The sequence below is a fragment of the Rosa chinensis genome, chromosome 7, assembly GCF_002994745.2.
Source record: "Rosa chinensis cultivar Old Blush chromosome 7, RchiOBHm-V2, whole genome shotgun sequence".
Taxonomy (NCBI): domain Eukaryota; kingdom Viridiplantae; phylum Streptophyta; class Magnoliopsida; order Rosales; family Rosaceae; genus Rosa; species Rosa chinensis.
Window position 1 is genome coordinate 46050195 of NC_037094.1, and position 71699 is coordinate 46121893.

General features: G+C 39.2%; 5 protein-coding genes and 1 long non-coding RNA gene across 26 annotated transcripts in view; 3 read left to right on the forward strand and 3 right to left on the reverse strand.

The window, feature by feature from the left end:
- The first annotated feature begins 3238 nt into the window (after window positions 1-3238).
- LOC112177199 lies at window positions 3239-10451 on the forward strand. 21 transcript variants are annotated; one of them, XM_040511002.1, is made up of 12 exons: window positions 3239-3399; window positions 3481-3644; window positions 3801-5229; window positions 5370-5393; window positions 5662-6097; window positions 6311-6345; window positions 6623-6833; window positions 7496-7640; window positions 8393-8593; window positions 8792-8950; window positions 9045-10057; window positions 10158-10451. In XM_040511002.1, the coding sequence occupies exons 8-12, from the start codon at window positions 7538-7540 to the stop codon at window positions 10422-10424; spliced, it is 1743 nt and encodes a 580-aa protein (XP_040366936.1). In that variant the 5' UTR covers window positions 3239-3399; window positions 3481-3644; window positions 3801-5229; window positions 5370-5393; window positions 5662-6097; window positions 6311-6345; window positions 6623-6833; window positions 7496-7537; the 3' UTR covers window positions 10425-10451. The 21 variants fall into 21 exon arrangements, with proteins under 21 accessions (XP_040366936.1, XP_040366938.1, XP_024171208.1 ...); XM_040511004.1 differs by having other exon boundaries at window positions 5687-6097; XM_024315440.2 differs by having other exon boundaries at window positions 3801-5030.
- A 3791-nt stretch (window positions 10452-14242) lies between these two features.
- Window positions 14243-14923, reverse strand: LOC112177999. The gene has a single exon (XM_024316224.1). The coding sequence runs from the start codon at window positions 14921-14923 to the stop codon at window positions 14243-14245; it is 681 nt and encodes a 226-aa protein (XP_024171992.1).
- An 11854-nt stretch (window positions 14924-26777) lies between these two features.
- LOC121050658 (disease resistance protein RUN1-like) lies at window positions 26778-29934 on the forward strand. Its single transcript, XM_040511462.1, has 3 exons — window positions 26778-27310; window positions 27416-29859; window positions 29930-29934. Exons 1-3 carry the CDS (start codon window positions 26778-26780, stop codon window positions 29932-29934), a joined length of 2982 nt encoding a protein of 993 aa, XP_040367396.1.
- A 7-nt stretch (window positions 29935-29941) lies between these two features.
- On the forward strand, window positions 29942-34667 carry LOC121050859 (probable disease resistance protein At4g27220). Its single transcript, XM_040512232.1, has 5 exons — window positions 29942-30199; window positions 31911-32390; window positions 32470-33637; window positions 33903-34058; window positions 34537-34667. Exons 1-3 carry the CDS (start codon window positions 30096-30098, stop codon window positions 33596-33598), a joined length of 1713 nt encoding a protein of 570 aa, XP_040368166.1. The 5' UTR covers window positions 29942-30095; the 3' UTR covers window positions 33599-33637; window positions 33903-34058; window positions 34537-34667.
- Window positions 34668-34671: 4 nt separating this feature from the next.
- LOC112180932 lies at window positions 34672-39138 on the reverse strand. Its single transcript, XR_002928566.2, has 3 exons — window positions 39079-39138; window positions 34905-35022; window positions 34672-34805 (listed from the first exon to the last, which is right to left on the reverse strand). It is a non-coding gene; the product is annotated as an uncharacterized LOC112180932 (long non-coding RNA).
- A 30795-nt stretch (window positions 39139-69933) lies between these two features.
- Window positions 69934-71699, reverse strand: part of LOC112178001 — a 3609-nt gene continuing 1843 nt past the window's right edge. Inside the window, exons 5-6 of the mRNA XM_024316225.1 lie at window positions 71099-71613; window positions 69934-70690 (exon numbers count right to left, since the gene is read on the reverse strand). Of these exons, the coding sequence (XP_024171993.1) occupies window positions 69934-70690; window positions 71099-71613 (1272 nt within the window). The remainder of the gene's footprint in view (window positions 70691-71098; window positions 71614-71699) is intronic.

The window sequence follows — 71699 nt, forward strand, 5'->3', positions numbered from 1 at the left end:
GGGCTTCAATCGTCCTCTTCAGATTTCCGGCGACGGGAACTCAGCATGGACTCAAATATAATCTTTCGCCAACCCGCCATTGTCGCCGACGATTGAAACATTGACATCGGATCTCTTATTTGACACCACTTGCGGATCTCTCCTCCTGTGTATGCGACTAAGGGAAACATTGGATTTGGGATTTCTCCCATTCTTTCAGTTGTATAGCACGTGCATACCATTTGATTCATGTAAATATGATTTTACTGAGGTCAACATTTTTTGGTGTTCCTCACCAAACGTCCAAACGATTAACAGAAACACAAATCCTAACAGAGCGTGTAATCCCGTGTATACACGCGCTGTTAAACACCCTGGGTGAGCACCCATGTGATGCCCCGAAATTTCGTATTTATTTTCTGAGGATTTTTCGGAACTTAATTTAGTGATTATCGGAAGATTTTGTGGCTCGTGTATGGAGCGGAAGTGTTTCGGGCGAATAATTATTCAAGAAGCGTCATTTTAGGAGGGCGCAAGGGTTGACTTTTTATTTGTAGGGTATCTCAGAAAAATTCCTTCACGAAAGTCGTAGAGGGTGTTGATACGAGTTCGTGGACATGTGGAACGCGGAAATCGGAGTTCGTATGAGAAAGTTATGAGTGATTGAAAATTGGGGAAATTTCTATAAACATGAGAAAATTCCGGATTTTTCATTAAATCCCAAAAGTTCCCTTTTTCTCATTTTCCTCCCTAGGTTTCTCTTCGTTCTCTCTCCTCAGACTCGAAGGGTTGCGCTCGACCCGACCTGGCTGGAAACCAGTCTTTCCGGCGGCTAACGACCGAGGACCCGGTCCTGACAGACGCGCCTTCTCTTCCGTCATCGACCCCCGGTGTCCGTTTCACTCGCCACCGTCCCCAGACGAAGATCGAAGCCCCTAGACACGAGATCGGGACCCAATCCATTTTGCGTGCTCCGGCTACTTACCCGCGTATTTCTTCAAGGTTCTGGGTTCGTCTCCTCTTCCTGATCATCCCCATATTGGCCTTGAATCACGATTTGGTGTGTGGAGCGAAAGATCAAGCGCTGAAAATCGGCGGATGTGGTTGAATCTGGAAACGTGATCAAACGCTCGAGATTAATCCAACTTCCAAGCTTCATCTAGGACGATCTAGATCGAATCTCATTTAGCTCCAGGTATGAAGGTTGCTCATCTCTTCAATATGAACAAGTTTATAGTTGACGACTTTTGCATTGGAGGTGGTTGACCCGGCGTTGACCGCCACCATTGACCACACGCTGACCCGCTGCTTGTGGTGGCGCGTGGCGGAGCGTCCAGCATCCTTTTTGTGTTCTGTTTTCAGTTTATTCATCTATGCATCGATGCGGTCGTTTTGATATATTATAAGGTCAGTTTGGAGAAAGTTGATGCATGCTAGGTTTCGGTTTTATGAGTTATCTTCGGTTTGCAATCCGCGAGGATCCCAATGTTGGATCTTTGTATAATTTTGATAGGATGATCCCAAGGGCGATCCGTGAGAATCCGACCGTTGGATCATTGTTTAAGTGTGTTATGAATCAATTGTTAAGTTAGGATCGTATTTGTTTAGGTGATTGATGATTTTGTTTGGGCGGACGGTTGTGATTGTGATTTTGAGCTGTATAGGAGACGCAGCTGGATTAGAGGTGAGTAAATCTCACGTGGTTCATTTACAAACGGATTTAATGATTACTCGGAATTACTTGTTTAATTGTTAAATCATTTTCAAAACAAATTATTTGTTTTAAAATATATGAACTTGATCGACAATGGTTCATGGGTAAGTTAAAACAATGTTTTGATATAAAATGATTTTCAAGAAGTATAATTTATAAAACTATAGTTGGTATTAGTGGTTATTCCTGTGTGAATGACTACGTATATATATATTTACGTGAAATATATATATTGGATGGTGTGACATTGGTGAAGTAATGATTGAGAGTTGATTGAATTGCTATGTCGAACATTTCTCTTACGAGCATACAATTATCATGGTGTGTTGATTATTGTGTAAAAGTGTGTTTTGCTTGAGGAAGGTATTTGAGTCATGTGGGATTTGTTTTAAATGTTTTCTGATCTTCGGATCTGGTGTCACAGTGGTGACAGTTTTCTGATCTTCGGATCTGGTGTTTATTGGAAGTTGATGAGTGATCATCTACTTTAGTCGAAGTTGATGGGTGATCATCTACTATCGACTTTAGTTTGGAGTTGATGGGTGATGATTGACTTTAGTGTGAGTTGTTTGACTTCTTCATTGATTTTCTTTTTCCTTCTAATTGTTGAATTTTAGGTAATCTCCTGAACTAAGCTATATGCAGGGATTACTATAATTTCTATTGATTGATTTTAATGTAGTCTCCTGAATTAAATTTTATGCAGGGATTACTATGATTTCTATTTTTGAATTGTGTGCTTTTTGGGTGATCTCCTGAACTAATTCTCTATGCAGGGATTACTAATTTTTACCAAGTGTGATTGTATGTTAGGTTGTGTTTTGTGGAGTTAAATGTTGTTGCTTTAATTTATCTCACGAGTTGAGAAATTAAAAGCATGAGTGACGTGAGTCATTTTAATTGAGTTTACTCATACGAGCCTAAAAAGCTTACCGGGTTTGTTGTTGGCAATCCTGGTGCACTATTCTATGGTGTAGCGGTTATTCCTGCAGGTAAGGACCACCAGGGCTGAGTACGAGGGTGTGGAGTGCAGCAGTGTTAGGTTCATAACCTATTTTGTTAGCGTACTGCTGTTTTTGGTATGCTCCCTGTGAGCGTGTACATTTGTATATTAGTTCTCTCGAGTTTTGTATACACTTGTTGATGTGATATTCGACTTAAGTGATCGGGTCTTTACTGATGATTGTTGTTGCTCAAGTTTATTTGAAAAACTTTCCAAGTATTTTGGGCATTTAGTTAACTTTTCTCGTTTCGAATTTGAATTTCTTTATTCAAAATTTAGGACGTGACAACCCACTTGAGTGGGTGGAAGAAGCTCTACTGATATGATAAAAATTTTCTGATTGCTTGATATCCGGACTTTCAAACACAACTTCTCATCACAGAGGAGATAATTAATCTTATCCATGTATCCATCATGTCCAGCCAAACAAACGGCCCCAACTTGTGTTAATGATAATATATTAATATCTGGCAGTGGGGCAGATGGAGTACGTTGATCGACTAAACAAATCACAGATAATTGTTACTTCCTATAAAAAACGGTGCTTTATACAATTGACTGGAACCAATATAAATTAAGGAGCTTATTGGTCATTATTTGTCTGGAATACAGATGCTAATCGATCATCTCCAAAGTTTCATTTCCTAAACTGTTCCTGTGATTGATCTTCCTGGATTCGTGTACCACACAGCCCATTTACATGGTATGCAGATCGGCATGTTAGAGTTTTCCGATCTTTTTCGCTTGTTCTTGAGACTCTGATTTTCTTCCTTGATTGCAACAGAGCAAGAAACATACGGTCAGTTTATCGGGGCTGTATTCTTTTCTCTGAATCAAGCCTTCCCTTGCTCAAAAGGCTTATCAAGATCTGTCTAACAGTCCAAGTCTGGGGCACAAAACTTGCAAGAGTTTTAACAGTGGAATCTAATGAAGCTCAATTCCTTCGAGGTTAGTAACACTATCTAATTTTCTTGAATTTTACCAGTATTTCATGTTGTACAAAACCACACAAAATTACAAAGAACAGAAGAATAGAGAATCCATGCGGTGTTAATTTCACACTAACCAAATATAAGCAAGAACGATTAACTAAAGGACGCACAGGGTTGTCAACGCAATTTAGTAATCCTACATCCGCTAAGCAAGAGGAAGTAAGAAATCCACTATCAAAACCCTAGGAGGCTTCAGTCAAGAGCATATTACCTGTCCGACGGCACGCCCTCGTGGCGGAGTCGTCGGACGGGCCGGAATGGATCGAGTATTCGGTGATAGATGAATGTCCGGTCAGTGTGGAGGCGGCGTCGTTGCTTTGCTGTCCGGTTCGCGCGGAGGTCCGGTGGGTTTGATGGCTGGCGAGCGGGGCTAGTGTCGATCTCCCTAAGGGCGGGGTGCCGGCGGAGGTGTGGTCGCCTGGTGGTGGCGAGACGGTGGAGGTGAGGACGGGATCTAAATGGCTACGATCGGATCGGACTCCGATCCGGCTTGGGTTTTCTGGAGCGGTCCGGTGGAGGGGGATGGTTTGTAGAAGCGGTGACGCTTGCTGGCGTGCTGGGGAGATCGGTGGGATGGGGAGACGGCCGGCGTTTGCTCTGAGCGACGGGTATGCTGCTGATGGCGGGAACTCTGTGCGAGCCAGTGACATTGGGACGGAGGTGGTCTTCGTTCTGTACAGGGGCTGGAAGGTTTTTGGGCCTGGGCCTGGGCTCAGGTCCCAAACTGTTTTTATATCACCTTTTGTTTTATGTGTTATTGCTTTTTATCTATATCTTTATTAATTAAGCCAATTCTGTAGAGAATGGTTAAATTTTTGAAGTACCTGAAATGCCTATACTTTATTAAAGCTCCATAAATCTATAAATACTGTATGAAGGATATGATGGTAATCTTGACAATAAAATAAAGGGGTAAGGATTCTGCTGCGGCAGAGAAGAGAAGGGAAAAAAAAAATTCCCAACAAATTCTGCGGCAAAAGAGAGGGGGAGAGAGAGAGAGAACAAAGACGCAGTCGCGCACGATCTCCAGACTAGAGAAGAACTGCCGGGCCACGATCTCAACACAGATCGATGCACAAGACGACGTGGGAGAAAATCGGTGTACAAATGGATGCATCAGGACTCATCCCTCTTCCAACTTACAGTTCATACGAAAATAAGATACACAGAAAGAAAGAAGAGCAGAGCACAATCAAACCCAGGAGGAGGAGAAAGAGAAAGAAACAAATCGGGTGACGGTTTGCAGACTTGCTAATTGCCATTGGGTCATTTCAGATTTTGGGTTTTGTTTTGCTCAAGTAGAAGACGAATCCACTATTGCAGACTTGATAATTCCCATTGGGTAATTTTCAAATTACGTTTTTCAGATTCAATTTGTTATCTTCTCGGGTTTTCTATAATCCAATCACGGGTTTGATTTATAATATCAAAGTATGTTCTGCCATCAAGGATCAAACCCACCCAGGAGGATAGGTTTGGTCCTGCCGAATTGTCCTTATTTGTGATGTTATGTTTTTTGAAAGTTTGTAGATTCACTTGAGGTTGGCATTGGGTAAATTTTGAAGTTTGGTTTTCATTAGAGACTTCCAGTCGAATGATCATTCTGTTTATGTTTCGCTTTTTTTTCCTTTTGGAATTTCCTAACTGATTTTTTTAATGTGGTTTTCTTTGAATCTTGCAGATATCAAAGAAGTTATGGTTCCAGGTAATCTAATCCCTCTGTTCTTCTCGATTGAACTCATTTGGTTTCCCAATTGCATAGTTCTTTTTATTTTTAATTTAATTCTCTTTTTTCATGTCGAGGGGATAATGTATGCATAATCTTTTTGTTCATTAGATTGTTTTTTGCAGAAAGAATTTTTATTCTTCTTCTTTGTTTACTTTGATTGGGGTTAGTAATTGATGATACTATGACTGTGTGCGATGATTTTAGCATTTTTTTCTGGGTCTTCTTTTTATTTGTTCCTGAACAGGGTAGTCGTCTAAAATCCTATCCAGGAAGAAAACAAGGAAAGGGCAGTGGCTATCTAAAGTTGGGATTCCATGGTGTATCTGCTAAGAGCTTCCAGCAAAATTGGTTAGGTTCTTCATTTTTTGTGTTAGATATGAATTAGGACTGCAACTAATAATTGTGTTTGAATATATTATTCGTAGATATCGATGTTGGTCTTCCTTTCAATTTGTTTACTGTTTTGGTAGTGATTCTGATGTTCCTTTGGCTTTCCCATTCATATTTTTACGTTTACACATTCATGTCATATTGATGTTGCTGATTTTTCCTCTTGGTTAGAGATAGATCTCACTAAAGTTCTTGATTGGCCCTTTTTTCATTTTGATTTGTTTCTACCTCCTCATGGTCTGGTAACAATTCTCTCCCTGGATTTATGTTTTACAGATTATTAGATTGAGGTTTGTTATTTTCCTTCCCTCTGTTCTTCCATTTAGATTGTGATCTTATCTCCATCTAAGCATTTTGAGATTTATTATTTTGGGTGTTCTTATTACTGTTATATGAATTGAGGTTCTGATAACTTTTATTTAGTGCAGCTTTGAGGTTTTCTTTGTTTGCTCTCTTTAAGGTCATAAAAGCCTCTATTTTTTTTCCTTTGTATTTGTTTACAGATACTTAGACATAAGGTCTACAGAGAGACTATGAGGTCTGCAAATTCTTTTTTACTCATTTTGATATGCAAGTTACAATCTATGCTTCTTGAGTTACTACTTACTATATACATTAATTTGAATCCTTATTTTCTATTGCCAAAAGACTTTAAAAAAAAAAAATAGGGATTGTTTGTGATTGTGCCATCTGTTTTGTTAGAGATATCTCCCATGTTGTTAGAGATATCTCTTTTGTCTTCGGTTCTGTTTGTTTCTTTATTTTCATATGTTTGATCCTTTAATTTGTTTTCATTAATTTTGTTTCCTATACAGGTTAAGGAAAATAATCTCAGTGGTCAAGGAAAACAATCACATTATTTGGGTTCGCATTATCAAGATGTGATGTTATGTTTTTTGAAAGTTTAGAGGAACCTCACAGATCAGCATTAGCAAGTTTTTTGTACTTGGTTGATGCAACGTGTGAGATCTTGCTTATGCTTCTCTCCAGTTGATGGTGTCTCATAAAACGAAAGTTAATGACAAGGTAATTCTATAATCACTCCAATATTAATATGCTGATCTATGTGCGAATTATTTTTAGCTATAATGATGTTTGAAGTTTTGTATCATTCCATAATTTATTTATTTTTTAATCTTTTTCAATCTTTTCCCAAAGGAAATTACCTGCTTGGAATTTAGGTTTTCCTTTAATCTGCCCCCTAATTGCATTTTTACTTCTCTTGCTTTAGGCTGTCTAAGTGAAACTCATTGATGACCTTTATTTCTCTTTAACGCGTACATTGCTCGGAAATATAGTTATAAGACAATTAGAAAGTAACAAATATGCTGAAAGTAACCTCTTTGTATCCTCAAGACATACCTGGCAAAACTTTTCAGTGAAAATTTCAAGTCAAGTACGTTTGAATTGGTGTGTGCATCAATTGTTTTTTTTTCCTCTGTTTTTGAGTGGGATTTTTTGGTTGTGATTTGAAGACTTTTTTCTTCTTCTTCTTCTTCTTCTGAGAATTGCTGAGAAATGTTAATACTTTGGTCACCTAGCATGATGCCTGATACATTTTGACATTTTAGTTCTTTCACAGGTTTACTTGCTTTGAAGTTCTTACATTTTGTTGAATCTGCTTCTAATTCATGTGCCTGAGAATTGGCTTAATTAATAAAGATTATAGTGTACGTCTTTTCATGCAGTAAACACCAAAAGACTGGGCAACTCGACAGTTAAATCAGGTCATGTTGGGTTCACATACCACTATGTCTAACTCAGGTTCACATACTAGACCGAGTCAGGTTCACAGAGACGAATCAGGGGCAACCCAGACTGTGGATGCTTCAAGTACGTACTGGCCTAAATGGCTAATACTGAAACTACCATAAAATTACTAGAGGAGTTGTAGCTATGTTTTGATGCGGTGTTACCGTAACACACCGTTACCACTCGATCATTTAATTGTTTAAAAGCAAGTAAGGTGTTGATGACAATAAACCAGTAGATTGTCTTTGGTCGTGGTAAAAGTAACCATATATCTAAATATGTTGTTCAGAATGATTTATCATTTCATTCGCCGTAAGTAAGCATGAGTTTGAAAAAGACATTTTCATTGCAACCTGTGATGATATGATTAATTTCATCAGTAATGCAATTCTTTATAAATCAGTGAATCATATCTTTTGTCTATGAGTTGTAAATAGAGATGGCTAGAAAAAAAATAAAATTAAGGATAGTAGTTTACATGGATAGTACACGGATACCAAACTATATAGCAGTTTTCTCCACCAGACCCAACAATGGGTTAAACTTAGTAGGGAGAATGAAATTGAATGTGTTTTCTGAAATTAGCAATTACAAACTTTTCTATAGGGAGACTGAAATTGAATGTGTTTTCTGAAATTAGCAATTAGAAACTTTTCTATTTTCAAACTAAAATCGAAAAAAAAAAAAAAGATAAACTTTTCTGAAATTAATAATTTACTATCAGCCCTTTTTGCTCAAGATCTTTTTGTTATCTTCCACTGAAAAGTATAGAAAGAGAGATGAACGGAGCAACAGCTTTGGAAAAATATTAATATTTTATTATATTTTTATAGGAACAGGCACGACACAAATGGATCATAGAGAGCGTGCGCGTGCTAGCCATCAGGAATGGAGACAATCGATGAGTTCTACACAACATGAAGCCTATTTGGCACGGCGGCGAGCTCATGCTAGGGGAAAGCGACTAGCCGTGGAAAATGTAAGTGACCATGGACAAGAGGCGGGCCCAAGTAATAGGAATAGGCTAGCTCCAGGTACTTTTGTATTTCTTAACTATGCCACTGTTAAGAGTTTTTATTTTTATTTTTTTCCTCTTAATACTTGCAAGTTACATCGCTAGAGTTTACCGTTACACGATGTATGGATATGTGTACTAATAACACGAAACAAAAATTCTAAACTTAATAGTTGGAATTAAAATAATTGACAATTGCTTATTATTATGTTAATAGTACACTCCGACAACGAGAGCATAAGTTCAAGAGTTTCATCCTATTCCCAAAACCATGACCAAGATGCTGCAAGGGTGCGCTTGACCCACATAAGACAATTAGCCCGTTCGACTACGTCTCGACCGAGCAATGTGGTTATTCAGAATTCTGTGCCTTACGGTAAGCTTACCAAATATTTATATCCAACCTATTCACATAAGTGAATTTTTATTAGGTGTTTTTGCTAAAATTGTATATTTTCACTTATAAATAGAGATGCCTAATGTCACAATGAATAATCACGATGAGGACCACAATAACAACGAGCATATGGTGAATAATCATGAGGATCAGAACAACAACACTGAGCTAGAGAATAACCCACAGGATCAGCGCAGCAGCAGTGTTGACCCAGTGCGGCGTACAAGGAGAGCAGTAGTAAATTCAAACTGCGCTAGAGATTTTAATGAGGGATGGGGTGTCCCATTTTGTCGATTGCCTGCACTAAGAACATGTCCATACTGCAATGCACGGTTATTTCATCGAGAGACCTTCAATTTGTGTTGTTCGAAAGGAAATATTGTTCTGCCTCTAATACCCTCTCCGCCAGAGATGATCCAGCTCTTTTCTGACCAAACAGATGTGGGTAGAAAATTCAGACAAAATATCCGAGCCTATAATAATGTGTTTGCGTTCACTTCAATGGGTGTGCATGTTGATGAATCCATTAATCTTCGAGGTCGTGGAATTTATACTTTTCGTGCACAAGGTTCTATATATCATAAGATTGGTGGGCTTTTACCAAGTGAAGGGGCGAGACCACGATATCTACAAGCTTACATATATGACACCAAGCATGAACTTGACAATCGATTGTCTGAAAGTGTAGTTTTAGACAGGGCACTGGTTGAAAAGATACAACAGATATTGAATCACTATAATCCATTTGTCCATCAATTTCGAAGCCTCGGACAGCGCCAAGACTTGCCCAATTACAGGCTCATCATAAGAGAGCAGCCTTCTAATCAACGTCAGTATTGTTTACCATCTGCATCACAAGTTGCTGCTATTATAGTAGGAGGGGGCGACATCAATCCGAATGGAAGAGATTTAATTGTCCAAACAATTAGTGGAAGACTCTGGAATGTTAAAGACTCGGTCGGATATTACGACCCCATGCAGTATCCTTTGTTATTACCTTATGGAACATATGGGTGGGATATTAATAGTCATGATGAGAATGGAAGACCTATGTCATGTTGCGACTATTATGCATATATGTTACAGGTTAGTACATTTTTTTTTTCCACTTTAGTTCCTATTGCATTAAATGAAAAAAAAATCATACTTAAACACCTGCTAAATAAATAAAAAATTGATTGTGCAGATGCGCCTAGGTGATGAAAATCCTCTACTTCGAGGCGGACGGCTCTTACAACAGTATGTTGTAGATAATTACGTGAAAATTGAATCCCAAAAACTCAGATGGTGCACGAAAACAATCAATAAAAATGAACGAAAACAATCAATAAAAATGAACACTTCTTATCTCAGTAAACTTATTTTCAAAGAGTGGAACAAAAAGAAGCATACAGAGTATGTTCTCTTAAGCTTTGTTTCTTTTCCATTAAATATATTTTTATTTTTGTGGTAGTTAATCAATTCCAATACTCTTAATCTATGTATATGTTTTTGTACAGAGTTTTATATTTTTTACTAATGGATATGCCCTCAGTTAATCAATATTCCTTAAAGAATTAGTTAATATGCAACACAGAAATTATGTTGCACTCATGAGTAACATTTCAAATATGCTTACCAAGAGAGGAAGGACAATACGCACGCGCGAGCGCGGCCCTTCCGCACGCGCATCGCGCGTGCAGGAAGGCTAGTTATATAGATAAGAGAAAATATTTTGTTAGTCAAAATAAATTTTTTTGACAGATTTCACCTTGAAAAATGAAAAAACTTGGGTTAATTACATATAAGTGCATCTTTGAATGTTTTTTTTAGCCATAAGGCCACCAACTAGTTTTTTTCCCTCATAAAGTCACTAGATTAAAAAAGATGTTATATTTTAGATATTAAAAACCAACATATTTACATAAATGCCACTAGAGTACAAAATCAACAATCATTCTCTCTCTCCTCTCCAGCGGGGTCTCCGGTCAACCTCCGGCGAACTCTGGCCAACTTCCGGCGGGTCTTTGACAGACATTCGGCGAACTCCGGCGACCATTAAACCTATTGTCACTAACACCAAAAGCTACTGTGGCTAGCAACATAAACTACTCTGATGAGATTTCCGACAACCACCGGCGATATAACAAAAGCTACTATCACCAACAACAAAAGCTACCCCATACCAAAAAACCTATGCTCCCCAAAACGAAGAGCTACTATCCCCACCAACAAAAGATACTGTCACCAATATCAAAAGCTAACTCTCACCAGCAACAAATACTGCTCTCACCAACAGCAGAAAACTACTCTCACCAACAGCAAAAGCTGCTTTCACTAATACCAAAAGCTAATTTCACCTATAACAAAAGTTACTGTTACCAACGCCAACGAGCTACTCTCACTAACATTAGAGAGCTACTTTTGTATCAAAAACTACTCTCACCATCAACAAAAGCTATTCTCACCAACGCAAAAAAAATTACTATTACCACCGCAAAAAACGACTTTCACCATCGATAAAAGTTACTCTCACCAACATAAAAAACTACTATCACTACCACAAAAAGTTACAATCATCACCACCTAAAGTTACTCTCACCAACAACAAAATATACTCTCATCAACATCAAAAACTCTTCTCAACAACAACAGAACACTACTTTCACCAAAACTGATAGCTACTCTCACCAGCATTGAAAAAACCGCTTTACAACCACAAAAATGATGCAAGTGCAAGACAAATATTGCCAGAATTCAACCACAAAAACAAAACCACAAACCAGAATAAAACACCATCAGAAACATAGATACCATAACATCAAAATTGAACAATGAGGCATAAAGATCCAATTTCATTACCATAACAAAAATACCATCAATCGAGTGTAGAATTTGTTCAAATAATAGTCTCTAACTGTAATTCAATTTCAACAAAAATACCAGAAGGATTGAGGTTGAGACTTGGTCATAGATCTCGATTTGATTCATCAAATCCAAGTAAACTAACTAAACCAAATACAATGACAATAACGAATGGAATTGAAAGGCTTATCACATTTCTTGGCCGGCGGTGTCCCAAATCTGGGCCTTGACGATCTAATCATCGACGTGGATGCTTCGGGTGGCGAACTCGACGCTGATGGTAGACTTAGACTCGAGGTTGAACTCATTGTACATGAACCTGGACAACAAGTCCGATTTGCCGATGCTGGAATCGCTGATCAAGACGACCTTGAAGTGGTAGTCGTCGTCCGACCTATAGGCCATGTCGAAGAGCAAGAGAGACTTTCCAGTTTGGGATTTTCGATTGGAGATGAAGAGGCCGCGGGCCTTGTCGTCGTCGTCGGAGAATCAGTGCTTGTTTGGGGTTCCGATGCAGGTGAGGTGGAGGAAGAGGCGATGGCATCGGTGGAGGGCCGAGCTCGTTCAAAGAGCCGGGGACCATGAGGACTTTGTTGTGTAGATCGCTCCATGTCTCCAAGTCGTCACCGGCGATTGTGAAATATGCATCGGCATTAGTTTGCCAGTCGCACCTTGCTTCTAGGTCGTCACTGGCGAGCTCGTGAGGTCTGCAACGACATCAATTTAGTTTTCTAGGGAGAGTCCCGCCATGCCTCCAGGTCATCGCCGCTAAGAGAGAGTTTTTTTTTTTTTTTTTACCAGAGAGATATATTATAAATTGAGAGGTCAGAAATTGTGGAAGGGTACAATTGTCATAGACTAAAAAGTTTGAAGATAGAAATGGCCTTATGTGTACAAGCAAACTTAGGTGGCCTTATGGCTAATTAAAGTTTTAAAGTGACACTTACATGTAATTTTCTATAAAAACTTTTAGAATAAATTAAATCACAAGGGTAAATATGATAATTATAAAATATATTTTTATTAAGAAAATTAAAAAGAAATGATCCCACAACCCCCACTTTTCTCTCACACTATTTTCTCTTTGCAATAACTGTTTTATTTCATCTATTTTTTTCATTTTCTTAAAAAAAAAAAATTATACACGTTATTAGAACTGGGGAGTGAAATTTGCACTCCCCAAATTGTAAATCACACTCTCTTTATTTTTTTTATTATTTTCCTTATCTTTATTGCCTATGATTTTCTAAAATAACCCTTTTAAGTTATTTTTCAGTGTTTGATCAACTAATGCTATTAGAACTGGTCTTCATCCCCATAAGCAAGAACTGATCTTCATCCCCAGAAAGCAAGAAATCCAATTTCGTGTGACACCTAATTTCAGGTCATTTACAATGACAACTCCGAGTACGATCTCAAAGCCATTCCTGGTATTACAGCCTACCCACATCCTCACTTGCAAACAGAGATTGAAACTAATAGTAAAACAATTGAAAACCTTAATTGGTTCCCCAACGTCTCTATCAAAGCCGCCTCCTCCATTGTCTTCACCATCGAGAATTTCGACCTGGGACTTCATGAATCCGTATGAAAGCATAGAAAGGTACTACTTGGCATACACGTCGAGCTGTTACTCGAGCAAGGTCAGAGAAAAAGAAGGAATTTCTGATTTGGAAGATGAAGAGTACAACCACCACAATCATTACCAGCAGGAAGTGAAAACATGAACGAGAGACAGAAGTAAACAAGTTACATGACCTCTCTCCTTCTCATATCATCAGACCATACCATGCTAAAAACCATGCCTTTCTTTTTACTCTTACTATGTATAATGATTGCTCAAGAATCAAAATTTCCGACTAGGGTAATGATGCAGTTTATTCACTGCCTAGACACCAGGATCAACAAACTCTAAGGTTTAGGGTGTATAACTCACAGGTTTTGTAGGGGAGAAAGTAAACAAACTATGGATTAGGAATCCCTCCCAGGTTTCTCACCCAAACAAGGCTTCACACCAACACTCCTATCACAGGAAAACTCAGAAACACTCTGAAAACTTTATTCATCAAGACATGTTTGGCCACTTGGCACTTACACTTATTTATATTTGAGTAGATAGCTCATATTAACTAGCACTAAAGACTCATTCATAGCTAGGGCTGTTACAATTCACAAAACTGAAGCATAAAAGACCTAATAAAGGAATTTAAACTCCTAATTGAAACTGAAATAATAAAGAAACCTTAAAAATCCCAAACTGAAACTAACCCAAACTGAAACTGAAAGACACCTGCCTAGAGACTTCTAGAATGAAAGCAATTAATCAAACCATATGGAAAGGGAATGACTAGCTACTCTCCTTTTCCATTTCTTTCGCTCATAAACCTTAAAAGGTTTGGCTATGATGTCCTCATCAATTCTCCCCAGCTAGGAAGAACTCACCTCCGGTGAGATAAAGCTGTAGTATCTTTCCCGAATATCTGGATCGATGCGCTGCAGCTCCTCCTTAGTTACCCAAGTGTTGTCAGAATTTGGTCTGTCCTTCCATTTAATTAGGTACTTTTGGTAGCCACCTTGTCTTGTCGAAACAACCTGCTCATCCACAATGTTTTCCACTACATCTCTCTTAGGAACTTTAGAACGAGGCAAAGGTGGGGTGATTGGTGAAAATTTAGAAGAAAATGGCAACACAGGCACCATAGGTTCTCTATGGGGCAGTAAGTCCTCCACATTAAAAGTAGAACTGATTCCCATTTCTGGAGGGAGTTCTAACACATATGCATTGGTTCCAACCTTCTGCAATACTTTAAAAAGTCCAATGCTGCGAGTTTGTAACTTCTTTGCCTTCCCTTTAGAGAAACGTTCAAATCTAACTCGAACCATGACAAAGTCTCCCACTGAAAATTCCTTGAATGCTCGATGTACATCAACAGCCTTTTTATATTGCTCATTGCTCCTGTTAATCCGACGATAAATCTCAGCATGCAGCTCATGAATATGACGTGCAAATTCATTAGCTGACTGTGATGGCCTATGTGAAACTGTCATGGGAATGAGATCTATTGGAGCTCTGGTCTTGTGACCATAAACAGCTTCAAAGGGACTCATGCCTATAGTTTGGTTAACTGAATTATTATATGCAAACTCAGCAATCGGTAAAATTGAATCCCAAGACCTGATACACTCACCAACCAAACTTCGCAGCAGATTTCCCAAACTTCTATTCACACTTCAGTTTGCCCATCTGTTTGCGGATGGTAAGCAGATGAAAACTTGAGTTTGGTGCGCAACATGTGCCACAAAGTCTTCCAAAAATAACTCATGAATCGAACATCACGATCAGACACTATAGTTTTAACCAAACCATGCAACTGAACAACCTCATCCATGAAAAGCTTGGCCACTTCAGAAGCATCAAATGTCTTAGAACAAGGAAGAAAATGAGCCATTTTAGAAAAACGATCCACAACCACAAAAATGGAATCATGTCGCTGTGTAGTCTTGGGCAACCCAAGCACAAAATCCATGCTAATATCTTGCCAATGAGTATGTGGGACAAGCAGCGGGGTATATAACCCTGTGTTTTGCCTTTTGTGCTTTGCCAACTGACAAGTACGGCATCGTTCAACAACTTTAGCAACATCACGTTTGAGACTAGGCCAATAGAAGCGATCCTCCACAAGAGCAATGGTTTTGTCTCTCCCAAAATGTCCAGCGATCCCACCAGCATGTAGCTCTAAAATTAGGAAGTCTCTCACCGATGTGCAAGGAATACAAAGTTTGGTTCCTTTGAAACATCTTGTAGAACAAAATCGGTGCTTTTGGATTGCTTTTCCAAGAGAGCTGAATATATTCTTCCAAAGTCTGGACAACTCAAATACTCTTCTTTCAGATTATTGAATCCAACCACTTCCACACTCAGTGTGCAAAAGTGAATTCCTGCGGCTAAGAGGATCTGCTACTTTATTCTCCACTCTAGATTTATGCTTCAGCACAAAAGTATACTCTTGAATAAATTCAACCCATTTTGCATGTCGTGGGTTTAATCTCTTCTGTGAATTGAGATATCGCAGAGCCTCATGATCAGAATACAAGACAAATTCTTGTGGCAGCAAGTAATGTCTCCAATACCGCAAGGATTGAACGACTGCATAAAATTCTTTATCATAGGTAGAGTACTTCTGCTTGGCTTCATTCAACTTCTCGCTGAAATATGCAATAAGATGCCCCTCTTAACTTAGAACTCCACCAATTCCCAACACCTGAAGCATCACATGTAACCTTAAAAGGCTTTGTAAAATCAGGAAGGCGCATTACAGGACATTAATCATTCTGGTTTTGATCTCCTGAATGGCCTTTGCAGCTGCATTTGTCCACCGAAACTCCCATTTCTTTATGCAATTAGTAATTGGAGCCATGATAAAACTGAACCCAGCAATGAATCGACGATAAAAGGTAGCCAATCCATGAAAACTACGCACCTCATGTATGTTTTTTGGTTCTGCCCATTCAGCAATAGCCTTGACTTTCTCTGGATCTGCTTGCATTCCCTTTGACGACACAACAAATCCCAAAAAGATAACTTCATTGGACATGAATGAGCACTTTTTAAGGTTTGCAAACAACTTCTCTCTTTTAAGAGCTATGCAGACTTGCTTCAAGTGATTAAGGTGTTGCTCTTTGGATGTGCTATAAATTAAAATATCGTCAAAATAGACAACCAAGAACTTACCCATGAACGGCCTCAAAACTTGTGTCATAACTCTCATGAAAGTGCTGGGTGCGTTAGTTAGTCCAAATGGTATGACAAACTATTCATACAAACCATCCTTTGTCTTGAAGGCTGTTTTCCATTCATCTCCAGGTCTGATGCGGATCTGGTGATAGCCACTCTTCAAATCAATTTTAGAAAAGATAGTAGCTCCTGCCATTATGTCCAGCATGTCATCAAGTCTCGGTATTGGAAACCGATATTTGACTGTGATTTTGTTGATGGCTCTGCTATCCACACACATTCTCCAAGAGCCATCTTTTTTTGATGTGAGAAGGGCAGGAACATCACATGGGCTAAGGCTCTCCCGAATGAACCCTTTTACAAGAAACTCATCAACCTGCCTTTTCAATTCTGCATGCTCGGTTGGATTCATCCGATAATGTGGTAAATTCGGTATTGTTGCTCCAGGGACCAGATCAATCGCATGTTGAATATGCCGGAGAGGAGGAAGTTCATTTGGAAGGTCCTCGGCAAATACATCAGTAAACTGTTCAAGGATTGATTTCACATCCGAGGGCAACTCCAAACTAGTCAAAGGGTGAGATTCCTTTCCAATCAATATAAAAATAACAAAATCACCTATTGTCTCCCTTACAAAGTGTCTTGGACTGATGATATTAAGGGATTTTGATTGCTGCCCACCTTTGCTAAGTGTCGGTTGGGGGACTGATCTGGGCTGGATTGGGTTCAACTTGATGTTCTTTCCTTCATGAATAAAGGAACATGAGTTGGCACGGCCCGAAATGGTTACATCCAGATCATACAACCATGGTCTGCCCAAAAGAATGTGTCCCACGTCCATCGGCACAACATCACACCAAACAGTATCCTTGTAAGATGAAAACTGAATAAGAACTTGACATCGCTGTGTCACGGGAATGGAAAACTTGTCAATCCATGCCACACGATAAGGTTGAGGATGACCAGCAGCGGTCAAACCCAATTTAGAGATGGTTTGAGGGGAGACAACATTAATGCAGCTTCCATTGTCAATGATGACTTTATAACTTTTGTCTCCACACCTAACATAAGTGTGAAAAATGTTTGTTCTCCGCCAATCTTCAGTACTCTTAGGTTGAGTCAAAGTGCATCTGACAACAGCCGTTCTTGGTTGAACAATGTCTATAGGTTCCCCTTCCATATCATCATCAATAGCTGGAATTTCAGGCTCATAAACATTTTCCTCCAATTCTCCTTGAGCATCAGCCTCTTCTTCTGTGCTTGCTGCAAATAAACTTTGAGTTTGCTCTTTTGTTGGGCATTGACCAGCATAGTGACCATAACCTTGACATCTATAGCACCTTATAGATCCCTCTCCTCGCATACCAGATTGTAATCCCTTTCCTTTTTCAGCTTTCACCAGCGAATTGGAAGTATTGGAGCCCTTAGAGATTGGTGACGGTTTTGTTACAGAGGCTAGGACGAAACTCAGAGTTCCGCTGATCAAACCGCTTGTACACAGGGGTTGTGGGGGTCTTCAAGTAGTGCTCCAATTCCAGCACTAATTGATAAGCTCGCTCTAATGAATGTACATCATGAGGAATCAGTTCTCTTTGAAGTTCTGGACGAAGACCTGTTTTGAAACGAGCAAGAGTTACTGATGGGTCTTCGGTGATGTTACATCTCACAATAAATTCTTCAAACTTATCAATATAATCAGCAGCTGTCATGCTTCCTTGATGAAGAGATTGCCATTGGTCAAGCAAGCGTTCCTTGTAAGACAAAGTAACATACTTCTCCTTCTGCCTTTCTTTCATCTCATCCCAATAAGCAATAGGTTCTTCACCATCTCTCGCAATTCGTCTTTCCACATTAGACCACCAGTCTTGAGCCTTGCCCACCAACTTCATCTTTGCAGACCTTATCTTGCGATCTTCAGACGACTCATACCATTCAAAATAATGATCCATGTCTGATAACCAATCCAAGAAAACCTTTGCATTCAGCTGGCATCAAAATAGGAGCTTCAATCTTCATAGACTTCATGGCTTTTTCTTCAGGATCATGTCCATCTTGCCCATTGTTACGTCGAACATTTTGTTTAAGAACATTCCTTCTAGGTTGCACCATCGGCCCCCCCACGTACACGTTCTTCTTCATTGTAGATGGAAGCTTCAATCTCTGCCAAACGACGGTCAGAAGCAACTGCTTGATCTTGTATTCTGGTCTCAAGATGACCAATTTGGGTGTCTAAACCTTCTATCGTTTTAGCCAAAGTTTCAAGGTCCATGGCTAAATGAAGTTTCTTTTGGCTGGAGCTAGGAGACACCAGAGCTTGTTCAGCTTTGATACCAAAACTGATGCAGTTTATTCACTGCCTAGACACCAGGATCAACAAACTCTAAGGTTTAGGGCTTATAACTCACAGGTGTTGTAGGGTAGAAAGTAAACAAACTATGGATTAGGAATCTCTCCCAGGTTTCTCACCCAAACAAGGCTTCACACCAACACTCCTATCTCAGGAAAACTTAGAAACACTCTGAAAACTTTATTCATCAAGACATGTCTGGCCACTTGGCACTTACACTTATTTATATTTGAGTAGATAGCTCATATTAACTAGCACTAAAGACTCATTCATAGCTAGGGCTGTTACAATTCACAAAACTGAAGCATAAAAGACCTAATAAAGGAATTTAAACTCCTAACTGAAACTGAAATAATAAAGAAACCTTAAAAATCCCAAATTGAAACTGACCCAAACTGAAACTGAAAGACACCTGCCTAGAGACTTCTAGAATGAAAGCAATTAATCAAACCATATAGAAAGGGAATGACTAGCTGCTCTCTTTTTCCATTTCTTTTGCTCATAAACCTTAAAAGGTTTGGCTATGATGTCCTCATCAAGTAAACTAACAAAGTTGCAATACCTTACAAATACCAAATCTCTAAATTACACAGGGCATTCCCATCACCAGCCTCTATAGCTTTCCAGTACAAATAAAACACCTTATCCTCGTCACCTCTCTCTATCCGGCATCAATTGTCGCCTTCATGGACATACTTCGCAGCTTCAAGAACATTGATTTCTTCTCCCTTTCCAGATCTACTACAACAACCCTTGTTTGAGAATTAGATCTTCAAATCAAATTTGTTTGATCTGAAATTTTCTCGCTTTCTATCACTTTGAAGATATAGTCTGGGAAGAGGATGTGGTGGAGGAGGAATTGACGAAGGTTGAGCGGAGATTAAGATAAAAAAAGTAGAAGAGTTCCCGTACAAATAGTCATAATTATAAGGGCAAAATGGGAAAGATATATAAAGAAAATTATAAAATCATAAAATATAGAAGGTAGGAGTGTGGTTTACAATTTGGAAACTGCAAATTTCACTCCCCTTAGAGCAAGTTCACCCGTTGAGATCACTGGGTCAGATACTATTTACTGCCTTTTGTCTTTCATCTCCACCATCTAGGTCACTGGGTCAGATATTGTTCACTCTAAATCGAAGAGATCTTTTCTCATAACTTTGTTGGATTTAATAGCTCGAATAGTGACATAGAGTCCACTAGAGAGACACATAAACTTCTCTAAGATGCGCCTTTGTTCTCAATCATAAGAGGCATTGCAAAGAAACTCATTTTTGTTCTCTACATGTGTTTTCGCATGGAATCCATTGGCTATTCATAGATGCGATTTGCCCTAGAAGAGTAGAAAGTTTATGTGACAGTAATCAAAGTGCCATTTGGTAAGGAGAACTTGGGCTATTCCATGTCCTTGAATTAATACTGATGGCCCAGTCATCGTAGTCACAAAGTAATATGCTCAGAATCAAAATGGAGTCATAATGAAAAGAACTCGAAATTTTATTCATAAGCCAACGAAGTACATAATTGTCTTTTAACCATTAGGAGAATCTAATCCAAATGCTAGCTAATGCTAAACAAAGGTAGTCGTTTGACTTCTTTCGGTAACTCCAAAATAAATATGACCAGGTGAGTAGAGAGATGTCGGTGGAGCAAGGCTCGCTAAGTACCACTTATCTCAAAACCTTCTTAGACATCATAATCATTTTGGATGACCCTATGTGAAGAAAAACTAAACTAATGACAATTACTACAAAGTAAATGGCAATTGCCTATTACATCTCTTGGAAAAATAAAGACTTAAACAGAATTGGCGATCTATTTATCCCAGCTAGATTTGTAGTCTTCAAGCCTTCACTCTAGATCATCTTCTTGATCTTCTTGTTCCACATAGTGAGCTTCTCTTACTTCACAATATGCTTTGTAGGCAGTGACAATTTCTTCACAGCTCAACAAATGTGTGCTCAATGACTGGATACTCTACATCGAGAACATACATCTCTTTGCTCAAACTCTATTGATTGAGGAGCTTTGAAAGCATCATTTAGATGGCTCTTAGTATTGGTGGCGCCACCAACATGGCCAAAGGCGCTGCCTCCTTCTCTTTTTCCACGTTGACCTCTTCGGTTCCATGTTCACCTATTTTGGCGATTATCTTCCCAAGTAGAGCAATTATAAGGACTAGAACGTCTAGAAGTATCCCTAAGATTAGGGTCTCGCTCTTAGCCCCCTCTCTTAGGGGCGCGACTATAATTGGATTTCGGAATATGTTCTGTTTCCACGGATCTCGAATTATAGTTCTTCACAAGGATGTTGTCATGCTTTTCAGCGACATTCATAGCTCTAATAAGCTCATGAAACCTTGTGATCCGTCATGCAGTAACATCGATTCGATAGTTCTTAGCAACCATCAATGCAGAGACGGGGAAGGTAGAGAGTTCTCAATCAACATCGCATTTGTGATCTCTTTACCATAGAATTCCATTAAGAATTTAATGCGAAGTGCCTCAAGAACTGACTTGAAATCACAGAAGCGGAGGCTATGCCGTCTCACTTCTAGGTCAGGAAGCATGGAGTCACAGACGTGGCCAAATCTTTCTTCGAGTGAGACCCACAACCTTCTGGGGTCTTCTTCATTCATTCATACACTTGTACTAGAGTGAATCATCCATATGACGAGTCATTAGGATGATGGCTTTCACCTTATTTTCCTCTAAGGCTGCTCTTTTTGCTTCAAAAGCTTGAGCTTGCTCAACAGTTAGCACGTCCTGGCTAGGCTCGAGAATCGTATCCAGGATTCCATCAGCCTTGTGATGCTGGCGGACATCACGAACCCACCTGTGATATCCAAAGCCAGTTGTTCCCAATGGAGCAAAGTCCAATTTGTTCAGGTTACTCATCCTGAAAGAGAACAAGAAAAATGGTTAGTTTCAGAGCGGAAAACGCTACCACGAAAACATATAAAATTGCTGAGCGTAATCGCTTCCAAGAAATTCAATTCCAAGAGGTATTGGATTAGATCGAAACAATGACGTAAGTGGTCGATCATAAATTCTTTACAAACTCTAAGTTTGGAAATCTCAACAAGCTCCAAGCTTGGAGTAAGCACGAACCCCCACAGTTCAGCTTAATTAGGTCTCCCCTATGATGAAGAAAGAGGGGTAAAAGAAGGGAGTTTGCAAGTCCCTGAGAAAAAGAAGAGAAATTGAATAAAAACTCAAAAAACGGAAACTTTTAGTAAAAAATACCTTGAAATAGGTTGTCGGAAAAAGTGGCTGGAAAATGACCTGAAAAGTCGCCGGCGGTGGCTGGAAAAAGTCGCCAGCAGTGACCGAAAAAAGTTGCCTGCGGTGACATGGCACCGATCTGCTGACATGGCTATACTGATGTGGCAGTGGCTGTGGATCAGTGGGCCGAGTCTGCTGTGGGTTTTGACTTCTTCTGGGCTTTTGACTTCTTTGAGCTTTGACTTCTTCTGGGCTTCTCCTTCCTTTTCTTTTCTTTTTTTTTTTTTTTCTTTTGCCGGTTTTTTTGTAGGCTAGTTCAACAGCTTCTAGACCGATTTTTAGAGTTCTTCTGGTTCCTGAATCCTGGGATCGAAACGCTGCTGATGGCAAAATTTGATAGTAATCGGAGGTCCGAAAGGTGGTGAACCGGCGCAGGGATCCCTTTTTTCCTTCTTAGAGGGCTAGTTTGATACTTCTAGTGGCCGGTTCCGGTGGTTTTGCCGGCCGGTTCCGGTGGTTCCGCCGCCGGTTCTAGAATCCTGGGGGATTGAGTGCTTCAATATATGTGGCGGTGGTGGCTTGGGTTTGAAGGCTACGAATTTAGGGTTTCAGGGCTAGGACTTTGTGCTGATAACGTGTTTAAGGAAAACCAAAATTGGGAGAGAATTGAGTCGTATTTTCATTGATAATAGGGTCTCTTTATATAGAGGATTACATGACACAGAATCAGAGTTATACAAGAAAAGATAATCACACAACTAATCGGATATCTATGAATATCTCCGAGAATATCTCTAATTCAAAATCCTATTACAACTAGGTCAAGTAACTTAGAGTTTAGGCCAGACACATATTCTAGATTTACTTGAACACTAGTTAGTTTTTTAGTTTTGCTCCACCAAGGTAAGCTAAACCCAAGCTAAATTAATTTGAAGGTTGACAAATTTGAGTTTTAGTTAAATTTAGCAAAAGTAAATTTTTTTTTTTTAGGGAACTCCAAAAGTACATCAACAATACCAGTTGGAGGTTCTAGGCCCCAAGATAAAGAATTAGTGATAAAGAATTAGAAGAAGAACAAGCAGAACTAGCTAAAGTGTGAGCCACAACATTGGCTTGACGATAAACATGAGTAAAGCATCTGTTGAAGATGAAAGTAATGTCATCATACACACGACTAATGAAGGAAGCTTGGGGAATGACTCTCTGCTTAGTAGCATGAAAAAGAGTAACATAATCAGTCTCAAAAGTAAGTGGAGAAAGGCCTCGCTGAAAGCAAGTAAGACTGCCTCCTTCCCATCCAATGCTTCTACATGCTCCGTAGAAGAAACATTAGATTCTAGAGCATAGCAACCACCCAAACACTGCCCCATATCATCTCTAACAATCACTCCAATTCATATAAGCCAAAATTGAAGGAATAATGATATGTAATGTCACCTCTAAAGCATCAAAATCAACAACTTCGGCTTTGTAGATCTTCTCAAAATAATGCACAATACTCTCCATCTCATCATCATCCTCATTCCAATTACCTTCATCATAAAGGCCACTAATAAAATTCTTTTCGCTCTCTATTAGATGCCTTACGATGAAAGAAACTTGTGTTCCTATAACCATCCTTGAGCCATCGATGAAAGAAGCCTCCTCCTCAAAAAGCAAAGCCTCCAACCTTTCTAGTAAACTGCTCTTCTCTAATTACAACTCCGGAGTGCTAGACAAACCCAACAGCTCCTCTAGTTGGCCATGAACTGCCAATATAGCCTTTTGCCTATCACCAAAGAAAGCACATTGCCATGTATCCAATGCTATGCTGGTCCTTCCAATTTTTTTTGTTATCAAAATCATCGGCTGCCCCAAAACTGACCTCTGCCACTGATCTTGAACCACATTATGACACCGATCATGCTAAAGTCATAGTGTTTCAAAGCTAAATCGCTGAATCCTTTTCCTCTATGCAATCGGAGCGCCGTCAGCCTGGAATAGAATGGGGATGTGGTCCAACTCAGTGTTAGCCAAATAGCCACCATCAAGTATAAGGGTATAAGTAATAGTATAGAGATTTAAGAAAGATTGTCGACCCCACGAGGATTGGATTACTTTCACAACTAGGGTGCGAACCTAAGGAGAGCTAGAATATACAAATGCACAATCATGAACCTATAATCACAAGAAAATCTAGGCTCATAGCGAATATGTGCAAGATTGAGTAGTGATTTGATTTTGGTTTTTGAATATAGTTTTGAATTGAAAGCAACTAGATGCTTGATCAAATGTAAACTAAAAATAGTGATGAAATGGACAAAAGTTGGGATTTAGATTGTCCACTATCAACCTCCCTTGCAAGTATTGATGCATTTCAATATGAATGACGCTAAATTTATTAATCAATTTCTCTCCTTGCATCCCTCTCGGGTATGACAAGAGACATGCTCCTTTTATGATCTGAAGCAACCCCTCTCGGGTGTAGTACTTAACTACTTAAATCATGCATTCAATCCCGTTAGGTATCTAGTGCATTACCTTAAGTGCATAAAGCTTAGATATGAAGAAATCATGCAAACCAACCAAGCTTATCTCCAAGTTATTGTAATTCACAACGCCTACATGCACACCTAGTGTGCTTTCATACTTTAACATTCAAATGTTGCTAATCTCTAAACATTATATCATGACATGGCAAACACACATACTCAAAGTGATAAAGTATAAGCATATGCATTCAACTCTTGAACTAGCATGTAGGTATGTTAATAAAAATTGTATCACATCATATTATAACATCAATCTAGGGCTTTCAACCCTAGCCCTAACAAAGTGCTGCTCACTCATAATTACATATACTAACTTCATAATTAAATTAAACACCAAAATATAATTTAGAGTAAAAGGGATAAAGTGGCTTAATGGTGTGCCGGATGGTCCCCAAGCTCACGTCTCGTCTTGGTGGTGGTGGTGGTTCCCTCTTTTTCTGGCTCTTAAAGATTTGATGATAAAAGATGGTGAAGCTTTAATTATGTATTGTGTAAATAAGTAGAGTAGATGGAGAAAATGATGATAGAAAAGATAGTGGAGAAATGATGTAGTGGTAAGCGCTCCCCCCGCTTCTCGATCCCCAGCTTCCGCTACTAAGCAACCATCTTCCCTCTCTGTCTCCCACTCCTTCTCCCTGGAGGAGATAGAGTAGCATGCATATTATGGAGTTTGAATTTTGGGAGGTGAAGATAGAGGTTTTGTGGCTGGAATCCTGGCATCTGATTTTTCGGCCGCTGTCTACGGTTAAGGTTCTCCGATGAATTTAAGATCTCATTAAAGTCCCCAAGGACCACCCAAGGCAGAGAATCATCGTCACTCAACGCCCGGATAAAATCCCCTGACTCCTACCTTTCAGCCACCATAGGGTTGCCATAGAAACTTGTTAACTACCATTGGCGTAGGCCGTTATCGTTGTCCACCACTGCATCAATGAAATGCGCGTGGGTTGAATGATGAATCCAAACCCTAGTCCCCTCGTTCCAGAACAAACTCAAGCCACCAGATTAGCCTACACTTAACGATCCTTATGCATGATCGAACCCTAGACTCTTCTGAAGCCTCTAAACTCCTTCTCTCCTCTCATCTTTGTTTCAATCAGAAAAACTATCGCTGGTTTGTGCTGTGGGATTAATATCTTCTAAGCACGTGATACAGAATGGATGGCAGCCCAATTCGAAGAACAGTTGGATCGTGCTAAAGGAGGAACACGAAGTGACTAGTAGACACGAAACAGCTCGGTGTCCGATTGGGACATGCCTCACCTTTCCGGAAAGGGAATCGCGCCAAAAACAAGGCCATGAGCTGTGGCCTTTTTCGGGCTTTCGGGGTCGTTTAGGGCCTCAAAACTGCATTTTTCTATTTTTCGGAGTTTTGGTTTTCCTAGTTATTTTTGGGTTGTTTTCGTTTTTACCCATGGGCTTTAGGGTTTCATTGTTAGTCGCCCTAGAGTTACTTTTCTCTTATTTAAGCAGCCGCAAGCGACTGCAGAACCTATCTTTCAACTTTTAATCAATAAAATAGAGACTTTTCTCTTTTATCTCTGGTGGACTCCAGAACCCTTTTGTTAGGATTATTGCTGGTAAACCTAGTTATCAATCCGACTGCGTCAGCACGCCTTGCAAAGAGATTGCAAATCCCCTGGCGATTCCAGAACAGGATGTTCATGGCCAATAACATATCAGATCGATGAAACCCAAGATTTCTGATCTCTATAGTTTTCAAAGAAACCAAGTCGAAAAAAGATTAAAGGTTATACATATATACATGAAAGAAGCCATCTTATAAAAATAAGTTCCTTTTCTTTCATCACATATAAGTAAAATTTAACTTTTATTTAGATATTCTACTGGAGTACTATTTTAACCAAAAATTAATTAATTTTTAAGTTAATTTTGAAATAAGTAATCTGTTAGACATACTCTTAAACTAATGAAATAATAACAATATAGGACACTAACAAATTGAAACTACATTTTATAATTTGTATCCTCCAACATTGCATCTTAATTTCTTCTTCTTCTTTTTTAATTCCTTTTTTTTTTTTCTCTCTGCGTTTTCATTATTAAACAGGGGGCTGTTACATGTGTCGGTTTCATGGTGATCATCAAGTGGATATGGTATACAATGAAGCAGGGTCAAAATACGCTACAAGAGGATAATCCAGGATTAGTCGATGATGCCACTATGGAATCTTCATCAACATGTCGGTCGAAGTATGATGTGTTTTTGAGTTTCAGGGGTCCTGACACTCGCAAAGGTATCACATCTGAATTATATTATCAACTGCAAAATGAAGGAATTCAAACATTCATGGATGACCAAGACCTTGAAGTAGGGGATAGTATTTCTCCTGAACTCCTAAAAGCAATTGAAGATTCAAGTTTCGCTATCATTGTTCTCTCGCAAAACTATGCTGTTTCAACATGGTGTTTAGAGGAACTCACCAAGATTTGTGAATGTATGAAAGACAACAAAAAAATTTTGCCACTTTTTTATTATGTCGAGCCTACTGATGTACGATATCAGAAGAAGAGTTTCAAAGATGCTTTCACTAATCATATAAACTCTGGGCGATACAAATCAAAGACCATTCTGCAGTGGAGAGATGCTTTAAACAAAGTGGCCAGTTTCACCGGGTGGACAACACAAGAATTTAGGTAAGCATCATAAGACTGTCGTTATTCACAAGAGTTATACTTGTGCATTTAGATTTATTATTAATATTTCTGAGTGATCATTTGATCCTTAATTCTTCCTTGCAGGACTGAAAGAGAACTTGTTGAACGCATTGTTGAAGATGTGTATGGTAAAGTAGCATCAATTGAAATCAACAGGAGAGATTTTCAAGAACTTGAAACAAGAAAAGAAGCCATGGAGAAGATTATGGGGGCGCTAGAAGATGACGAGGTCACTGCCGTTGGGGTCTACGGAATGGGCGGCATTGGAAAGACAACCATGGTAAAACACGTCAGTGATGAAGCCCGAAGAAAAGGGACTTTTCGTCACGTGATTATGGCAGGCATATCCCATAGCCCTGACTTGAAAAAAATTCAAGGCATATTAGCAGATCGGCTGGCCATCCAATTAAAGGACCAGACAGAAACTGGAAGAGGCAATAAATTGAGCAAGGCGATAAAGAGAAAAAATAAGATGCTTATAATCTTGGATGACATATGGGAGGCAATAGATTTGTCAATCATAGGAATTCCTAGCTACAAGGAGCTTCAAAATCGCAATTCCAAAATCCTATTCACCACAAGGAGTTTGGATGTTTGCAAATCCATGGAGAGCCAACCAAACATTCTCCTCGATGTGTTATCAGATCAAGATTCTTGGAAGTTCTTTGTGATGATAACAAAATTGTCTTTTGAAATACCATCCCCTTTCTATAATGTAGCAAGGGATGTCGCAAGAGGATGTGCTGGTCTTCCAATTGCATTGGAAGCAGTTGCAAAGGCACTTAAAGAGAAAGAAATGAATGAATGGAATGAAGCAGCTCAGCGGCTAAAGGTTTCTCAACCGGCCACCCATGATGATGTGAGAGTGTTCAACTGTGTAAAGTTCAGCTATGATTGCTTGAGATCAGAAGATGCCAAGTCTTGCTTCTTGCTTTGCGGCCTTTTCCCTCAAGAATATGATATCCAAATTGAAGACTTGCTAACGTATGGGTTCGGGAAAGGACTGTTTCAAAACTGCCGAATTTGCAACACATTGAAAGACGCTAGAGACATTGTCCATTCAGAGGTCCGGTACCTTAAATCTTCTGGCTTGCTCTTGGGCGGTAAACATGATGGACAGATAAGGATGCATGATGTCATTCGACAGATGGCCATATTAATTTCATTTTCTGAAGATGGCCAACGTGCTTTGGTAAAAGCTGGCTGCAAATTACAGAAGTGGCCAAAGATTAATCCACAGGCAGGCTACTACGCAATTTCACTAATGATGAACAAAATTCCCAAGCTTCCGGAAAAGTTTGTCTGTCCAAAACTCCAGATATTATTACTACAACACAATCCTGACGTAAAGGAGATCCCGAATTCTTTTCTGGAAAGTCTGAATGAATTAAGGGTGTTGGATCTTAGCAAAACTAGTATTTCTTCACTACCCTCAAAATTTGATTTCCTAAACAACCTCCATACATTGTATTTAGATTCTTGTGAGACAAGTTTTGACCTGTCTGTACTCGGAAAACTTAAGAAGCTTGAGATTCTTAGTCTGAGAGAATGTTGTCATAAGGTTCCAAAAGAAATAGGAGACTTGGCCAATCTAAGGATGTTGGACATCACTGAATCGCGGATTGTTAAAATTGCATCTAACGTGATATCAAGTTTAAAAGAATTAGAGGAACTGTACTTGCAATGTAATTTTGAAGACTGGGGGTGTAAAGTTGAGGAAGCCGGAGAAGAAACTAATGTTCACTTTGATGAGTTGGTTGGATTGCCATATTTAACCAGTCTCAAGGTTCACATATCTCAAGCAAAATTCTTGCCTACAGCTGTTGAGGTCCATCCAGATTGGGAACACTTTGATATATGTATCAGCAACGAGGACGTGGAAGTGATAGAATCCACTTGGAAACCGCGCTTCTCTCGTGATGATTCAAGAACCTTAACTCTTAGCACAACAATTCATACCTTACCGGAGTGGTTTATCAATGTGGTGACAAAGAAAGCAGAGAAACTACAATACAGAAAATGCAAGGCATTAAAAAACATTCTTGTGGAACATGACCATGGGGGATTACAAGAGCTGAGGCATCTCTCCATAGTTGGGCGCCATGAGAATTTGAAAGAGGTTATGAATGCAGAAACATGGGATTCAAAGGAACGTGTATTTGAGAAGTTGGAAGAGTTGCATCTCTTTGAGGTGGACAACATCAAAAAGTTATGTGTTGGTGAATTACCATCTGGGTCGCTATGCAATCTCATGTTATTGGATGTGAGATGGTGTCATGACCTGGTGAATGCACTTTTACAATCAAGTTTGTTGGAGAGACTGCAGTCCCTGGAAAAACTTCTCTGTGCACATATGGATGGAGTGGAATTTGTGTTTGAATATGGTCAAACTACTATCTGCAAAAAGTTGCGAGAAATGAGATTGTGCTATCTACCAAAACTAATAAAGATATGGAATGGTCATGCTCCACATGCAAGCTTCCATAATCTTAAAATTTTGGCAGTTAGCAGGTGCAAGAAGCTGAAAAGTCTCTTCACATCTGATCTAGCTCATTGTCTTTTGCAATTGGAAGATCTTTGGGTGTATTCTTGCTCTAGGTTAAACAAAGTTGTTGAAGCAAGCGACGAAACAGAGCACAGGAGTATCATTTTTCCAAAATTGAAGAACTTGGTTTTGGTAGAACTTCCAAGGCTCCGTTCATTATATAGTAACAGTAGTGGAAGTTCATTGGCTGTAGAGTTCCCTTCATTGGAACACTTCCATATGCGGGGCTGCCCCGATGAGTTTTGGCCCTTTGCTTCTGACATCTGCAGCCAGGAGCAAGTCCAATTCAATAGTATTCAACATTATAGCGCTCTACAGACAAGGTACGTACAAACTTTGTAGAGAAAAGCTATTGTCACATATCCTTTGTTTTTTGTTCATCCCATATTTGATTTGTTAAATTGCCTGTCTGTTCTTGAGCTCACATCTTGGGGAACTTGACACATTAGTGCGTCCAAACTTTTATAATATGTTTGATAATAATTTAAGAAACTCTTATAATGAGGACCACTTTTATAAGGATTAGTTGATGACTTTCTAATTAACGGTTTAGGAGACCTTTTACTTACATTACGGCAAATTAACCATTAGATTTCTATGTATGCATGAGTAGATCACTTCTGAATTTTTTTTTTCAAACTGCTAATCGTTAAGGTACTGAATTAAATCTAATCAATGGACGAACCAAATCTGTAAAACATGAACCGTTCATGTTCATAATTGATAAATCATGATTATAAATGTCTTACGAATTTTCAATTTGGATGATTTGTGAAAAAGTGATCGAAAAGTGGGTCTTACCAAAAAGTCCTTAGCTATTCTTCATTTTAGTGGTTCTCATTAAAAGCCTTAAAATTTAAATACTACGTTTCGTTTCATAAAAAATTTTCTATGTAAGGGTTGAACATATATAAATTTTAAAGCACAGCATCAGCATGACCGATCTATGTTAGAGTCGGTGATCTGATAAAAAAGAAAAAGGCCGGAGAAAAAAATGTCACGTTACTCTTGTACCCGTTCATTTCTCAGATCTTTTCATATTTATGTTTTTTTTTTCCTCTAAGAAACTACCCATAAAGACCCTTTTTTTTCCAAAATTTTTCCTAGGGGAGTTCATGTTGACAAATTTTCTGTTTCCTTCTGGGTTTTTTATATATTGTGATAAAAAATTTTTGTTGTAGGTCAATAAAGTTTTATTGTGGGCATAGTTAGTAAAAAGACGTTACGTGTATGGTACGCGAAGAATTTTTCACTTGTATTATTCGGACATTTTTATCAAATAATTAGTTGAAAAGTTCGACAAAATATTTTAAATTAATTAAATAATAAATTTTTTAAATATTCATTTTTGTTCAATTAAATGTGTCAAATACGAAAAAAAATACAAAAATTGTGTATAGTATATATATAATACTTTTGACTTCAAAAATAGGGAAAATTTAACAACTCCCTTTCAAAAATATAAAGTAAGAAAGTATTTTTTTTAAAAGACTTAAGTTCGTGTTTTATTTGTGTATAATTTTTATTGCGGGTAATCATTTTGCTGTAAAGCTCTAATGAACATTTTACTTTATGAAGACTTTAATATACGGTTGTGAAACCCACTTTTCACATGCATGACATGTGCTTCATTCGTAACTTTGATAGGGAGCAGATCAACTATTAGATAGAGTAGATAATTTTTACAATTTTCTTCCAAATTGATAATGGTGAATTTCATTCTTTTTTTTATTCTTTAAATTAATGGAAAAAAGACAATTTTACTCATGAAAATTAAATTAATCACATGTAAGACACGTGCTTCATTTTAACCAACAAGGAAATATCATGTTGATATTAATTTTTGAATTCAAGTATCATATAATCATATTGATTGTATTTAACTATTAGGTATCAAACTGACTGAGATAAAAAAAATTTGAGACAATGATGATGAATTTAACTATAGTTATATCATTATCAAGAGTTCATGACACAGCTTATTATATTGCCGATTTTCTGATTATTTCTCTTTTAATTTAAATTGACCATCAGACTGTGGGGAGACATCCAAATTGTATCCGGAGATGAGGAGTGGAAGTATGATGTGTTTTTGAGTTTCCGCGGTCGTGACACTCGCCGTATCACAGATCAACTATACGATCGACTGCAGAGGAGGGGAATTAAAATGTTCAAGGATAATGAAAATCTTTTAGTAGGGACTGATATTTCTCGCACTCTTACGGAAGCAATTGAAGAATCAAGGTTTGCAATCGTTGTACTGTCGCAAAATTATGCTAGTTCTACTTGGTGTTTGGAGGAACTTAGAACGATCTGTGAGTGCATGAAAGACCAGAAGAGAATTCTGCCACTTTTTTATTATGTCGACCCTACTGATGTACGATATCAGAAGACGAGTTTCGGAGATGCTTTCACTAAGCACTCTAGGCAACACAAATCAGAGACCATTCTGCGGTGGAGAAATGCTTTAATCAAAGTGGCCAGTTTCTCTGGGTGGAATTCTATGAATTTTAAGTAAGCATCCTGAGGCGATCTTAATTATCAAGGATTATAATTGTGCCTAACGCTAATTTGACCCAATTCTTCCTTGCAGGACTGAAAATGAACTTGTTGACAGCATTGTAGAATTTCTCTACAATAAAGTACTACCCGATGCAACTGAGTTCACATTCGAAGTATTTGAAGCAACAAGAAAAGCCATGGATGAGGTTATGAAGGCAGCAAAAGATGATGAGGTCATTACCGTTGGGGTCTTCGGAATGGGAGGCGTCGGCAAGACAACCATGGTAAAACACATCGCTATGCAAGCCTTCGAGAAGGGGATTTTTGACCATGTGATTATGGCTGTCGTATCAGAACGCCCTGACTTCGAAAGAATTCAACAGACATTGGCAGACCAGCTGGGCGTCAAATTAGAGTTGGAGACAGAAATTGGAAGAGCAGCTAGATTGCGTAAGGAGATAATGAGAAGAAACAAGATTCTTATAATCCTGAATGACATTCGGGAGAGAATGAATTTGTCAAGCTTAGGTATTCCCAGCCCAAATGAGCTACGAATGTGCAATTCCAAAGTCCTACTCACCACAAGGAGATTGAATGTCTGTGATGACATGGAGTGCCAACCAAAGATCAGCCTCAACGTTCTCTCAGAACAAGATTCTTGGTACTTGTTTGTGAGAAATGCAAGAAGGTCATTTGAATCGGTGAATTTAGAGGATGTAGCGAGGAGGGTAGCTAGAGAGTGTTGTGGTCTACCGATTGCATTGATAGCAGTTGCAAGGGCACTTGGAGATAAAGATCTACTGGAATGGAAAAAAGCAGCTCAAGCACTAAAGAACTCGCAATTTGCCAACTCTGATGATCACGGAGAAGCATCCAAATGTATAAAATTAAGCTATGATTACCTGAAAGATGAGGATTCCAAGTTATGCTTCTTGTTTTGTGCCCTATTTCCAGAATACCATGATATCCAGATAGAAGACTTGTTCAAGCATGCATATGGGAAAGGATTGTTTCGAAATGCCGAAACTATCGAAGAAGCCAGAGGAAGAGCAGATTCAGTGGTCAGGTACCTGAAAGATTCTAGCTTGCTTTTGGATAGTGAAGAAGATGGATGTGTAAGGATGCATCCTGTCGTCCGGGACACAGCCCTGAGAATTGCATCATCTGAAGATAGGCATGGGTTTTTGGTAAAAGCTGATTTTAGTCTGCAATCTCACTAATGGGGAACAAGATTGGGAAGCTTCCCGAAGCAATGATTGGTATGTCCAAAACTCCAGATTTTATTACTACAAGGGCATAATGATGTAGAAGAAATTCCACTAACTTTTTTCCAATATTTATATTCATTGAGGGTCTTAGATCTTAGCCACGCTAGACCTTCAAGGTTTGTATTTGGATTTTTTACAAAAAGAGAATTGACATATCCGTACTCGAAGTCTTCTGTTTTCCAGCTTCAGTTTAGTGCATTTTATTCATTTTCTGCTAAAGTGCTCATTATTAATTTTATATCTTGTATGGATGTAGGTTGATGAATGATGTAACTTATTCAGGGTTCAAACACAGATGATATTGGTCGACTGCGGCACAAAACAGAAAGTATTTTATCTGTAGTCAAACCAGTGAAGTGTTTCAATCGACTTGCTTACATAATCTTCATGCAAGAAGATTCCGGCCAAGAAGGTTCTGTTCAAAACCACATTTGTTTGAATTCATGCTTCATTAATATGTCTTTCATTCTCTTGTAATTAGTTCATTTTTCAAGGTAACTTCTTTTTTGCACCTAATCTTAGTGTTGGGCTAAAAACAAAGGAATTCATCTGGAAACATAGATCACTCATAATAATGGCTTTCACCTCAGCAATTTTTCTGTTATCTTTTCCTATCAAAACAAAGTCACTGACTGACTGACATGGTTCTTAAGACCTGTTTCACTTCCTTGATACACTAGAAACTCTGCTTGGTCATCACGATGTTTCAACAACTACCAAAATATAATTCACTCGATTCTCAAATCTTATTTCACCTGATATAGAATTATAGATGATAAAAGCAATATGGAAATAAATTAATTACTACATTCTGAGAATTTTTAGTTTTTAACATGGCACTGGAATATGTAATATGCTTTTTGCCTTTGCATTCATCATTGCAATTGTAGAAGATGCGAATGAATGGGCACGTGATGAATTTGGAGGCGAGGAACTAGTTGAGAGACAGAAACTTGCATTGCCTTTTGCATAAGGGCATATATAAGACAGTGATCTACTGCTTCAGTAGCAAAAACCCCAGCTGCTTCAACTTCTACCTTTTCTAGTGATGGTGAAACCATGAAAGCAGTAGTTTCGTGAGACTAAACAAATGCGATTCATAATGCCCGGAAAGAATCAAGCAGTACCCATCAATTGTTTGGCAGCCTAGAAGGACATCCTGACAGAACCATAGTTCCAAAAGGTAAATTGACTGGGGTATACATATATAAGTTTGGTAAATTGCCTACAGCAAAATGTGTTTTGAGAGATTACTTACTGATAATGAACTTAACTGGAGGATTGAACCAAATTTCTGCTGCAGCATAGTGATAACCGGAAGAAGAGTGGAAGCAGCAAGCTGATAAAGAACTCTTGATGCATTCAGTTGAAGCTCCCTATTTATAGCAGACTCACATATAAATATCTTAAACCAATATTAAGCTAAAGTTTGTACTTGCTTATATTTATTGAAACTCTCTGGCCCAGGCTTAACATTCTGTTGAAGACTTGAAGCTAAAAGCATTACTTCCTGTTGAATATACTAAGATTACCATTCAGAATAAGTTCCAGATTTCTTTGCTAAAAGTTCCTAACAGGAAATAGCCAGCTTCTAATTAACTCATCAAAAAGAAGAACAAATAACTAGTTAATTGCAAGATATAGATATTGGAGCTTACATAAACCAGTGTCATCTGAATTTGCTATATATTGGACCAAGTGTATATTAGACCCACGTATCCATCCACTTCAGCAAGATATTGCTCCAAGGCCTCATTTAGTTCGTGAAAAAGAAATTGGTTTTTTGGTCTTGCTTATGGGCATAGGAAAATAAATTCGCCACTAGTTTTTGCAAAAAGAATTTGGTTTTTTGGTCTTTCTCATGGGCATGGGAAAATAAATTTCCTACCAATTTTCCTGCATTGGTTTGGGAACACAGGGAAAGTAATCGGAAAATATATTTTACTTTTCTATGGAAATAGGTTAGCTCTTTCACTATAATTCAGCAAGCAGTACAAAAACGAAACACCCCTTTGGGGTCGACAGAAAGAATCGTTCCTTAGAACCTCATGAAACCCTATTCTAGAAGAATAAAATCCAAAAAAATCCTGACTACACCCACCTTTTGGTAAATTACCTTTATTCTAACAAAAACCAAGAAACCTCGAAGCTTACATAAAAATATTCCAATTAAGGCACTGGTTTTTGCGACCAAAAACAGAACTAAACTAAAGCATTGGTAGAATGTAAGCCATCACATTCCACCGATCCCTCCACAGCAGTAGACGCTGACGAATGAGAAGTCCCATTCACCCCCTCTAGCACTATAGCCTGTTCACCTACCCTGTTAGGATCAGAATCTTCAAGGTTTGAGTCAAAACTCAAAGCTTTTCCCCGACGCTTATACTTACGCAGCTTTTTCACATCCTGCTTTCTCCCTTTGGGGCGCCCAATGATAGGAGTATTTTAATGCGACGTTTTAATTGTTATTTCCTCATATTTACTTAGTTATTTCCTTAAATAAATCATTCTTGTTTAGGAAAGTTTCCATCTTTAAAAAGTTTCTATTTTTAGTAATTTTAATAAAAGTTTCTATTTTCTAGGTACCTTGGAATAAATAGAGCTGAAATGAAGAAATGGAGTTTTCCTGGTCCGATTAGGAATCTCAGTCAACGCAGGAATCCTAATGAGGCTAGGAAACCTGAAGGCATTAGGAGACCGCATGATGACATGGGAGATTAAATCTGATTTTTGCATGGAAAATCAAGGAGATTATGTGGAGAATATCAAAGGAGAATTTTAAGGAAGAAAAGATTCAAAACAAGATTCGTTCCTCAATTCCCTCAAGATATGTTGGTTGAAATTAGAGAATAAAATCTGCAATTTTAATGTGAAAATCAAGAGAAAATCAAGGGGAGCACATTGAGGATAAAGCCATGGAGAGATTTAAGGGAGAAAAGGTCCAAAACGAGTCCGGATACATTGTCTAGGTTCATGCCTAGATATTTGGCCGAAAATGGTGAATAAAATCAGATTAAATCTTGGGAAAATCAGCAATAATATATTTGGAAAGATTATGGATTTATTTTGGAGCTTTTTGATTGGTTGAGTGACATGGCAGAGCTGACGTGACATTAATTTGGTTGGAGCTGTGTGGTGCAACCAGAAAATTCCTTCGAGGTGCAACCAGAAAATTCCTTAGAAATTAAATTCATGAAGCCTTGCCTTCCCCTATATAAACCCCCCTATGCTACACCACAAGACACACCTCTTCATTTAGAAAATTCTCTCCATAACGTCAAGCTTTCTCTCCATCCTCTAGTTTCAAGTCTCTGCGTCTTCAAGCAAAGAGAAGAAGAGAAGAAGAAGCCATGAAGCCTCATAGCCGCCATCATCCACCTTGTGTTGTGAAGCTTTGGAGCCTTGCTTTCAAGATCCAAGACCAACGTCTCAAGCTTTCCACCATTCATCCTTCATGGTGTAATTCTATCTTATTCCTTGTAACATTTTTAGTTTTCTTTGTTTTGATTTCGTATGAACTTGATTTTTAGTTGACATACACGTTAAGGGCAAAGTTTAAAGCCCGTTTATATGTTTTGAAATAAAGTTGTGATTTCTTTATGCTGATTTATATGTTGCTTATGTGAGATTGCTTGATTGATTTTGGATTATAGAAAACTTTTGCATGTTTGTGTTCTTTGGTGGCCAACTTAGGATATATGCATGTAATTGGAGCTAGATTTAAGTAGTAAAGGCTTTGGACAAAAGTCGAAATCAATTAAGGAGGATTGCAAATAGGTGAACTTATTCATAACTAGGTTGTGCACTTTGGTTGACATCCTTTTTTTGTTCTTCATGCATTGAATATGTTCTTGAGTAGCTAGCTTTCTAGACTATGATTGCATGCTCAATAGGATTGATTAAGGTGCTTTCACTTAGATTAATTATTCAAGAAAAGTAAAAAATGGGAAATCGTTTGCATTTTAACGTCTCACATGGTCAACTTCTTTCTCATGACATAGAAAATCAACTATAGGAATTGTGATTGGATTTCTTGCATATGATTGTGGTTTTGATCTTTGTTCCTTGCATTCCACCCTTGCATATATGTTTTTACATTTTCTTTCTTTTATTTATTTTAATTTTCAAAACTCTAATTCTTAAATCCCCCTTTTATTTAGTTATTTGTATATATTTTTGTAAATATTATACTTTATACTTATTTTAATTCTTTATTTGTTTTTGCAATTACAAGTGTACCCTCAATCCCCGGCTTGAACGATCTCTACTTATTCTATACTAACAACTACATTTTACAGGGTTAAATTGTGCTCTTGCTTTCATCGCTATCAATTTTTGGCGCCGTTGCCGGGGATTGAAAAATCACTTGTTTTTGTTTATAGTTGTTGTATATAAATTGTTTGAAACTTAGTTTAATTTAACTAGGATGTTTTTTTTTATATTGTTGAACACGAGTTTTGATTGTAAGTTGTAAATTAAATGGAATAGGTGAAGTCTCTTTTGTTAATATTGGCCTAAACCCCTTATTGGTACCTAGTTCAGGTCCCTTAAGGTTGAGGGCGGCCTTTATTAACAATTGTTGATCTTCACACTTATGAACTTTTTCATCTTAGTAAGTATAGCCTATGTGGAATGGTGTCTAGGAAGGGGACAATGTTCATGACGGGTTTTTGAATCCAGAAGTGCTTGCAAATGAGCCTAAACCACTATGTGGGAGTAGCTCATGCCAAAATGGATTTTTCCTCTCGTGTTCGTCCTCCCCTACCTGGCCATTTTAGTAAGGTTTGCCCAAAGGATGTAAGAGGGACTTTGTGTCTAGGGACTATATTTGGGCTGCACGTCCACTTGATTTACCGCTTGGAATTAGATTCGATATCAATGATATTTATAACAAAAGAAAATGTTGTGATACATTAAGGTATATTGGATAAAACATAGTCTTAAAAAGGGTAGCTGTTTCAGTCTCATTGCACATCAAGACTCCCTATTCCCGTACCTAACTGTTGAAAATAATTGTAAATAAAAGAAAAAAAAAAACTTGTACATATTTTTCGTAAAAATTGTTGTTTGTAAGAGTAAAAATTTTATTATCAGTTTTTGGCCATAAACAGAATAGGTGAAGGACTTTGACAGGACCCGCCCCGAATTTCACCCTGAAATCCGAGGTGGCCCTATGGGGCCCACCTTAGGGATAACTCTACCAAAAATTCGGCAGAGTCACCTCTAAAATGGACTACCCAAAAACCTGTAAAACACACAAAAACACTTAAAGCAAACCAACCTTATACTCCTGGAGCCACCCTGCTCCCAATTACCAACAGCTCCACTTTCACAAAACACAAAACTCAAAAATACTAATCCCAAAGGTTATCAGAGCAATACTACTATACACAGGGATATAAAAAGAAGAGTAAAGGATCAAGCGATCTTACACTGCGGAAGTAGTGACAACTATGCCTCAAATGTCATGTACGCCCGACCTCCACTAATTCGCCTGCAAACTGGGCATTAGCAACCGAAAGGCCCAGGGGAAAGTAGACGAAAAACGTTAGCGTGAGTGGACAAAAATAAACAATTTAAAAGAAAAAGGGATTTCATACTTTCCCACATTTATTTCATTAAAAACCGATGCATGCAACAATTAGAAAAATACATTTAGCTTTAAATCCAAGAATTCCAAAATTATAAATTGACTAGCCTCGCTAGTCACCACATTTGAAAACTATATCGTAAAACCGAAATCTAGTTTCTCAAGAAGATGAGACCAGCCCCGCTGGCTACAGTGAAAATCGGACTAGCCCCGCTAGTCAAGCAACGATAAAATATGGGGAAGAAGTTTCACCATACGAAAGAAGGGAGCCTCCCAGGCTCGGGTCGGAGTGTCCCACACTCTGGAGCATCCCATGCTCTGCTCTTACTCACCCACGAACACATAGTAAGCAGGGAGGAGTACTAATAGGCTAGCTAGCAATAAATATGATGACCCAGGTATGGTGGGTTAAAATCATACGAAAATCGAAAATCAGGAAGGCTTCCCCATAAGTCCCGCGAATAAAGAAAACACGGGTACGATTCCCAACCGTACCCGAAAATTCTCGTAGAAAGCCACAAAAATCGATAGCGTGTCCCACACGCTAAAAGAATAATTAGATCATCATCAAGGCATTCCCAATGACAAAACCGAAGGTCGATAAATAAATATGAAAACTAACTCCATCGAAATCTCATTTCGAAAATCTCTTATAAAATCTCAAATCGACGAATAGAAATATAATATAAGTAGTATAATTCCGGAAATCACCTCGGAAAAATAATTCGTCGAAATTCAACATAAATTATAAACTCGAATCCGAGCATAACAAATTAATATCCGAAATTCACAACCAGTATAAATCATAATTACTTCATGAAAATCATTATTGAAAGCAAATCCACGAGATAAATCGAAATCAAATTCCGAAATCAATTCATATGCTCGAAAAGTAATATGTTCATTAAATAAAGCAATAATTCAAGAAAATAAACGCATGCATCATTATTTAAAACAAAAGTCCACTCACAGTACTATTGGGCGACCATGCAAACGAGTTCCTTCATTTAACCGTAGCTCGCGGCATTGCCCTGTACACAATTATATTTCCGTAAACGGTAATCTGATAAAATAATTACGAACCTAAACGAAACCTGAAAATCCCTATCTCCATTACTTCTCAAATTCAACCCAAATCTCTCCCACAACACCAATTCCTCAATTAACATATTCCACAACGAAAACGAGGGAAATCCGACGGCCGAATTTCCAACAATTCAATCACAAAACTTCAAACTTCGGAAATTCATAAATAATTCCAAACTCCTCCATAATTCACCAAACTTCACATACAAGCTCTACAACATATATACAATTTAATGGGCTAAAAACCGAAATTAAAACACTGCCCTACATGCCTCCACGCCCCACCAACAGTGGCAGCGCGTGGGCCCCACGCGCCACCGGCAACCACCTCCGATGGCCACCAAAATTTGGCAGCACCATCTACTCAACAAACCCAACCTCTTTCTCAACTACAACAAGTTCCAATTTTACCTGGAAGAGCTCCAATTTGGCCGGTGAAAAATTTCCAGAAATTCCAAGAACCCTAGAAATTGAAATTGTTAATTCGACCTCTACACTGCAAATTGAAATGAAAGACCTTAGGGGAAATGATCTATGTCAAAAACCGAACCTTCGATGCCAGTTTGGTGGCCGGAGACTGCCGGAATCGGAAAATATTGGCGTTGACTTAAAACTGCTACAGTGACAGTCCTCTTCTTTTCGTTGCTGCACCTTCCACAGTTTATATTAAGCTACGAAACGAACCCAGAAATTAAGAGAAGGAAGAGAGCTTTCCAACGACATCTTATACGTCAAAATCCGTCGCCGGATGGAGGAGTTATGGCCGGAAGAAAGTGAAGAGGTCGGAGAGGAAGAGAGAATCGGGGAGAGAGAAGGGAGAGGGCTCGGTAAGTTTCTGAAAATGGAAACTTACCACAGTAACTCGGCTATTTATAGAAAATTATCATGAACAGTAACTTTAGTATTTTGGCAATAACTTTCGCATATGAACTCTGATTTTTACGTACCACATATGCACGCGCTCGGTTTAACGTCCTCTACAACTTTCATGAAGAACATTTTCTCAAATTTTGACCCGAACAAAAAGTCATATTTTAGGGCCCCCTAAAAGTACTGAAACGACAGTAAAAGTGAAAGTAAATGTCGTTTACCGTCCTAATGATTAGTAAATCAGTAAATTTAGGTTCGGGACGTAACAATCTCCCCTCCTTATAAAATTTCGTCCCCGAAATTTACATACTGTAGAAGTAGAAGTGGGGGCATACACTGATCATTCAACAATGGTATAGCTAAGATACATAAAAGATGTGCAAATCCGATCAAGACGTGTAGAAATTAGCTTCAAAACTGATCCAAGAGCTGGCTAAGTAAAACTAAGAGGTCTACACTTAGGAAGAACAATTCTTAAGGTGAAACATGTCATGTCGTTAAATTGATCAGTTTGCATAGCGTTCTTAATAAATTCACCATCTTACTTCCAAACATTACCAAAAGTCCTTATCAATTAAAGAAGAAAATCATCAAAGCATTATGTTTGAAGCAACCCGCAAATTATTTGAATATGTGAGAAGAAACACATTGTAGAATTTCGAGAATAAAGACTCAAGGTTAAATCGAAGTCGGTTACTTGAACAAATTACACTTTAAGTACCGCATAACGGACTATTCCATTGATTAAGTTTTCTTTAACAACCTCAAGTCAATTACTGGCTCAGATGCAAGGTATCGACATCACAAACCATTCGGTCGAAATAGTAGCATTCGTAACCTCTTCAAATACGTCGCACAGTGAAGATCCACCCCGTTCTCCTATGATATTGTGATAATATATCAATTCCATACTTAATAGATTTCCCTTCATACGTGCGTTCATGGGGGTAACCCAACCGCTACTAATATGCCACAAGATAGTCACTGTTAACCAACAAGTCCAAAACAAGTAACTTCCTTAGCTACCCCAAAACAACACTTCCTCTTTTGCCTATTTGTGCACGGATTATTGATCAAATATCATTCACATAAAGGTTCCACAATTGTCAAGTATAACAAAGGTAGCTCCGAACAACCTATAAGTTCTTAATCATGTAAGTTATGGGGCCACTACACTTCCGCTGCGCTACACTGATACCTGACTAAAAATCATTGGTCCAGCCATGAAATGACGTTCCGAGTCGACTACGAAAACTCATTTGATAGTTGCCCTGCTGGCCACACTTATAGTATCTCAAACTGGCTAATTAGCATTGTCCCTCAAAAACTTCCTATAATTATAATGGGGTGGAAAACTCTTCTAACTCAAATACGTTTCAAGGAATCTACTAATTACCAACGTCCCCAATCAAAACTATAGTAGAATTGTTATTATCACAATATTACTTTTTGAAATGAAAGATCTTGTGGAGCAGTAACACAATTCACTGTTGTGTTTTAATTCGACCTTGTTGGTGGCGCGTGGAGGCGTGTAGGGTAGTGTTTTTATAGTTATTTACCTGTAGTAGAATTGTTATGAGGTGATGTCGGACAGATGGTTTGAAATATTCTACTTGGGACTGGTGGATCAGTTATGAGAGAGAGTTTTTCTAATTATCTAAGGAAGCTATTTTATTTGAGTTTGATCAGAGTTCCAATCAAGTATTTATTAATACGGATAGTGGTGTTTTCGGTTGTGAGAATTACATTGGCATATGAAGAAGAATTATCATTTGTGGCGTAGAGGCCAGCAAGAATGACATGGATTCAACTAGATTTTAGACCTATGACTATTAAAGAAGTGTAGCCTTAGCTAAGAACAACTTTGGTGTGATGTATCTCGTAGATACAATAGAGTTACAATAAAGTAACTCTATTTCCGATTTTTCCGAGGTGATTGCAGGAAATTCTCGTAGAAAGACACAAAAATCGACAGCGTGTCCCACACGCTAAAAGAATAATTAGATCATCATCAAGGCATTCCCAATGCCAAAACCGAAGGTCGATAAATAAATATGAAAACTAACTCCATCGAAATCTCATTTCGAAAATCTCTTATAAAATCTCAAATCGACGAATAGAAATATAATATAAGTAGTATAATTCCGGAAATCACCTCGGAAAAATAATTCGTCGAAATTCAACATAAATTATAAACTCGAATCCGAGCATAACAAATTAATATCCGAAATTCACAACCGGTATAAATCATAATTACTTCATGAAAATCATTATTGAAAGCAAATCCACGAGATAAATTGAAATCAAATTCCGAAATCAATTCATATGCTCGAAAAGTAATATAATAGAGTTACTGTTTTGGTTGAATTAAAACACTGCCCTACACGCCTCCACAATATTACTGTTGTGGGCTGGTCGAATTGACAATTCATATGCACGCGATATCCGGATCCGAACGTGGTTCCACCACAATAATGATCCAATTTCCTCAAAGTAATCATCACTGAAGTACATCACTTAAAAACATGCTACAATACCTTCCACCCAAAATAACAAGAGTCCTGGTCAAACCTTGACTTAAAATATTTCCGGAGCTAACTGAAAACTTATTTCCTTAAAGTTATTCCACCAACCGCTAATATCATATCACAACCCATCTGTCAGGCAAAACTTCCACCAAGAGCCTATCACGTACAATTCCACCTTCAAGGCTCCATGATTCAAAACTCAAATCAGATTCCGTATCACGTAGTAATTCCGTTCGAACTTTTATGGACACCCAACAAGGTCATTACCGCTATTCCCCAAACTTATGTGTAACTGTTTCACTCAAAAGCGGATAACCAAGGACACCCATTTGCATAATAACACATACGATTAGTTGATTCCAACTCTCCCAATTATTTACCGACCAAAACAGTAACTCTATTATAAAACCCTAATTTAGAATTAAAACACTGCCCTACCGATTCTAGAACTTCAAGCACATAACTATAAAAACCCACTCATGTTCATCTCCCTACTCGATACCATCCAAGACTCAGGTAGACAAAACTATAAGTTGTGGTATCTAAAATCAATTTCTTTTATGCCGAGCAAAACTATGCTCATACACCCTAGTTAGGTCAACGACCCAAATCGACAATTGTTAAAAAAATCTCATTCTACTTACAAGTCTCATTTACTGTTATCACTTCCCACTTACCAACATCAGTGACCATAGCCACTTGAAAACACAACCTCTAGACATAACAACCCAGAACATCTCTTCAATTTTCTCTGTTGTCTACCGAAGGGTGATGCGTACATGACGCCGACATAAGGTGTCCAGTTGAGATACATTCCAATGTGGATTCTCTATAAATGATTTCCAACAATGAGATTCACAAAGAATCTCCATCGAATTCCAGTAATATTCCTCATGCCGCTTACAGGGCCAATCGAATCAAGTAACACATTCTCCAAAACTCAATTCAAGGTCAGAACCATCATTATTACTAATTTCAATTCTCCAAAACCGAAGGTCGATAAATAAATATGAAAACTAACTCCATCGAAATCTCATTTCGAAAATCTCTTATAAAATCTCAAATCGATGAATAGAAATATAATATAAGTAGTATAATTCTGGAAATCACCTCGGAAAAATAATTCGTCGAAATTCAACATAAATTATAAACTCGAATCCGAGCATAACAAATTAATATCCGAAATTCACAACCGGTATAAATCATAATTACTTCATGAAAATCATTATTGAAAGCAAATCCACGAGATAAATCGAAATCAAATTCCGAAATCAATTCATATGCTCGAAAAGTAATATGTTCATTAAATAAAGCATTAGTTCAAGAAAATAAACGCATGCATCATTATTTAAAACAAAAGTCCACTCACAGTACTATTGGGCGACCATGCAAACGAGTTCCTTCATTTAACCGTAGCTCGCGGCATTGCCCTGTACACAATTATATTTCCGTAAACGGCAATCGGATAAAATAATTACGAACCTAAACGAAACCTGAAAATCCCTATCTCCATTACTTCTCAAATTCAACCCAAATCTCTCCCACAACACCAATTCCTCAATTAACATATTCCACAACGAAAACGAGGGAAATCCGACGGCCGAATTTCCAACAATTCAATCACAAAACTTCAAACTTCGGAAATTCATAAATAATTCCAAACTCCTCCATAATTCACCAAACTTCACATACAAGCTCTACAACATATATACAATTTAATGGGCTAAAAACAGAAATTAAAACACTGCCCTACACGCCTCCACGCGCCACCAACAGTGGCAGCGCGTGGGCCCCACGCACCACCGGCAACCACCTCCGATGGCCACCAAAATTTGGCAGCACCATCTACTCAACAAACCCAACCTCTTTCTCAACTACAACAAGTTCCAATTTTACCTGGAAGAGCTCCAATTTGGCCGGTGAAAAATTTCCAGAAATTCCAAGAACCCTAGAAATTGAAATTGTTAATTCGACCTGTACACTGCAAATTGAAATGAAAGACCTTAGGGGAAATGATCTATGTCAAAAATCGAACCTTCGACGCCAGTTTGGTGGCCGGAGACTGCCGGAATCGGAAAATATTGGCGTTGACTCAAAACTGCTACAGTGACCGTCCTCTTCTTCTCGTTGCTGCACCTTCCACAGTTCATATTAAGCTACGAAACGAACCCATAAATGAAGAGAAGGAAGAGAGCTTTCCAACGACATCTTATATGTCAAAATCCGTCGCCGGATGGAGGAGTTATGGCCGGAAGAAGGTGAAGAGGTCGGAGAGGAAGAGAGAATCGGGGAGAGAGAAGGGAGAGGGCTCGGTAAGTTTCCGAAAATGGAAACTTACCACAGTAACTCGGCTATTTATAAAAAATTACCATGAACAGTAATTTTAGTATTTTGGCAATAACTTTCGTATATGAACTCCGATTTTTACGTACCACATATGCACGCGCTCAGTTTAACGTCCTCTACAACTTTCATGAAGAACATTTTCTCAAATTTTGACCCGAACAAAAAGTCATATTTTAGGGCCCCCTAAAAGTACTGAAACGACAGTAAAAGTGAAAGTAAATGTCGTTTACCGTCCTAATGATTAGTAAATCAGTAAATTTAGGTTCGGGACGTAACAGACTTTATCTTTAATGTTAGTCATGCGACTAGTGTTAAGGGTAGAGCCCTTGGGCCGCAAGTCTAAATCTTGGTTAAGGGCTTATAATAAGATTCAAGCTTTTGTTAATTCTTTGGACTCACCCCTTATACTTGTAAAGATTGTGACGTTTTGTACTTGTATTTTTGTGTAAAATTCTGTACATTATACTTCTAATTATACTTGTCTAAAAAAAAAAAAAAAGTGAATAGTGACGTTTTATTGTATAAATCATTCATTTGTATTTCTTTTATTGTATAGTCACTAACTTTATTTACTGGAGGTGCCGTCTGGCTGAAAGACGTTAAACTCAAGTGCTGCTTAGGAGGCAACCCAATTCAGAAGTAGCTGTGAAGAAGTCTACAAATGCAGGTTGGTTTCTCTTTCCCTATTCCTTTTACTTTTCTATTTTCTTCTTTGTTTTAATGGTTATTTTCGTAAATCTCATCCCTATATGCTTATTTGTGTTCATTGCATGCTTATGATTGATTACATTGAGGACAATGCAATATTTAAGTGTGGGGGAACGGATTTATACTTTTGAGTCATATATATTGAAAAATACAAAAAAATGGAAAAATGTCAAAAAAAAAAAAAATTGTTTTTGTTTTTATTTTTGAGTCGTAGGATGCCTTTCAACTGTCTAGGATGATTCTATATCTCTGAAATTATGGCTAAGAGAGAATCACAATATTGAGATGATTTTTAAATGGTATTCTTTGGTTAATTGAGATATATGAAAAAGCATGTGCATTTGTAGTGGATATGGATTCGTGACCTTGGTACAGAATATGAGCATGTTAAGATGAGTTTTGATTCATAAAAGCCCATGTCAGATATTTGAGCCATGTCCCTTTTCTTGGACTGAAAAATGAAAAATATACTCTTATTTTCTTGGCGATGTTTTGATGATCTCATTATTCTTTCATTTGATTGATTGCTTGCCATAGATTAAGTTTGATGGACTAGAGAATGCTAGAATTCGCTCTTGTGCTTGTTGAGACTTTAATCAATACATGTCCCTGATTCTGGAAAGGATAGAGGCACTCTAGGAATCACCACAATTGCCAAATAAGCTTGTGTCCCCATTTGTGCCCGTCGTGGGACTCCTTAGATAAACCAATTTGAGCCTACATTGAGCGTTTTCTTTCATCACCCTAAAAATCCTTAACCCTAAACCTTAGTATAGTTACAACCCTACCCTTTGTTCTAAAAACTTAGTGGAGCTATCTTTTGAGACTTAATACATGGGTTTGGCATTAAAGATGAAGATTGAGAAGAGATGAAAGTTCAAGTGTGGGGGTAGACTTGTCTATAAAAAAAAAATGAACAAAAAAAAAAAATGTGTTTAGGGATTTTAGTCCCCCATACTTGGTGAGTTTGGAGATTGTTTTGAACTGAAGGCCCGTTATTGAAATATTTGGTCTTTATCCAGTTCACGAGAGTTCAAAAGAAGTTTAGAGTGAAGTTGGGCCCAACATGAAGACACTAGGCCTTGTTATTTAGCATCTATGGGTATGGCGTTTTGCTTTGGTGGATTTCTAGAAGTCTCTACATCTACATGAGCTCTGCTAGATTTTTAGGACACTTTGTTAAATTCCTTACCCTTTCATTTCTTAAAACCTTGAGCCTTGGCCCCATTACAACCCTTAATAAGACCTTCTTGATCCTTAAGATGGGACAGCCTTTGATCTGTGGAGATGAGTTATAAGAGTTGAACCTATGGCTTGGGTCCATCCGTGCAAGTAGTTGATATCTTTCATGAGATCTTTAAAAAAAAAATTATATTCACAAAATGCTTTTCGTTTCTTATATATGTGAGCTATTTGATTGCCTCAAAATATTTTCTCTTACATATAATTGAGTGATTATAAGCTTCTAAGCATTGCCTTGATCTGAGAGAAGAAAGAGTGGATATACCTTGTGAGGATATGAATCATACTTGTCTGAAATATGTTGAGCTCCACCCCATCACCATTGTTACAACCAAGTCCTACTTGTGTATGTGTGGATTATATGTTTTAATTAACTCTTGAATATCTACATATTGATTCTTGGTTGAGTGCTAATCTTGATGTTATGAAAGTAAGAGATTTCTGAGACAAAATGTTGAAGGGCAATAGAGTCATTGTCTCTTGTAACGTTTTTGTATTTTGTTTCTTTAAGTTTTCGTTGAGTCATTGAGTCTTTGTTTTTAATATCTTTGTTCTGATTTTGCTAAGGGACTAGCAAAAGCTAAGTGTGGGGTAAACTGATAGGAGCATTTTAATGCGACGTTTTAATTGTTATTTCCTCATATTTACTTAGTTATTTCCTTAAATAAATCCTTCTTGTTTAGGAAATTTTCCATCTTTAGAAAGTTTCTAGTTTTAGTAATTTTAATAAAAGTTTCTATTTTCTAGGTACCTTGGAATAAATAGAGCTGAAATGAGCTAAAATGAAGAAATGGAGTTTTCCTGGTCCGATTAGGAATCTCAGTCAATGCAGGAATCCTGATGAGGCTAGGAAACCTGAAGGCATTAGGAGACCACATGATGACATGGGAGATATTTTGGGAGATTAAATATGATTTTTGCATGGAAAATCAAGGAGATTACGTGGAGAATATCAAGGGAGAATTTTAAGGAAGAAAAGATTCAAAACAAGATTCGTTCCTCAATTCCCTCAAGATATGTTGGCTGAAATTAGAGAATAAAATCTGCAATTTTAATGTGAAAATCAAGAGAAAATCAAGGGGAGGACATTAAGGATAAAGCCATGGAGAGATTTAAGGGAGAAAATGTCCAAAATGAGTCCGGATACATTGTCTAGGTTCATGCCTAGATATTTGGCCGAAAATGGTGAATAAAATCAGATTAAATCTTGAGAAAATCAGCAATAATATATTTGGAAAGATTATGGATTTATTTTGGAGCTTTTTGATTGGTTGAGTGACATGGCAGAGCTGACGTGGCATTAATTCATTGGTTGGAGCTGTGTGGTGCAACCAGAAAATTCCTTAGAAATTCCTTAGAAATTAAATTCATGAAGCCTTGCCTTCCCCTATATAAACCCCCCTATGCTACACCACAAGACACACATCTTCATTCAGAAAATTCTCTCCATAACGTCAAGCTTTCTCTCCATCCTCTAGTTTCAAGTCTTTGCGTCTTTAAGCAAAGAGAAGAAGAGTAGAAGAAGCCATGAAGCCTGACAGGACCCGACCCAGATTTCACCCTGAAATCCGAGGTGGCTCTGCAGGGCCCACCTTAGAAGAAATTCTTCCAAAAATTTGGCAGAACTTCCCCTAAAATGGACTACCCAAAACCTGTAGAAAGGAAATTTACACTTCTAAGTCATTCATCCTTATTCTCCTGGAGCCACCCTGCTCCCCAAATCACAATATCGTCCAATTCACATAACACAAAATACAACTTGAATAACATTAATCCCACAGGTAATCAGAGCAATTCTAATAGAAAGGTAAATAAGGGAAAACCTAATTCAAAGGCAAACGCTGAAGCCGTGCAGTTGACTATGCCTCAACTCCATGTACGCCCGACCTCAACTAATTTTGCCTGCAAACTGGGCATTTGAAACCGAAGGGCCCAGGGGAAAGTAGACGAAAAACGTTAGCGTGAGTGGACAAAAATAAACAATTTTAAAGGAAAAGAAATTCATACTTTCCCACATTTATTTCATTAAAAACTCCCGATGCATGCAATAATTAAGAAAACAACCACGAGAAGCTCCGCTCAAGAAAAAAAACCGACTAGCCCCGCTAGTCACAAATATCCACAAGGAAGGATTGAAATTCCGATGCTCGAGAAATAGGGCCAGCCCCGCTGGTTAAACGGAAATCGGACTAGCCCCGCTAGTCAAGAACAACAATAAAAGAATATGGGGAAGAGAGTTCACCATACGGGAATGGAGCCTCCCAGGCTCTACCTACCCTCGACTGCCACTCACACATAGATTGTGCGAGGAGGAGAACTAATAACCTCTACTTCCACTCACACATAGATTGTGCGACGAGGAGAACATTACCTCGACTGCCACCCACGTGAGGAGGAGAAAAGCTACCTCAACTGCCACTCACAAACACAAAGTAAGTGAGGAGGAGACCTAATCACATGACCCGCGTATGGTGAGGAAGAAAATCGTCTAAAACCAATAAATCCGTATAGCTTCCCCACATTTCTCACGAGATAAGAATCCAAGTGTGCAAAGACGTGACCCCGCACGCCAAGATTTCTCTCAATCTCAGAATAAGTAAGTGAGAAAAATCCATAATAAACCAATATTTCACTTTGGCGGATATTTTGAAAATAAAGTAGAGTATAAATTCTGAATCCGCGCATAGCAAAAATAATATCCGAAATTAATCAAAAATTCGAAAACGTAATACGATAAGTAATTTATCATTCGAAAGCAATTAAATAAATGCATGCATCATTCTTTGAAAATAAAAGTCCACTTACAGTACTATTCCGACGATCACGTATACGAGTTCCTTCATCGAGCCAGAGCTCGGTACGTCGCCCTGTACACGATTATATTCCGTAAGCGATAATTCGACAATTTAATACGAATCCCATAATCAAACCCTCACCAATCAACTCTCACTATGCCAATAAACTCATCAGACGACAGAGCTCAGACGACAGAATGTTTGTTTTCTGTTGTCTGATTTTTTTAACGACAGAATGGAAAAAAACTGTTGTCTGAATATAGTGATATACCATGGTAGGTCAGTTTTGAGAACAAGGTTCGTTTTCAGACAACAGTTTTCTGTTGTGCAATTAATGGAGATTCATTTGATTTTGATTGTGTCCTAGCTGATTTTTTTTGGCACAACATGAAGTGGAATTAAAACCACACTAGATGAAATATCCTTCTCGACAAACTCCCAGAGCAAACTTTCTCTTCTTCACAGTGCGCTCTCTCAAACCAAAACCACTGAACTGAAAATCCAGCGCCTTGAACCCAAATATCTTGCCAAATCCAAACTCGATCTCCTCTGAAAACTAAAAAACCTTGAAGAACCTCCCCCTCCATCCTCCATCTCTGTTTGACAAACACAGAAAATCTCATTTTGCATCTGAAAGTTTTTTTCAAACCATACAACCAATCCATCCAAACCTTATATCATGATGCTCGTTTCATGGGTCTGGGTTTGGGTCTGTATTCATTCACTATGCTGGTAAGCCATTCGATTCACTGTTAAGCGATTTAGGATTTTTGTTGGATTGTGGATTTAGGGTTTTAATTTGAAATTTCCTTTGAAATTTGATTTGTTTTCGATGGTTTATGGTCGAATTGGGGATACGGGGTTATCGAATATAAGAAATTGGTGTTTTCTGTCTCTGAGCTCAACAAGCAATTTCAGAAGAAGCTGGTGTTTTAGATCCTGATTCAGAGAGTCAGGTATTCATTAAACGAATTTTGGCTGCTCCCTATGAGAAAGAGGTTGAATTCGAGCTTGTTCCGATAGACATGAGAGCTTGTGAACATAAGAGGGAGTCATGTGGGTATCAATGGTGTTTGGTATCATCTGCATCTCATACGGGTATGAGAAATTTTGATTCTTTAACTGTAATTCTAATCTTGTATTTGAGTTCTTTGATTGCAACCAAATTTATATGTTAGGTAGAGTTGTTATTAACTTTTCAATGTGTGTAAGCTTGAATGATGAATTCACTGTCCAGTTCATGGTGTTAATTGAACCACAAGAGCCCTATATGTTTGCACTTCAAGAGGAATAGAGGATGACATGTGGTTGTTTTTCCCTTAGCACTGTTTTTCTGGGATTTGTGTTTGCTGGGTTATGTTCGAATTGGGGATTGGGTTTTAGGGTTTTAAGGTTCCCTCTTTGGCCATCTTCATTTTTATCTCTTGGCTGTTTGAAATTTTTCTGTCTTGGTCGATTTGTTTTTTGTTTTACTTTTGGTGATTTTTTGGGTGGTTGTTTGAATTGCAGACTTGCCCCCTATTGCTTCGAGTTTTTACTAAGGTATGTTACCCAATACTACTGCTGAATTTTGTTCTAGATTTCTATGGGATTCGAAGTTTAAACTTGAGTTTAATTGGTTTTGTTCATTGCTCTGTGCTCTTAGATTTTGTTTTTCTATAAAGAAAGCTTTGTTTATAATAATTGAGTATTTTGGTTGAATGAGAAACAGGTGAAAGAAACAGTTGGGATTGATGATATAAGAAAGAGATACCATGAACTTGGTATGTTTATGAATTGGCTTCCTCTGCAGAGAGGGGCACAATGTCCTTACCCAATTACAAAGGTAAATTTGCATCTGACTATGCCTATTGTGTGAGGATGTGTACCATGTTGTCAAAGCTTTCGCTACGATAGGAGAGTGGGTGAATGCTGAAGCAAAGCACTATACAAAGCCTTGGTAAGGAGCGAGAATTTTTTTGTCTTATTTTTGGTGTGTAGAATAGTAAATGTTGGATGTTGATTCTTTCCCAATCAGTGACGGATGAGAGACTTTGAACGTAATGGGTTGAATCTTACTTTAACCAAGAGAGAGGATATGTAGCGTGTGAGAGTCCAAATTGATGAGCTAAGCTTGCGCTATATCCAAAATCTACATGAGGGTTGTTCTTTCCTTGTCTTCACTGAGACTGAGTCGGCTGGGGTACCACAAGAGTTTCTCAAGGTATAGGATATATTTCCATCATTTTTAAATCAACCATATTGAATGCCTCATAAACAAGTCTTGTTTCGTATTGTGGTTGAAGTTTCCACAAACTTAATTTCAGATTAATATAGTTTTTGGTGCTTGTTTGCAACCGGTAAATTGTTTAGGATGGTACCTTGAGTTCTTCAATGTTCCCAGTATCAAATTAAGTTTCTACTCTTGATTGTATTTGTCAATGATAAGTCAATGATCCCAAATTTTCTTTACTTGTGGATATGCTCATATTGAATTAGAAAAGATTGGAAAATATAAGGTAACATGGAATACAATTAGTCATTGGCAAGCTCAAAGGGTTAAACTCTTTTCATTTCATTGCCAGCCATTTCCGGTACATTTCATTATGTATGTGTATAATCTTTTATTTTATATGTAATTTTTTGAAATATGAACTCAGTTGAATCATGTGCAAGAAAAATAGGTAACTAAGCTCATCATTAATCAATATACATTGTCATTAAATGAGTCACTAAGCTTTCTACAATAATTTGTTCCATTTCTGAACTAATATTGTACATGTGCAGAGCTTAGACAACTTTGAAAATGGTAAATTGAAGTTGACATTGACTAATGAAGCCAGACCGGACACGGATTATAGTTGTTGATGGATAAGAGAACTCATAGGGGTAAAACTGAAAGCAGATCGATAAGGACATGTTGACCCATATTCAAGGTATGCTTTTGATCTTTGTTTTGGGGTTTATGGATCCATATATATGTTTCTGTTTTTTTTTTTTTTTTCTTTTTTCTTTTTCCAGAGCTCAATAATCATGAGTTACTTGCAACATTTATATATGAATGTCAGATTGGACACTAAATATAAAATCATGATCACCAAGCAAAATTGAAAGCAGATCGAATAGGACCTGTCGGTCTATATACAAGGTATGCTTTTGATCTTTATTTTGGGGTTTGTGGATCCATTTATATGTTTGTGTAAGGGATTGGAGAGCAGCAGTAGCTCCTGTTTCTCTTTTGGGAGTATCGTTAGGGGTCTTTGCTTTTCTCTTGAGTTTTTGCTGCATCTCTGTTTTGTGGACTTCTTGTGTTCAAAGTAAACCCATTACTTACTAGTCTTGTGTTCTTTGATAATATTATACAGCTGCTAGGTACATAACACTTCTAGCAGTTATCTAATTGTATGTTTTCTGGGTTGTTTGAAACTGTAGGTGTGGTACTTTCATATGGTATTGCTGATAGAAGAGAAAAGGGGAGCTGGGGTAGAAGCTCGAGAGCTTAAGAAAGATGATGAAGTGTGGCTGGTCGGTAGAGCAGTTTAGAGCACCAGATGATCTGGTATTTTCAGATTATGTGGATTTAACTTGTACAGTTATAGTTGATTGATTGATGTAATGAGATCTGGATACTTGTACATTTTCAAATGAAATTAATTATAATGATAATTTGATTGAAGTGTTCCTCTTACATTACAATTAAAATTTTCAGACTAGATTTCTTGATATGGTGTTGTGCAACTGCACTTGCTAAGACATACGAACCAAATAAAGCTGACGTCTAAACCAACATCAAACAACAGAATTCAAGCAAATGTCTATTGTTAACAGTCTTATACATCGACATATAACTGTGGTTTCTAATTGAATCACACAACAGAAAGACCCAAGAAAGTTCAAGTCTCTATATATTCAAACGACTTATTTATGTCGTTTTAAATAAAAAGAAACAATAGAACATGGTAAACATATGTCGTCCAAAATAAATTCACACAACAGAAAATAACCAAGATAGTTCATATCTCCATATATTCACACAACAGATTTCTGTTGTCTCAATTCAATACATACGATAGAGATTTATGAAAAGATGTTGTGTGGAATTCGTTATAACAACATATAACTGTCGTTTCATTACATTTTCAACCACAGAAAGTCATAATTCGGCTTATCTCACCATAATCAGACAACAGATTATTGGCGGCCTATGTTGTTTGAGTGAAATATAGACCACGGGTAATATCTGTCGTCTGAAGGACTAAGAGACATCACGCCAGGAGACAACAGAAATTTTATGAATCAGACGACAGATTATATCTGTCGTCTGATGGCTTTGGTGACATAGTGTCTCCACTTGTTCTCGGATTCAACCCAAATTTTACCTCTAATACTAATTCATTATCTTAAAGGTTCCAAGTCAGAACCGAGAGATATCCGATGGTCGGATTCTCGTAATTCGATAATCGAAACCCTAAACTTCAAAATTCATAATTAATTCCAAGTTTCTCCAAAAATTACCAAACTTCACATACAAGCTCTACACAATTTATAGGATTTAATGGGCTAAAAACCGGAATTAAAACACTGCCCTACAGGCCTCCACGCGCCACCAACAGTGGCAGCGCGTGGGCCCCACGCGCCACCGGCAACCACCTCTGATGGCCACCAAAATTTGGCAGCACCATCTACTCAACAAACCCAACATCTTTCTCAACTACAACAAGTTCCAATTTTACCTGGAAGAGCTCCAATTTGGCCGTTGAACACAAGCCCAGAAAACCCAAGAACCCTAAAATCGGGTTCTCCTTGATTCTCCTTCTACACTGCAAATCGTGGCTCAAGGATAGGGGCAAAACGATCCTTGGCAAAAACCGCGCCTTCGACAGTGGTTTGGTGGCCGGAAATGGCCGAAATTGCCGGAAAACGTCAACTACTACAGTAAACTTCCAAGCTTCAAATCGTGCTTCTCCGGCCAAATTGTGATAACCCACGACCACCAGCAAGTAGAGAAGGAGGAGGCGAGTCGGCAGCCACCAGGGTCTCGCCGATTGATGGCCGGACGACGGCAAATCGAATGAGAAAGGGAAGAGGGCCGACGCGGGGAGAAAGAGGAAAGAGAGAGAAAATCTGGGGGGGGGGGGGGGTTAGGTTTCCGAAAATGGAAACCTACCACAGTAACTTTCCATATATATAGAAAGTTACCATGAACAGTAACTTTAATCTTTCGCTTATAACTTTCGCATACGAATTCCGATTTTTACGTACCACATATCCACACGCTCGGTTTAACGTCCCCTACAACTTTCATAAAGAACATTTTCTCAAATTTTGATCCGAATAAAAAGTCAACTTTTAGGGTCACTAAAAGCACTAAAACGACAGTAAAAGTGGAAGTAAAGGCCGTTTACCGTCCAAATGACTAGTAAACCGGTAACTTCAGGTTCGGGACATTATAAAGCCTCCTAGCCGCCATCATCCACCTTGTGTTGTGAAGCTTTGGAGCCTTGCTTTCAAGATCCAAGACCAACGTCTCAAGCTTTCCACCATTCAGCATTCATGGTGTAATTCTATCTTATTCCTTGTAACCTTTTTGGTTTTCTTTGTTTTGATTTCGTATGAACTTGATTGCTAGTTGACATAAACGTTAAGGGCAAAGTTTAAAGCCCGTTTATATGTTTTGAAATAAAGTTGTGATTTCTTTATGCTGATTTATATGTTGCTTATGTGAGATTGCTTGATTGATTTTGGATTATAGAAAACTTTTGCATGTTTGTGTTCTTTGGTGGCCAACTTAGGATATATGCATGTAATTGGAGCTAGATTTGAGTAATAAAGGCTTTGGACAAAAGTCGAAATCAATTAAGGAGGATTGCAAATAGGTGAACTTATTCATAACTAGGTTGTGCACTTTGGTTGACATCCTTTCTTTGTTCTTCATGCATTGAATGTGTTCTTGAGTAGCTAGCTTTCTAGACTATGATTGCATGTTCAATAGGATTGATTGAGATGCTTTCACTTAGATTAATTATTCAAGGAAAGTAAAAAATGAGAAATCGTTTGCTTTCTAACGTTTCACATGATCAACTTCTTTCTCATGACATAGAAAATCAACTATAGGAATTGTGATAGGATTTCTTGCATATGATTGTGGTTTTGATTTTTGTTCCTTGCATTCCACCCTTGCATATATGTTTTTACATTTTCTTTCTTTTATTTATTTAATTTTTAATTCTAAAACCCCCTAATTGTGTTTACTTGTATATATTTCTTTCTTTGTTTTATTTTTGTAAATAATACTTTGTACTTGTATTAATTCTTTGTTTCTTTTTGCAATTACAAGTGTACCCTCAATCCCCGGTTAGAACGATCCCTAGTTACCATATACTAATGATGACATTTTATAGGGTTAAATTATATGCTTGCTTTAAGCGTATCACCCAACCTTCTTCTTCTTCTTCGGTGAAACCCAACTGAAGCTCAAAACCCAGCAGGCCCAAAGGACCCAGTTGAATCCAGATCCAGATTGTGCATCAATAGAAGCTACCAGAACCCTGTAGCTACCGCCGTCGACACCATGTCCACTGACTTGCCGGCTTCCGCCGTCGATTATGCATCACCCTCTCCCGCCGACGACCCAGCAACCAACCTTACTGTCTTCGTCTCTGAGGCAAGCATCAGAAGACAGAAACCAAGCCCACCTCCCTAGAATGATAGCGTCGTCGTCAACGTCGTGAAAACCAAAGGGCAGACACCCCCTCCACCTCCAAGAATCTATTCGGTAGTCCTCAGTACCTCTAACACCCAAATCAGCATGACCCAAAGTCAAATCCATACTCAGAGCCATCAAACCTCCACCAAAACTGCAAATCAGAAGGAAAGACAGAAAAGCACGATCGGCATTGTGCCTCAAATCAACAAACGACACGTCGAAGAAGAACAAAATTGAGGCAGCAGCCATAGGTTTGGAAATTTTATCGAGGACAATAGGCCAACGAGTAAACCCTAGTAGAGTGGCTAGGTCATATAACTGTACTCGTATTCTTCTTTTGGATGTTTGGTTTGTGCATGAATAGAAAAGTAGGTCTAGTACCTTTTTACCTAATCAGAGTGTGGAGAGCAAAATCATATTTACTACTAAAAATTAGTGTTATTTGGAAGATCTTCATATCATAATATCTTAGTAGCAAAAGAAATTGATTTATTGTATAAAGATGTTTGATTCATGATTGACTTGCCAAATAGAAAAAAGAAAACAGAAAAAGAAACATAATTGCAAGGGAGGGTAGTTAGGGTAATTTGTAAAAATAAATAAATTAAAGTAATAGAAAAATAGAGGGGGTGTTTGAATAGAGAAAAGAGGTGTGTGAATAGCACCAGCCAAAAAAAATTCTATTAAATAAAATTATACAATAGAAAGTTTTAAGATATAACCCTGTAGAGGCACTTTTGATCAGGGTTGTACGGCAACAAAATCACCATGGACAAACCAAAAATCTTGTCCCCTTTGTCTGAGTTAGCGAAGACTGGGCCGAGCAGACTTCGAATGACATGAGAATTCTAGGAAGCTTGCTGTTGTATTACTCCTGGCAGCTCCTTCCTCATTCACAGCTGTGAACTGGTTGTGTGTTATTTACAATGAAGGGCTTGGCAAGATGTGCGTGGCGTGGGAACTAGAAAAGCATGAGTTTCGGAAGAAGAGATTCAGGCAGTGATTGGTGGATTGGTTGAAGTATTCGGTATAAGGGATAGGAGTTGGGAAGGTAGAGGACTAAGGATGAATTTTTTGGAGAGAAGAAGCATGGCAGAGAAGATCTTTATATCATAAAGCATGATAAGTTTGAATCTACATGAAGGCAAAGGAGAATCTGGGTTTGGGAATGGTTTCTGTGATTCTAATGGGGGGAATTGCTTGGTTCTTTAATGGTAGCTTGTGTTGCTCCCCTTCCACAGCAACTATAACCCTTAATTTATAGAGTGGTGGTGGCTTAAGTTTAGGGCTGTTGCTGTTTCTATGTTTCCATGAATCCTACTACTGCTGTAATCCCAGGAATCTTGCTGCTGTGATCCCAAGATTCCCGCTGCTGTGATCCTAAGTATCGTGGTTCCAAGATTTGCTGTTGGAAAAAGGGAAGTCAAAGGTAGAGAATTGGCTTTGTGTGAAAGAATGTGATATAGTACTTGAGATGTCTAGTTTTAAGGAAAATAATTGAATATGTTGGGTAAAGAGAAGTGTTGTTGTAATTGAGTGGTTTTTGGGTTCTTTCTTCTACACTTGCCCATAATCAGAATTGGGCTGTTGGGCTTGAATTTTGGTCCCCAAGTCCGAAATTACCAACAAGCCTAAAACTAATAATGGGCCTCATGCATTTTCGTTACCTTCCACGCCACACCCGTTCTTGCAAGCCCCAAATGCGTGAATGTGGCTAGGGTCCACATGCATGGCATGATGATTATCGGTATAATTTGCTTATTGGGCTCGAGAAATATATTGGGCTTGATAGCTGGATTTTTGGGCCTCAACATTAGCCCCCTTGATTATATGGGCCATGAAGAACATTGTAATGGGCCATATAATCAAATTCTGAAATTGAGGCCCAATAGCTAAGCGTAAAGTTTAACAGAGTTTTCTTGGCTTGTCTCATCTTTTCCGAATTGAAACATTAGTAGCTCTACATACAAACAAAGGAATAATCAGTATCTCTTTCTTTTGCTGTTGGTGGTTAAACTCTTCCATCTTTGGGAATATTAGATTTTCCATGGTGCGGGTTCTAATTGTCAAAATCTCTTCTTTCTTTTGTTGATATTGGAGTATGGATCAACACGGGTGCTTCAGCAGGTTTGGTTAGGATTTTCTGTGTTGTAGCTGTTGTCGCCATATCCCTTGAAATTCATCGATTGCTCGTTGTTATTTCAACGTATATTGGTTTGCTGCCGTGATTGCTTCCTGTCTTGTTAGCTGCTGTGATTGAATTTGAAATCTCACAATCTGTAAGCACATATTCTTTTCGTAATCTTCTTATTACTTCATGCCAGACATATCAGTATATGCGATCTATGGTATTTTGCTTGACGTGATATTTGAATCGATCAGAATTCCCAATTATCTTTAGATTGACTGTTCTGATGTTTGATGGTACCGATAAGTTTCTTCTGTATTTACTGCTGGGATTTGAATGTGCTTAACAATTTTAACAACTGACTGAATGTGAATGACTCTTGATGTTGCATTCTAATTGCTCATCGTGAAGCCCCACCAATTTCAAACTTATATGCTCTTGTTTTTGTTTTGTTTGACAAAATAGCAGTCTTGATCTTAGCATGGTAGTAGTTGGAGTGATACTTCTGGTATTTAAACCATTCTAGCATTGATCTCCTCTAGTTCTATACAAATACTTGAGCTTGACGGCTAATTATGAAATCATTGGCCGAATTTGGGTTGACCTTGATTTTATTTCAACAGCATATTCTTACTTGTAGTTTCACGCTCAACTGCCTTGAGATTTACAAAGCTTGCATAAAGTGTGCCTCATCTGAACACAGTGGCTGTGGCATGTCTTAATTCCGCTTTGGCTCTACAGTTGGTGTATTTTTGTGTTCTGCTTGATAACCATAGGTTGTTTTGACCTATTGCAACTTTTTGTTTGATATGAACAAAATTTTCATAGTAGCAGACTCAACTTTTACACAGCGTTGACCCCTTTTGGGGTCATAGTTATAGGCTATGCCTAATTTTCATCAAAAGGAATGCCTGAGCAATATATAGTTTTATCTTTCAGAAAACCATTGACTGTAAATTTGGTATGTTCATTAATGCTAGTCACAGTTTGCTTGATGAGGCTTGCATGCATGTTGTAATCTACAAATTAAAATGCAAGTAGCTTGGCATGTAAAGTTTTCTTTGCTTGGTTTTGATTTCTTTGTTTTGCTTGCTTAGAGTTATTTAAACATGTAGTAGCTTTGCTTGGGCATGTGCTTTGGTAGCTTGAGCTTGTGGCTACCTTAAGTATTTTGAGTGATCAATTGAGAGCGATTCGATATAGAAAAGAATGGGCATAATTGCTTGGCATGGTTCTCATATGTTCTGTGGGAGATGCACGACCTTAGGGAGGAGCTTGGCATGGCTTTGCATGTATGTTTGATGCATGTATGCATAGTATCATGCTTGCTTGGGTTTTTTTTTTTTTTTTGCCTAGCATGAACTTGTTTAAAGGCTTGGCGTATTCCTCTTGGTCGTGGATCTACTTGGCTTGAGCATGAGCATGTACTTGGCATGATGTTTGGGTGGCATGAGCATAAGCTTGGCATTAGCATGGAGTTGGCATGAATTTGAGTTAAGAGTAAGTATAAGCCTGATATTGAAATCATAGCATGTGACAGTTGACTTGATGCACATTTACATAAGCGTACGTATCATTGTCAACATAGGGAAGTATTAAGCCCAAAATTATCGTACCACGGGGATTAGTGGCTAACCCACAATCCTTGGGTAGTCAATACTAAAGTCACTAAGTAAAGAAAAGAAAAATAAGATAAAATAAAAATGCTAATCTAAGGCACCAAGCCTTATCAATGCTCGGCTTTGGTTTGCACCAAAAGGCTAATCAAAACTAAGAGCCTAGTGATGGCCATTTACTATGAGGTAGAAATTGTCATTCAAAATTGTGATTTTAATTTATCAAAAAGACTACATCAAAAACCAAATTAACAACAACAATTAAAAATAAAGAAAAATAAAAGAGAGATAGATTTTGGGTGCTAGGAATCACTCTCTAGCAATTTCAATGCAACAAACACATTTCAAGCAAACAAACATATTTTCATGAGAAGTAAATCCCATATTTAATGCCGGTCAAGGCCACTAAGCCGAATTTCCTTGACTGTATTCACATTTTCGGTTAAGAAAAATATGAACTCTCTAACTCATGAATTAGTACCTTACTAGGGCTACCAAAACATGAACTATAGGCGTAGAGCTCTAGAAATTAGGGATTTAAGCATGCAATAGTTACAACCTAGAATGTAATGATTATGTAGTTCCCTAGCTACCTAATGCCGGTTAAGGCCACTAAGTCAATTTCTCTCATTTGGTATCCATTCTTCCAGTTAAGGCAAGAATGAACTCTCTAACCCTAATCATTATGCCTTGCTCGGGCCACAACATCTAGGATTAAAGGCGAAGGGTACAAGAAAATAGGAACATATGCAATTCTTAATTCTCGATTAAGAAACTACTTGACACACCACACTAATTACATGAAGCTAGTGAACAAAAGAACCACCAATGGTATCACACAACACAAATCTCAAAACATAACAAAGAGAGTGGCCAGTTCCCTAAAATTTATGCATCAAGAATCAATTGACATACTAATTAGAGTGCACCCATATGAAAATATATTATTTATCACTTGAAAATATATTCATTACATCAAAATCGAGCTGGAGTTAGAAACCCTAGCTCCCAAAAGTAACTACTCACAACCCATATTCATGAACATCAAAATTACAAAATTCAAATAGTAAAGAGTAGAAAAGTATAGGAGAAAACAAAGATAGTCACAAATAACTATGAAGCTAGCATGACTAAAACAAAATACCCAAATCTTGAATCTTGTAGAGATATTGAGCCCCTTGATGAATTCTTGAAGCCTTGTGTGAGTAGTCTTTTAATTCCCTAAACTAAAACAAAATGAAAAATGGAGGAAGAAGGTGGAGAGGAGAGTGAGAGCAGCCTAAAGCCTGTCCCCTGTTTTGGTATGTGCGGCGCTGTAGGTGTTGGTGTCCAGGGTCGAAGAGTGAAGGGATATATATATATATATATATATATATATATATAGTGGTGCAGCCAAGGTTTTAAATATCGGTATCTTTGTATATATCGGTACTTTGAAAAAGGGAGATATCGGAAATATCAGGGATATATCGGGGATACAGGGTAACAAAATGTTGTTTTTGAAAAAAGTCAATTTATTAGAAATTTAGAACTACATATAAATACATATGAATGTCAACTTCATCTACATCCAAAAAGAGACTCTAGGATGTTGAAAAGCCGCTCGTTGGTCTACGAAAATGCAATAATCAGACCAAGACATATGACCCATATAGTGCGAATTGTAGTGATGAACATGATAGTTATAGATCTCTTTAGAGCTGCCGACTGTTTCCCCTATAAGGGGATAATAAGGATGAACCCAACTGGATGACTGATCATATACTTCTCCATATTGATTATATCCATAAGCATCATAACCAAATTGATTGCTGCCTTCATGAGATTCATTTGAGATCCCACTGCGCTCTGTGCCTAAACTGATAGAGTAAAAACTTAAGGCAATTGAAGAAACATCAGATATGGTACTTTGATCATCAGTTGCACCTCTACTCCTCCTCCCATATTGGGTCTTCTCTTGAGCACCATGACCAGCTGTTCTCACTCTGTGGTCTTCATCTTGGGTGGTATGATTAAAATTACCTTCACAGTAACTTCGTTATTCCTCACTTTTTCAAGATGCATAACCAAAATTTAATACTCCGTACTCTGCACTCTCTTCTCATCATGTCATCTATATATGGTTCCTTGACTTCCTTCTGCAATGTCATTTGGCTTCATTTGAATAATTGAACCTTTATGGCTTTATCTTCTTTCTATTATTCAACTACAGAGTTACAAACTACATACAGAGTTACAGACATCGTTACAGACTACACAGTACCAAATCTCTCCTCACACAGATTTGCATTTAGACTTTTAGAGATTTATTTCTCACCCAAAATCACCTTGAGGGTATTTCTCAAATTCTCCTCACCTAGATTCGCTTTGAGGGGATTTTTTTCCTCACCTAGATTCGCCTTGAGGGGATTTTCTACTCACCAAGATTCACCTTGAGGGGATTTCTCCTCACTCAAATTTGCCTTGAGGAGATCTCTCTTCACATAGATTTTCATTTAGAGAATTACTGAGTTTTTTATTTTTTATTTTTACCTCAAATTTTATAGATATTTCTTCACTTTATCGGGGATATATTGCAAATATCTAAATATATCGGGAATATTTGACGATGTCGGAGAAATTTCGCAGAAACGGTAAAAGATAAGATATTTACCCCCCTAAATATATCGGTCCGTCGAAAAAAGGAGATATCGGGAGAGATATCGGAAATATCGCAGATATTTAAAACCTTGGGTGCAGCTGTGTGTTGTTTGTCTTTGAAGGGAGAGAGAGGATAAGGCTGCACGTGCCCAGTGCATGAGTTGGTTTTGGATAAGGAAGAAAAAAAAAGGAAAATGGTTTGGTGCTTGAACGTCAGCTAGCTGCTATATAATTAAACCAAAGCTTAATTATGAAAGCATGCTAACATGCAACGCAGCATGAATAATTAATAAAATAAAAAAATTGTTTGTTTATTATTATTATTAATATATATAAATTCTTCTCCCCTTCTGTTTGACTCCAAAATCAGTTAGCATGCAAACTGTCTCTTTTGAGCTTGTGCGCAGGCGTGCCAGCACCATGGGGTGCAGTCGTCGGGGGAGTCCCTTGACCTGACTTCTTCTTCAAACGTTGTGGACGAAGAGAGCACCAACCTCGCCACAAGGTTCTTCTCTAGCCTTCCGAGAAAGGACTTTTTACCTTACGTATAAGGGCTTTGGGTGTGATCTCTTCGCGTCACCGAATCGATACTCAACGTTGCAGGCTGAGCAGAGCAATCACTGGGAAGTTCGGAGAAAGCACGAGTTTTGCTAAAGCGTGACTTTAGCTTTACTGGGTTGCGAGGGCGTTACCCTTGCTTCGCTGGTAGTATTGGTGGCAGTAGCACTGGCAGTCGGCTCTTGGAGAGACTAGGACTGGAAGTACGGTCGCCAGGTTTTAACAAGGTTGAAGGTTTGCTCCGGGGAGGCTTTGTAATTGCTGGGATTGATTGATTCGAGAGAGGTCCTTTGTTTGCCTCTTAACCCTGTATTTATACACCTAGGGTTTCGACTGTTCCTTGCTTTAGAAGGATTATTAATTGAAGTTTCTTATTCAATTTCTGCTACTTGATTCCAATAAGGTTTCGTTTTTCTTATGGATCACGGAATGGGCGAAGCTATACCCCAAACCCAAGTAGGCTTATTTTTGGGCCGCAGGTATCGGCCCATTGGGTCAAATCCACCAAAGGATCTTGCCAAAAATACTTTTGGGCTCAAACATTGCCCCCCAGGCCCTGAAATTAGGCCCGCGAAGATGTAACTGATTGAAGGGGACTAAAACGACGCACCGATCGCTTGAAACGATATCATTAATGAGGGTCGCGTCCTTTCGCTTGCGAAACACCTTTCTGTCACATCGTTTCCCTCACAAAATTCCTTATTTAAACCCGCAGTTGCTTTAGACCCGTCACATCAGAAACTCTTTCAGTCTCCTAAACCCAAAAACTCACTTACTTCCAACATCCCCTTCACAGAAACCCCAGAAATGGCTCCCCCAAAGAAGATAGTCATCGATCAAGAAGAAGAACTGAACGAAAAGGTTGCCCATACTTGGGGAACCAGCATCGGTGCCCACATTCGTCTCCACACCTCTATCCATAGGCCCTTGCTCCTCCAATTCCCAAACCATAACGTCAGACTAGGGCCAGCACCGCAAGACTCTATTCCGGCTGACGCCATCGCTTTCTACGGCCTGCCCGCTCGTCGGCCCATTCCAGTCCTCCGAAGGACTCCTGGAGACTTCAATAGTTGGGGTGCCCAGAATCATCGAGCCAAAATAGGGCACTGGCCGTCCTCCATCATCCCGGCGGAGCTTTCTTGGTATCGCAAAGCACGGACGCGAGATCTGGCTTGCTGGAACGCGGCAGATATCACACATACTATCGATCTCTATTTTAGTCTTCCACGTGGTGGCAATCGTTCGCTGCTCGCTGTCTTTCTTTGTTTTTGGAATACCGCCACAAACACTTTTGATTTTCGATTGGGTCAAATGAGTATCACCTTGCTGGATATTCTCACCATCACCGGCCTACCCATCGATGGCGAGCCCTATTTGTACGATCAATTTGATTCTGTCACTTTCTCCTCGACCATGCCCCAACATGGTCGCAGCGCTTACAGTGGCTCTTATCCACGGTGGTTGTCTTATTATAGCCGGGAGCACAATGCGACCGGCGGAATTGCTTTCTTGGAGTATTGGCTCTGTAAATTCATCTTCTGTACTTCCTCTTGTAAGCCCACTGGTACTTGGACTCTTCTGGCGACGGCCCTCTACAACGGCCGCAGTGTCGGGCTTGGGCAACAGGTGTTAGGAGCCCTTTATCGTACTCTGTACCAGGCCACTATGCATCCTTTTGAGACTAGCATTTCTGGCCCCTTTTGGATCTTGGACTTCTGGATCCAAACTTATTTTCCATTTTTCCGTCGCGATGACATCCCGCTGCTTCCACCGGCCGACCAACTCTTGGGTCAATGGTTCAGCCATGAGGAAAGGTACTCATATCCTCCCTACTCCGAATGCTTTACATATCTGTACCTTCTGGATGAGATGCCATACTGTGATTTAGTACTGGGTAGAAGATTCCCAACTCTACTTGAAAACGGATTCCTTCCTGGCGCTTCTCGCTACAGCGATCGCGCGCTTGGCCTTTCGCCGCGCGATCTCCTATTCAGACATTAGGATCGCTGCCGAAGAACTTAGTTATGAGCTTTACACTCCTAACCACTTTGCTCGTCAATTCGGCCTCGTCCAATTAGTGCCATTCCCTCTGTACGATGCTTGGAACTACAACACTTCTTGGAGTAGATTCGGGCCCCCTTCCGGGCCTTTGCCGGCACAAAGCATGCTCCCACTGGTTGATCTTCCTGATTGGGCTAAGGCCATAGACACCGTGGATGGGACTGAGGAAGGATACGAGGAATGGTGGGCAGAAGTTTCCGTCAATTACTGGAGCCAACGGGATGACGAACTCTTCACAACCATCTTTGGGGAATTGAAAAACCCCTATACTGTCGACATCGAGCTGCTCGCTCGCTTTTCTGAGGATGCCGCACGATCTCTGTCTCCTCCGACAACCCAACCGGTGCGAGCCCCGCGCCAGGCCCAAGCTGGCATCGTAATTCGCGAGCCCCCTTCAGAGGTGAGTATCTCAGTTTATATCTTGTTCCCTCTTTCACTCTTCCCCCTTTAACTCAACCTTTGTTGTATTAGGGAAATGTGCCACCTTCTGGCAATCGCACAGTTAGTGCTTCTCCAGCCACTGGTCAGTCCGGAAAGCAGAAGACAGTAATATCGGAGCCTGAAATTAAAGATTCCTCTTCTGACGATGATAATCCGCAGACGGTAAGAACCTTCTTGTTCTTAGAACAATGCTTTTTTCCTGAGCCAAGTCTAATCCTTTGATTCTGACAGGTTGCCGCTGCCTTGGTCAGGAAGCGCAGTCGCTCGGACCCTCGAACTGACCCATGGGAAGAAGATGAAACAATCGCTGACCGACTGGTACGAAACTGGAAACGTACATTAGAATTTACTTCCCGTTTCGTGCATTCCTATAACAATCCTAGCCTGCAGGTTCGTCGCCGATCCTCCAGACAAACTGGGAAAGGCTCTTCAGCCGCTGGTGAAGGGACATCTGCTTCGCAGGCCCAAGCACCCACGGATTCCGATAATCCTCCACCTCCTGCCAGCGTCACGAGCAACGTGCAATTGGTCCCAATCCCAATGCAGGTCATAGATGACAGCTCGCCTGAATTGGAAGAAAGAACACCTCCTTCGAATGCACCTCATGAGGAACCAATCGCCACACATGCCTTAGCACATATAGCACCTGACCCAATTCCCGGTGAGGCGGCTCAAGAGCCTGCACCGATAGCAATCCTTCACGAGCCTCCGACCGCAGAGGTACGTTCTCTTAACAAGCATAATGTCTTGATTCTTATTTTATTCTTTGGGCATTCTAATGATTCTTCCTTAACCACAGAATCTTGGTCCTGTTGAGGCAGCGGCCATCTCTGTGGAAGTACTTGGTGCCAATCCTGCCGACCCAGCCGGTGAATATATGGTGAACTAGGAGCCTGCCCCCACGCCCCTGAAGCGGGAGAAGGGATGAATGTCGAACCGGGGTCGGAAGCGGTTCCTGTTGTGGAGCCTCATGAAGCTCATGCCGCTGCTGCTGCCCCAGATCCACCGCCTGAGCCTCCTTCCAGACTGGAAAGACTAGCTCGCGTACTTGAAGTGGCTCCTCCTAGAGTTATAGATGAGGCCAGGGACAGACTCCAACGTCTTCTGAGTCCCGACATCCTACTGCCTGGCGCATCCGCCAGGGCTCTGGAGTACTTAAGGGTTCTTCGTCTCGAGCGAACCATCACTGAGAACGAGTTCACCGAGATGGATGAATTGTTACAGAGTCTTCCCCAACGGATTAATGAAAGAGCGGCCGCGACTGCACAAGCCAGGCAAGCCCGGGCCCATTATCGGGGCCTCGCACAACAAACGGATACCTCTCGCGACTTCTTGGGAGATAGGGCTATCCTTGTTAGAGACTTACGGATCACGCAAAATCATCTTCGGTCCCAAATCCAAGAACTTCAAGCCCAATTGACTGTTGTGACGGCCCGACTTGAGCATGAGGAACCCTTGTTAGAGCAACCCCTAGCGGCCTTCGAAGCATTGTCTCAAAACCTAGCTCAAGCTCGCGAAGCAGCCCGACAGGCGGAGCGGGCTGCTGCCGATGCCAGTTTTCGCTTGGACGAACATTTACTTCGTTTGACCCATGCGGGCCGAAAACTTTAGGCCTCTTGTATTAGGCCCCTTTTTTGTATGAACAATATTATTATTAACAAGTCAGATATTTAGCCCACTTTGTTTGGCCCAAATATCACTTCAAAATTCAAACTGGTTCATCGCACCTTTATTGATATTGAACCTGTTGAAAGGATAATTCTAAATGGGGCGATTACCTCCTTGAAGACTGCTCCGCATCCCACGCGTTTTCAACTTCCTTCATTTCCGAGATTACAGCATTCAATTCCATTGATACTTTTATTGATGGCGTGGACAGTACTTCAACTGCCCATCGCACGGTTGAGGTCACTGCGACTGGAGCTATAAATACCTGTACTTTGGAGAAGTGATGAAGCCAAGCAACTATGTCTTTTCCAGAGATAATCTCACAAGCCTTGTTGCTCTTCCTTCAGTTTCTAAAATCTTCTCCCCACGATCGTACCCTCAGCCTCAAATTCTTAGGCTTCATGGCTTAATCTCAGAACCTGGGTAAGCCTCATGGCCTAATCTCAGGTCCAGTGGCATGTCTTTGGTCTCTGGAAATCCGGATGGAATTCGCTGGTTCCAGTTAGACCGAAGAACACGCCACGCTCCTAATGCGGCGGAACCAGATTCTGAGGGATCCGTCTCCTCCGATTTTTCCGCGTGGAGCAGAAGGGAGAGAGGCGGAAGGCCATTTTGAGGCCGACCGTTCTTCTTCCGCGGTCTACCTCCGGGGTCTGACTAAGAGACTTCTGTTTTTCCCCTAGAGGTAGATGTGGTTGTGAGTCGCGCTCTCTTCGAAGACCATCTTCATCCAGGAGGATAATTACCTGGAAGGGGTATGATGGATTATTCCCTTCCCTCTTCCTCCAGTAAAGACGATAGCAGCTGCGACTCAGATCGGAGGAGGATGTAGGTGAAGAGAGGAAGAGCATCAGCGGTCAAACCACATCCTCTTTGCCACAACCAGATCCAAAAACTCTTAGAATCTGTGTCCCTTATGATTTTCAAAGCCACATTTGGCCTTATAATTGTGAATGTAACCGTGTTGACTTGTTCTTTGTACTGCCTTTGGCCGCAAAGCCACTTTATGAATGAATGTTTCTTTGAGCACAATGCAAAAATTTGTTAGCCTGAATAAAGCCTCATGTATAGGCCGTCATGTACACTCTTAACACAAATTGTCAAGGATAAATACATATGTAACAGAAAAGAAAACAAAAGTCTTGAAATTGGATAAATTGCAAATTGAATATGGCCTCAACTAAGGCCTGAATATATATAGACCTCAACTAAGGCCTGAATATATAGAGTGTTTCCCCCCTTGTGTTCATAGGTGAAGCAAATACATGAGTCGAAGGCCACAAGAAAAGGCCTGAATATCGACAGCTGACGCGAGCCGAGGAAGACTATGGTTGCCCCCCTGTCTGGGAAGAAGGTTGACCAGGTGGATCTTCGAACTCCCAAACACTAGGGTAATATTTCTTCAGGAACCGCCCGTTGATGAGGTTGCGATGGATGTCGCCATCCAAGTCTTTGAGGTGAAAAGCCCCGCGTTCCATGATACGGTGAACAACAAAGGGTCCTTCCCATCGCTGAGTCCACTTACCGCGACCGGTCAATTTCTCGCCAAAGGGTAAAACAGCTTTCCAAACAAGGTCTCCCTCTTTGTAACTACGGCCATGCGTTCTCTTATCATAGGCGCGAGCGATCCGCTGTTTTTCCATCACTAGATTATCCAAAGCCGTCAAACGCTGCTCGCTCAAATCTTCATGTTCTTGCCACATCGCCTGGACATAATCTTCACCGATCAAGTGATGTTGCTCTTGTACGCGTAAGGAATGAACGTTGATCTCTAAGGGTAAAACCGTATCATGGCCAAACATTAGTGCATAAGGTGTCGTAGCGGTGGGATTCCTCTTGGAGGTGCAATAAGCCCAAAGTGTCTCATACAGAGTATCGTGCCACTGGCGAGGGTTTTCTACCAGCATCTTCTTTAACAGGGTAATAATAATCTTGTTACTAGCTTCCGCTTGACCGTTGGACTGAGCATAATATGGAGTGCTGTGGATGAACTGGATGCCGAAATCGTTGACAAGTTGCTCAACCAGACCGCCCATGAATGTTGCCCCCCGGTCTGAAATGAGCACCTCGGGGATACCAAACCTGCAGATAATATTATGAAAAATGAATTGGCGAATGGTGGCACCGGAAGCCTCCTTCAAAGGTTCAGTTTCGACCCACTTGGTGAAGAAGTCAGTGGCCACGATGATGAACTTATGTTGGAGAGAAGAGTGTGGGTGAATCATCCCAATCAAGTCCAACGCCCAACCTCGCGCAGGCCAAGGCTTAATAATAGGTTGCATGGGAATATTAGGGATATGCTGGACAGGACCATGTGCTTGACAGTCTTGGCACCCTTTAGCGAATGTAATACAATCCTTCAAAATGCTGGGCCAGTAATAACCATGTCTCCTAATGAGCCAGTGCATTTTAGGTCCTGCTTGATGAGCTCCGCATATTCCTTTGTGTGCTTCTCGCATTAATCGTTTTACTTTGCGACCATAAACACACCGGAAGTCTATGCCATCTTCCCCACGCCGTCGCAGCTCATCACCCCTGAGGAAGTAATTTAAGGCAAGAAAGCGAATCTTCCTCTCTGCTGTAGGATCTGGTCGTTTGAGGTAATCAATCAACGGAATGCGCCAATCGACGTCAATAGGTTCTAGGACTGCTACGACCGGATCATCCGAAGGGTCAGGCCACGCGAGCCATGAAGGCAGCGTACGACGCTCGACTTTCAGGATGCGCTCGCGAACCCCATACTTCAATGTAATACCTGTGGCCAGTTGAACGAGTTCATTGGCTGCGAAATTGCGCTCGCGAGGGATGTACTCCAAGTCGGCGTCATCAAATTGATCCAGAATCTCAATGGCGCGATTCAAATATGGTATAAGCAACCAGCTGACACATCTGTATTTTTCTTGAAGCTGATTTATCACGAGCTGAGAGTCGCCGCGGATCTGAACATCCCTCACTCCCAATTCCAGTAAGACTCCTAGCCCGATAATAAGGGCCTCATACTCTGCCTGGTTGTTCATACATTTAAACTTAAGTTGGAAAGAATAAGAAAAACGATCGCCCGCTGGATTTTCCAGAACAATCCCTGCCCCTG

Excerpts from the sequence above, each read along its gene's own strand:
- LOC112177199 (XM_040511002.1), top strand. The coding sequence starts at position 7,538 with ATGTTGGGTTCACATACCACTATGTCTAACTCAGGTTCACATACTAGA. Across the intron at positions 8,594-8,791 it reads TAGGAATAGGCTAGCTCCAG|TACACTCCGACAACGAGAGC; the intron begins GTACTTTTGTAT and ends TTATGTTAATAG. Across the intron at positions 8,951-9,044 it reads TCAGAATTCTGTGCCTTACG|AGATGCCTAATGTCACAATG; the intron begins GTAAGCTTACCA and ends ACTTATAAATAG.
- LOC112177999 (XM_024316224.1), bottom strand. The coding sequence starts at position 14,923 with ATGAGTCCCTTTGAAGCTGTTTATGGTCACAAGACCAGAGCTCCAATA.
- LOC121050658 (XM_040511462.1), top strand. The coding sequence starts at position 26,778 with ATGAAGCAGGGTCAAAATACGCTACAAGAGGATAATCCAGGATTAGTC. Across the intron at positions 27,311-27,415 it reads TGGACAACACAAGAATTTAG|GACTGAAAGAGAACTTGTTG; the intron begins GTAAGCATCATA and ends TCTTCCTTGCAG.
- LOC121050859 (XM_040512232.1), top strand. The coding sequence starts at position 30,096 with ATGCGGGGCTGCCCCGATGAGTTTTGGCCCTTTGCTTCTGACATCTGC. Across the intron at positions 30,200-31,910 it reads TATAGCGCTCTACAGACAAG|ACTGTGGGGAGACATCCAAA; the intron begins GTACGTACAAAC and ends ATTGACCATCAG. Across the intron at positions 32,391-32,469 it reads TGGAATTCTATGAATTTTAA|GACTGAAAATGAACTTGTTG; the intron begins GTAAGCATCCTG and ends TCTTCCTTGCAG.